Here is a 72,089-nt window from a genome sequence, read left to right on the forward strand (position 1 = left end):
TGGAACCTCATAATATGCTACCTTCCATGGCAAAAGGGACTTTGCAGATGTGACTCTGAGATGAGGAGTTTATCCTGGTTATTATCTGACTGGACCCAACCTAACCAAATGGATCTGTAAAATAGATTCTTTCCAGGCTGTGGTCAAAGGGAGATTTAATTAGGGAAGAATAATCAGAGAGAGGCAACACTGTTGGCCTTGAAGATGGAGGAAGGGGGTCACAAGCCAACGTAGAGTGGGGAACATGGGTGGCTTTAGGAACCTGGAAATGGCGAGGAAACGAGTTCTCTCCTAGAGCCTCCAGAAAAGAACGTGCAGTCCTGCCAATATTCGATTTTATCCTAGTGAGACCTGTGTTGGGCTGCTGACCTAAAAAACGGTAAGATAATATATTTGTGTTGCTTTAAGCCACTAAGTTTGTGGTTATTTGTTATGTCAGCTACAGAAAATTAATACATTGACCCAGCACTATTTATTGAAAAGGCTATCATTTACTCACTTTTCTACAGCTCCACTTTTGTCATAATTACGTGTTTATCTATTCATTGTCTGTTTCTGCATTTTCATTTTCTCTCCTGTTCCAGTAGTCTTTTGGTCCATTTTTGTACCAGTATTGCACTCCTTTAACTTCTATAACTTTTTAATATTTTAAAATTATTTAATAGTTCTGTTAACTAATTCTCAGTAGAGCAAATTTTCCCATAGTCTTCTTTAACAGCAATTTGGCTTTCCTTACCTCTCTACATTTCAATATAAATTACATAACCACTTGTTAATTTCAACAACAATAACAAAAACTCATTGGGATTTTGATCAGTATTGCACTTGCGCCATAGATCAATTCAGGAAGCTGACCTCTTTATAATACTGGTATTTAAAACATCTATGGTGTATTCTTTCATTTATCTGATCTTCCTTAATTTTTCTTAATAATGCTTGTAATTTTCTGTGTAGAGGCCTTGCATGTCTTTAGTTAGATTTATTCTTGTGTTTAATTTAATTTTATTTTAAATGGCATATTTTAAATATTTTGGGGTTGTTTTTTGGCTAATGTATACAGTTGATTTTTGTATACTATATAAACAATTTTTGTATGTGGACTTTTCCTGTATCTTTGCCAGTACACTTATTAATTCTAAAAATTTAACTGTAGATTCTTTTGGAATTTTACATATGCAACCATATGACCTGTGAATAATGACAATTTTAGTTCTTTTCCTGTGCTATAACTTCGATTTCATTTTTCTGCATTATTCCATAGCTAGAACCTTTAATACAGTGCTGAATAAAAGTGGGGAGAACAGGTATTTGTCTTGTTCTTGATATTAAAGAAAAGCTTTCAATGTTTTCCCAAGAAGTATAAGATTTGTTATATGCTTTTTAGAACTACTTTTGATCAGATTTGGAAGTCCCCATCTATTACTAGGTTGTTAGGAGTGGTTTTTTAAAGTACACCTTTTATTTTGAGATAATTTGTAGATTAACATGCAGTTGTAAGACATAATAGAGAGAGTCTGTACCATTTACCCAGGTTCTTCCAGTGGTGCCATCTTGCGGAGATACAGTGTAATGTTACAGTGAAGACCTTGACATTACAATCCAACAATCTTATTCAGACTTCTCTGGCTTTACTTATACTCATGTGTATTTAGTTCTATACAATTTTATCTCATGTGTAAGTTGACCATAGTCAAGATACAGAACGTTTCCATCACCATAAGGATTCCTCATGTTGCCCTTTTATAAGCACATTTCTTTCCTCTCCCTGCCTACTATTCCTAACTCCTGGTAGGCACTAATCTGTTCCTTATTTCTAAAAAAAAAAATTTTTAACATTTTATATAAATCAAATAGATGATGTAGTATGCAATCTTTAGGAATTGATTTTTTTCACTCAGCATAATTCCCTGGAGATTCATCCAAGTTTTTTGACATAAAAAGAGTTCATTCCTTTTTACTGCTGAATAGTTTTCCATAGTAAGGATATATCCCACTTTGTTTAAACATTCACCTATTGAAGGACATCTGGGTTGTTTCAGTTTGGGGCTATTATGAATAAAACTCCTATGAAAATTTATGTATAGATTTTTGTGTGAACATAAGTTTCACTTCTCTGGGATAAATGTCCATGAGTGCAAATTGCTGGGTCATATGGTGTTTTCATGTTTAGGTTTATAAGGAAGTGCTGAATTATTTCCCATTGTGGCTATACCAAAGAGTTTCTTTTCTTAAATTAATTTTTATTGGAGTATAGCTGCTTTACAATGTTGTGTTAGTTTCTGCTAAGGAGTTTTTTTTAAACCATGAATAAATGTTGAAGTTGGTCAAATATCTTTATCATCACCTGTTTAGTTGATCTTATGACTTTTCTCCTTTATTCTGTTACAGTGGTGAATTCTGTGGTAATCTTTGGATTTAAAGGAAACATATTCTCAACTGAGTTTTGTTTGTCCTTCTTTTTTAGTTCTTTTAAGTGTATGTTTAGGTTGGTTATCTGAGATTTTTCTTATTTCTTAGGTAGGCGTGTATTGCTATCAACTTCCCGCATGGAACTTCTTTCGCCGTTCTTTCTTATTATTCACTTTTCTGTTATTCAGGTTGAATAATTTCTATTGATTTGTCTTCAAGTTCAATAACCCTTTCTTCTGAAATATTGAATCTGTTGTTAAGCCTATACATTGAATTTTTCATTTCGGCTGTTGAACTTTTCAGTTCTAGAATTTCCACTTGAATAGTGTGGGTTAATTTCAGCTGGTCTGGATTGACCACAGGCTTATTTCCAGAGATACTTACCTTGTCCAACACTATAGAATGTATTAACTAAAAACAGATGTTCTAAAAAAAAAAACAGTTGTTCTCTAACATCTGTTAGAAAAAAAAAAAAAGATGTTCTCTAACCATTTAGAGATGAAAGAGGCATGGGAAACAAACACCTCTGCTGTCTAAGGGAATGCAATTCTAAAAATTTTGTAACTAAAGGCAAACTACAGTATTGAATAGGGTACCTAATTTATTCTCTACTTTGATTCCTATCATCAATTAACCTCTACACTAATGAAAGTTGATCATTGTTATTCCAGAATAAAAAGAAAGAAAGGGGAAAAGAGAAAAAATAAAAAATAACAGAACCCAGAAATTAGAGTGGATTCTAAGTGAAAAGATGGGAAGATACCTAAAGAGAAATTTAACCTCTTTCTAATTTTTATTAATTTGACCTTGGTTTATCAGATATTCATGCTGAAACTAACAGTTTTAATATAATTACTATGTGCCAGGCACTGTGCTAAATGGCTAATGTATTTTATTTCCATTTATTCATATAAGCACAGTAAGAAATCTTTCTTATTATCTCTACTTTACAGGTGAGGAACAGAGGTTCAGCAAAGTAAGTTAAAAACGGAAGTTGCTGAGCACAGTAATGAACCAAGTCAGGTGGGTAGACACTTCCTGGACCAGGCAAGTTTTGAGTTTGATTTTGAATGCAGAAACAAAGGCAAGAAAGGTTGGAACTGAGTAGTTTTTCTCCTACGAATCTTCAGGAAATTACCATGTTGTTGTCTATCTAAACTATTGATCTGCACAAACCATGTCCAGTGGAAAAAGGACCTCTGGGTTAAACTTGTAAAGACCTGTAATGGATATTTGATAATGCCAAGGATGATGATGACTAATGGCTGATAGGGCTGAAGGTCTCCACCACAATGCAGGACTTTAATTAAAAGCTGGCTTTGATTCTCTGTAGACAGGTATGCAGCTTTGCCACACTGAACAAATTCTGGGCCAGAGATTTCAAAGTTCCAAAGTTTGCATCTCTTTCTATTGAAATCCTTCTCTAGATCTAAATTAAACCTTCTTCTTACCCCTCACACATTGCAATTTATCATGTTTTTCTTGACTCATTGATCCAACTCTGAAGAAACCATTAAGAAAATCCTTTCCAAACTCTTCTCTACCATGCATTTGAACAATAACCTTTGATTTTATTTCTATGCATCCCCCTGTTGGTTTTACACTCTACTCAAATAATTACTAACTCTCTGGGACTCATATTTGTCCTCTGTAAAATGGAAGAAATTGTTTAATCATGACTTTGCTCCAAATCAGACTTTGCTCCTCTAAGTCCCAGGTGTTCAAAGAATTAATTCACACAATAGGGTGTTGGAGGTGTGACAAACACAGAAAGAGGCATTGCCCAGATAGAAATAGAAGTAGCTCTGCTTTCTGTTCACATATTAATGTTCAATTAATTGAACATATTAATTGAACTTGACAGGATTTCATTTGAAGGGATCTAATACTAAAACAAATTTGAAAACCATTGGATTAGGTTCTTTCTAGCTCTAAGCAGTCTAAGATAATAACCTATGATTCTGCAATCTGAACAACAGAGGGAAGAGCTGTTTTATCTATTTACATTTTGCATGTTTTCAGAGACTTAGAAACATATGTTTCTAAGGAATTTAGTGACTAGGTATGTGGATGATATATAAGGCTTGTGCTTATATATATATATATATATAAGGCTTATATATATATATAAGGCTTATATATATATATATATATATATATATATATATATATATATATATATATATATATATATATATATATATATATATATAAGGCTGAGTGCACAAGTAGGAACTGATCCTGTCAGAGAGGGCTCCAGGGATGGATTCTTTTCTCATAAAATCGTTTATAGCTCCTCCTCAGGAACTAGAGAAAAGACTCATGTAGCTATTTTCCCTAGCCCTGTTGACTCTGCTAATTTGACGGTAGCAGAACAGTGTTGGTGAATTTTAGGTAAAGCCAATAAGGAGAGTGGGACTTCAGCCTTCCCCTCCTCCTACACTCCTCCCACCCCACTGGCAGCTCCTCCCATTCTGGCTGGGGAAGGGATAGAGCAGAACTGAAGTTTATTTTAAACCTTTTGGGTCAGACACTTCAAAGCTGCCATGGCTACTGGAAATCTACCCCAACCTCTATAGTATCACGAGTCAGGATGCAGAATGTACCCCTTTTACAGCCTCTGGTGTTGTGAGGCAGTTGGTGACTGCCTCAAAACCTAGGGAGGGGCTTCCCTGGTGACTCAGTGGTTGAGAATCTGCCTGCCAATGCAGGGGACATGGGTTCGAGCCCTGGTCTGGGAAGATCCCACATGTCGCGGAGCAACTGGGCCCGTGAGCCACAACTACTGAGCCCGCACGTGCGATGAAGAGTGGCCCCTGCTTGCCACAACTAGAGAAAGCCCTTGCACAGAAATGAAGACCCAACACAGCCATAAATAAATAAATAAATAAATTAAAAAAAAAAAAAAAACCTAGGAAGGATGCCTGTCAGGTACTGTACACTCTATAGTGTGTATAAATCATAGGGTAGGGTTGGGGCAGAGTGCTTCATTACAAACTCCACTCTATTTTGAACTAAGAAGAAAGCATTCATAAGCTTCAAATTATTAATACTGGAATCACTAATGTAAATAATTGTAATGCTTTCTGGAGACCATTCGTAGGATGGAAAAGTAGCAGCTCTGCATCTACCTGAGCTCCCCTATCTACCTGCCTCAGCGTCACCACTCACTCTCCATCCCCCACCCCACTTGCAGAGTGATCTATCTCAAATATCAGCCTGATTATGCCCTCTTCTGCCTCAATGTCTTAGATGAATTTCCACTGACTTCTGAATAAAATACAAACTCTCTGGAAAAACATACGAAGACCAGCTTCATCCTGCTCCGTTCTCCACCCTGTACCTTTGGTTCCTGCCATTCCGTTTTCACTCTAGCAGAGGTTAAAGCCTGAAGTCTCAGCCCAGCTGGGTAGAATGTTGAAAATATCTTCTTTTTTCTTTTAAAAAGAGTCCTGTGTTTCTCAAGCATGGTTCTCAAGTCTCTTTGAAACAAAATCAATAAGCATCTTTATTAAACACTTCTAAGGCCCTAGCCCCAAGAACTGCTGTTTCGTATAGCAACAATTTAAACAGAGGTGCTACCAGCAAGTGGATCTCGTTGCCTTTGGGGGCTGCGGTCGTGCCTCTCAAAGTGAATTTGGAGGGTCTACACCCCTGGTAGCCAGTGCCTGCTGGGACCAGATGCTGTGACCACCGGGTCCCCAAGTGCCCACCTCCCCCCCACATGATGGGAGGTTTGGGGGGATGTACAATTCACCCTGTCCCCTCCTGAGCCCTGCAGACCATGACGTGGGCACCCGGCCCCGCGCCTGGGCCCACTCGATCCAGATCATGAAGGTGGAGGAGATCACAGCCAGCAGGTGTCCCCCACCATCAGTCAAGCAATTCCATGACTCCAAGATCAACTTCCGGCTGCCCTACCAGGTCCTGCATTGTCAGCACAAGCCATGCTTCACCACCAAGAGGCCCAACACCTTCTTTCATGTGCAGGCCCTCCCGGTCCCCAGGTCTGCCCAAATAAAACTCTTTGTTTAAACCAAAACAACCAACCAAATGAAACAAAACAAACCAAAAACAAAACCAAAAAAAACTTCTAATAATAGAGTGAATATTTATTGCCAGACATTAGGCTGTATGTTCTAGGTTAACTCTTTTAATCATTACAACAACCCTAAGAGGTAGGTGCTGTTTCTAACTTCATCTGATGGATGAGGAAACCGAGGCACAGAGAGGTTAAGTAATTGTCCAAGTTCGTAAGTGGCAAAGCCAGGTTTCAAACGCTGGCGGTCAGGCTTCACGAACCATCCTCTTAACCATGCTCCTTTATAGCCTTACTAAAATGCAGATTCACAGCCTCCTTCACAACCTAAGGGTATACATTTCAAATAAGATTCCCAAGGTGATTCTTCTATACACTTGTTTGAAAGCCATTATGGCAAATGTTGCGCCAATAAAAAATAGTAGAAGGTGAGTGCCCTCTAGTGTATATACATGAGTATTACACGTTTGTTGGTGTTGATGGATCAGATCTTTTATCAGTTCCTTACAAAAGAGCCACATTTCATGATGTACAAATTTTTTTTTTAATTTATTAAATTTTTTTTCGGCTGTGTTGGGTCTTCGTTTCTGTGCGAGGGCTTTCTCTAGTTGCGGCGAGCGGGGGCCACTCTTCATCGCAGTGTGCGGGCCTCTCACTGTCGTGGCCTCTCTTGTTGCGGAGCACAAGCTCCAGACGCGCAGGCTCAGTAGTTGTGGCTCACGGGCCTAGTTGCTCCGCGGCACGTGGGATCTTCCCAGACTAGGGCTCGAACCCGTGTCCCCTGCATTGGCAGGCAGATCCTCAACCACTGCGCCACCAGGGAAGCCCCTGTGATGTACAAATTTAAAGAACTGTATCAGGGTAAATTATTTCCATGTCAATGACTTAACTGATTGACACTACATTAAATTTATTTTGTCACAAAATTTATGTAAATATTGCCAGTAACTGTCTCTTATTAGACCTCAGCAGTTCCTGGGAATTCGATTTAATTATTGGAAGCCTCCATACCAGCACGTCTGGTTACTAGGAATAGAGACTCATAGCCTTAGCGCACAGTAACTGATAAATGTGGAACATCAAATCCACGTCGTGAAATGGCAGATTTTACTCATCCTATCTGTGGTGGCTTCACTATATCATTAATTGTCTTCAGTAGGTTCTGCTCAATTTATTCTCTCAGAAGGGGATTATACTTACAGCCTTCTGTTTTTTTTCTTATCCTCTTTCAGTTAGGGTTGGAAGGGAGGAGAATCAATTAACTATTTAGTGTGATATATATAAATCCCCTGTATTACTATGTTAGGCTATAGCTTATTCTCAAACAGGAAACCATCCATGGATTTTTTTTAGGTTAGAGTTAAATGTCTGAAACAAAAAGACCCCAAAATGTAGTGGCTAAAACAAGATTGAAGTTTATTCTCTTCGATATAACTGTCCAGAGGTAGTAGCCCTGACATCTACTCTCAACACAGATTCCATTTTGGGTTCAAAATAACTGCTCCACTTCCTGCTCTTACATCTGTATCCCAGCCAATGGAGAAAAGACCAGGGAAGAACACAGCCCTTCCTTTTAAGGACAAACCCAGAAGTGGCATACAACAGTTTTGCTCACATCCCATAGACCAGAATTTGGCCATAAGCTTCAAGAGAGGGTGGGAATGTAGTCTTCAGTGAGGCAGCTATATGCCCCACTAAAACCTGGAGTACCATAATTAAAGGAAGAAGAGGAGAATGGATTTTCAGTGGAGAAATAGTTGTCTTTGCCACAAACCACTTTCTATATTTGAACATTTTTATGTGATTCTATAAGCAGCCAGTTATTCACAGAAAATAGGCAAGAAAAACAAGTATCAGGTATTTCAAGAATGACAGTTAATGAAATGGTAGAATTTTTACAGAGATGCTGCTGATTCAGCTGAGAACCTGTTTTCTTTGCTTTATTGCCCTTCATGGCAGAGATTTATTAATTATGGACCTAGACAATCAATTCAAAAGTAAATACAGGCAGTCCTTGAATTGCATGACCTCAATATGCACAAATTTCAGTTAGTTACCATGGTTTAGTTAAATATCACCAGCTCCCCAACAACATAGTTCAAATTCAGTTACCACACACACACACAAACACACACACACACACACACACACACACACACACACGGTAGATAGAGATAAAGATGGATATATAAAGTGCAGGCCGCATAGCCCAGGGAGATCAGCTCAGTGCATCGTGACCACCTAGAGGGGTGGGATAGGCAGGGTGGGAGGGAGACGCAAGAGGGAGGAGATATGGGGATATATGTATATGTATAGCTGATTCACTTTGTTATACAGCAGAAACTAACACACCATTGTAAAGCAATTATACTCCAATAAAGATGTTAAAAAAAATAAAGCACAAACTTTGTGCTAGCTCTTCAGTCCACAAATCACTACATAAATAACAGGTGCACATGATATTCACTGACCAATCACATTACTTTTTTTGAAAGACTGTTTGTAGCAACCTAAATGTCCATCGACAGAGGAATGGATAAAGAAGATGTGTTACATATATACAATGGAATATTACTCAGCTGTAAAAAAGAATGAAATAATGCCATCTGCAGCACCATGAATGGACCTAGGGGTTATCATACTAAGTGAATTAAGTCAGACAGAGAAAGACAAATACCAATTATATCACTTATATGTGGAATTTAAAGAAAATGATATAAATGAACTTACTTAAAAATGGAAACAGACTCACAGCCTTTGAAAACAAACTTATGGTTACCAAAGGGGAAAAATGTGGCAGTGGGGAGGATAAATTAGGAGGTTGGAATTAACATATACACACTACATACCGAGAGCAAAGTGGGTAACTATGTTGCTTCTTTGTCGAACAGTAATAAATTCATGTGACATTTTACAAAAATGAAACTGAAAGAGGTAATTGGACAATAGACACGAAAGTGTAGTAAAGCGACAAAAAGTGAAATTCTAATTGAATATAAACAGAATTAGAAAAAGCTGACCATGGAAATGTCATCACCACCACTGAGATAGATATTTAGCCAGAGGAACTGTGTTAGCATTCTCCAGAGAAACAGAACCAATAGGATATGTTTATATATAATAGTGAGAGACTTATGTTAAGGAATTGGCTCCCATGACTATGGAGGTTGTCAAGTCCAAAATCTGCATAGTGAACCAGTACACTGGAGACCGAGGTGAAAGCTGATATTGCAGTTCAAAATCTGACCAAATATCTGGACACGATGGCCCAATCAAGTTGACACATAAAATTAAGCATCACAGGAACTTGGTGAAGGTTTACTTATTGACATAACTGAAGAAAGTGGTTATGACAAGCCAGCTAAAGATGTCCCAGAGGAAGTCATGCTGGTAAACAAATAAACAAACAAAAAACCTTCACATTAAAGGAACTCTTGGAATATTTCACAACACTGAAAGCACACTAAAGGCACAAAGGATAAAATATTGGAAGCTAATCCAAACTTAGAAAGGAGCCTGACAATTCACCAAGGCATAGAAAAAATGCTCGTTCCATATCATAAAGATATACAACAGAAAAAGGCAAGCACTGTTGAAACTATTCTTGATAAGTGCAAAGAAATAAAACACTTTACTTCTGAATGCTTCTAATGCTTTAAATTGCATTGTACTAAATAACTACTAGTTTTGATATTTTTTCATTTATAACTTACAGTAACTAAATCTTTAATGTTTTGACACAACATTTTTAAAGATCACAAAACAATCAGTTTTCTCACATTGATCATTCAGATTGATTTTTCTGGCTTCTGTGTGCATGGTCATTTTTATGATCCCAAAGTACCATGCAGAATGGGGACTGCCTGTGTGGTATTTCATTTAAAGAGGTTACCTGGTGGCTCAAATGGAATCTCTTTCTAAGAGGGTGGGAGAAGGGTATTAGCTCCTTTGCATACTCTGAAGTTCCTAATAAGGTGCAAGTATTTAGAAAATATTGGTTTCATTGTTTTAGTGGACAGTGACTCTGGGTCAGATGAAGACAGTGCAGTAATGTTAAGACAGCATTAGAAACAAGGTCTACACTTGGTCTCTGTCTAAACCTAAACTTCAGTTTCCTGATTCATCATGTGAGAGTAATAAGAGTGGTTACATCTGGGCTTCCCTGGTGGCGCCGTAGTTGAGAGTCCGCCTGCCGATGCAGGGAACACAGGTTCGTGCCCCGGTCCGGGAGGATCCCACATGCCGCGGCGGAGCGGCTAGGCCCGTGAGCCATGGCCGCTGAGCCTGCGCGTCCGGAGCCTGTGCTCCGCAACGGGAGAGGCCACAACAGTGAGAGGCCCGTGTACCGCAAAAAAAAAAAAAAAAAAAATTATGGGGTTGTTTTGAACATAGCACATAGCAAATGATAAATAAGTGTCTATAGGAAGAATGAGTGACCAGGATTCAGGTTGACCAAGAATAGTTACCCCACAAACTTCTCATAACCCTTCGGTTACAGTTGAGGCTAGGACATTAAGGCTGCCTGGCAACTGGTTAGAATGAGGGTGAGGGTAGGACCAACTATTTGGAGCGAGAAAGCCTGGTCCCTTGAAGGTACATATATCAGGACCAAAAGTGTTTAATCCTTTCTCCCAATCCTCATTCCCATTCCCCTTGACCTTTGTGCTCTCTGAATGGAGGCTGAATGGTTCAATTTGGGAAAAAGAGCAAAGGAATTAAAACTTGGGTCTGATCACGGGGTCTCCTAGCGGTGCCCGTTCTTGCATTTTTAGTTCTCTCTGTTGCCTCACTCCTCTCAGCAAAAAACAAACAAACAAAAAACAAAACCATGCTCAAGTCTTCCAACCCAGACAAAAGATGGATCTTATAACTGCCCACCCTGAGCTACTATTGTTCTATATATTCTTTTAAATTACCTGCCACCTCATCTGGATCTCTGAAGCTTTTGTCTCAAAGGCATCCAAGTGACTTCATAATTTCTAGTATCTGGTACTCAGCACTTAAGTTCTCTGATCAGAAAGTACAGCTTTCTGTCCACTGGCCACACTCTCCTCCTTGATGCCCCCCACCCCATGCCTCTGGGACATAGCACCAAAGGTCCCAAGACTTCTTGTTTCTTTTGTCATTAAATGTGTCTTGTGCTCTGTCTTCGGACTTTGAACCCTTTATCCTTGTGTTCTAAAAGTTCTTCTGTGAACTTTTCATCATTCCAGCTGTGGGTATCTCACAAATCTACCCTTTCAGTCCTTACCCCTTTCTGGGCCCACATTTTGATTTACACAGCCCACCAGCATCTTAAATTCAATGTGTCTGCAATAAGAGAGAGTATTTTAAATGTGCTTCCCCTCCCTCTGCATTCATTCAACACCATCACTTCCAGAAGCAAGTTCTGATCCTAGCTAAACAGTTAGACATCGGAGAAAATGTCACTCTAGTTAGATACAGAGAACAAAGGAAACCAATCTCGACTCCTAAGCTTAGTAAGTTGTTGATATGGGTTTAAGTTAAAAGGTTTTAAATGTGTATTTTCCAGGAGAGTATTCTAGTCCACCAAATGAGATGAATTCTCCATGACATGAATGGGAGCAGCTTTGCATCTCTTCTGCAAATACCATTGGTTGCTAGTGTCACGAAATCATCATGGAGGCAGGTACCCAGGAGCAATGTTAAATGTCATTCTTATTTCTGTCTGCTGAGGATTACTCAACAGCAGCCCAATGCCCATTGTTCCTTGACTGCCTAACAGAAGGGACACCTGCATATATCCCAACACTATGTCCCTAACATTTTCCCAAATGATTCCCCACACACACCTTTCAGTTGACCCATGATATTCTTAAGCCTCCTAGAATGGATGTTGAGAGCATTGTATAGTGAAGGGGTAGGTGGCCAGGAAGCTGCTGTGTCCAGGCAAATGGACTTCTGGAGAGCTTTGGCTAAATTGGTGGAAACAACTCTTTTAACAACTGTCTGGATCAAAGTGATTACCTCCTGTCCCCCCATACTTGCTAGTTCTTCTTTCTGAATTTCATATTTTTGTTAATCTTAGATCCACAAGCTCAATACTGGGATAATCTTCAAAAATTTCTCTCTAAATCGGGCATTTATGCTATTGTTTGCTTACCATATTTCCCTTTTTCTAGAAATGACATCCCACACTCACCACTCATTCTCTCCAACACTAATTACAGGGGGAGGTCCCCTGTGTTCTAACATGATCCTATCTCCTACCCCAGCCGTTGTGGATCTGTTCCAGGGTGGGCATCTGAACGAACAAGGAAGAATTAGAGTATTAGAAAGACTTAAGCTGCAAGTAAAAGAAAACCTGACAACCAGTACCTTAATTTATTTTTTCTCATATAATAACAGCTCCAAAGGTAGGCAGCCCAGGGCTCGTGCATCTGCTCAAGGATGTAACCAGGACCCAGGCTCCTTCAATCTTACTGCTGTGCAAACTTTTTCATGGGACTTTCTTAATCTTGGTCGCAAAATGGTGCTGTAACTCCAGATATCACATACATATTACTATAGGAAAGAATTACAGAGGGGCTAAAGGCAGAACATAAAAGACATAAGGGGCAGGCACCATGGCTTTCTCTATTTAATAAAATTTTTCTGGAATATTTGGGTGGTATCTACACCTCTATGAAAAACTAATTTTAAAATTACTTTAGTTACATAAATCACAGCAAGATCTTTTTTTGACCCACTCCTAGAGTAATGAAAATAAAAACAAAAATAAACAAATGGAACCAAATTAAACTTAAAAGCTTTTGCACAGCAAAGGAAACCATAAACAAGATGAAAAGACAACCCTCAGAATGGGAGAAAATATTTGCAATTGAAGCAACTGACAAGAGATTAATCTCCAAAATATACAAACAGCTCATGCAGCTCAACATCAAAAGAAAACAAAGACAAAGTCAGAAAGAGAAAAACAAATAGCGTATATTAACGCATGTATGTGGAACCTAGAAAAATGGTACAGATGAACTAGTTTGCAGGGCAGAAGTTGAGACACAGATGTAGAGAACAAACGTATGGACACCAAGGGGGAAAACCGCGGTGGTGTGGGGATGGTGGTGTGCTGAATTGGGCGATTGGGATTGAAATGTATACACTGATGTGTATAAAATTGATGACTAATAAGAACCTGCAGTATAAAAAAACAAACAAACAAAACAACTAATACTAAACTTTCTTTGAGTTATTTGTATGGAAATATGTTAATATAAATGTTTCAGACATTACATGAAATTTCTAAAAATCTTATATGTTCTGGTATAATGTTATAAGTCATAATTCTAGTTATTACTTTAAAATGTATATCTCAGAAATAACTAAATTTCCTTGTCAATTGCATTATTATGAACTTTCATCAAATCTTTAACCGTAGTCATTTTTAAGTCTTTTGTCATTTACAGACAGTTCTGGGTGTACTCTGATGCTTTCACAAAAATGTTCTATAAAAAGGTTTCACCTTCAAGGAATTCATGGAAAAGACTCTGACAAGTACAGGTTTCCGGTAACCGACTATGCTGCTGAACTGAATGAATAAGCATTTTCAGAACTCTAATGGAAAACTGATGAATTCATAAAAGTGCTAACAAAAGATCAAGATAAAAAAAATTAATTATATGGGACTCAGTGAACTGATGAGGATGATTATAATTTTTGTGACTTTCTGTTTGAATAAAACAAACAAACAAACAACCTAACCAAAAAATGGGCAGAACACCTAATAGACATTTCTCCAAAGAAGACACACAGATGGCCAACAAACACATGAAAAGATGCTCAACATCACTAACTATTAGAGAAAAGCAAATCAAAGCTACAATGAGGTATCACCTCATACTGGTCTGAATGACCATCATCAAAAAAATCTACAAACAATAAATGCTGGAGAGGGTGTGAAGAAAAGAGGACCCTCTTACACTGTTGGTGGGAATGTAAATTGATACTGCCACTATGGAGAACAGTATGGAAGGTCCTTAAAAAACTAAAAATAGAACTACCATATGACCCAGCAATCCCACTCCTGGGCATATATCCGGAGAAAACCATAATTCCAAAAGACACATGCACCCCAATGTTCATTGCAGCACTATTTACAATAGCCAGGACATGGAAGCAACTTCAGTGTCCATCAACAGAGGAATGGATAAAGAAGATGTGGTACATATATACAATGGAATATTACTCAGCCATAAGAAGGAACAAAATTGTGCCATTTGCAGAGACGTGGATGGACCTAGAGACTGTCATACAGGGTGAAATAAGTCAGAAAGAGAAAAATAAATATCATATATTAATACATATATGTAGAATCTAGAAAAATGGTACAGATGAACCTACTTGCAAAGCAGAAATAGAGACACAGACGTAGATAACCAATGTATGGACACCAAGGGGGGACGGGGCGTGGGGTGGGATGAACTGGGAGATTGGGATTGACATATATACACTACTATGTTTAAAATAGATAACTAGGGACTTCCCTGGTGGCACAGTGGTTAAGAATCCGCTTGCCAGTGCAGGGGACACGGGTTCGAGCCCTGGTCCTGGAAGATCCCACATGCCGTGGAACGGCTAAGCCCATGCGCCACAACCACTGAGCTCACACACCACAACTACTGAAGCCCGCGCACCTAGAGCCTGTGCTCCGCAACAAGAGAAGCCACGGCAAGGGGAAGCCCGCGCACCACAATGAAGAGTAGCCCCCGCTCGCCACAACTAGAGAATTCCTGTGTGCAGCAACGAAGACCCAGCACAGCCAAAAATAATATAAATAAATAAATTTATATTAAAAAAAATAGATAACTAACAAGAACCTAATGTATAGCACAGGGAACTCTACTCAGTGTTCTGTGGTGACTTAAATGGGAAGGAAATCCAAAAAGGAGGGGATTTTATATATATATATATATATATATATATATATATATATAGTTATATATGTGTATAACTGATTCACTTTGCTGTACAGCAGAAACTAACACAACACTGTAAAGCAACTATGCTCCTATAAAAAAAATTACTTCAGTTAAAGAAAAAACAAATTAGCAACACCAAATTGAATTAGATATTTAGCCTACATTAGCTTTAAAAAACAATTATTTTAATGATTTGTGTAAATATTTGCGTCCAAAATCCTAAAAGTTTAAAATTCTAGGACAAAAATTGAGTAAAAATCTCAAAAATTCCACTTCTTTGCTAATCTCACTACTATCACCCCATGACCACCCTCATTAGAATTTCGGATAAATTGGCAGAAGTTTGCCAAGGCAAACATATCTGTTTGGCAGCACAGCTCATAATTATCCTGAGTTTCTGTATCTAGCAGAAAATAACAGAGCTGAGTCACTTGAATAATATTGGGTTGGTCAAAAAGTTCGTTCAGGTTTTTCGTACCATCTTATGAAAAACCCGAACGAACCTTTTGGCCAACCCAATACATTTCTTAAGTTTGGCTCTCAAAATTTGGGAATTGGTGAAAGCAGTACAATTTAGTTAAGGTACTGGGCATTATGACTGTGTGTGTGTTTTTAGAAGGCAGAAAATCTGCCAGAGGGATGTCAGAATCTTTTCTAATTCTCTCCAGAAAAAGGCAGACTCATATACCATCAGCAGGACTAAAGTCAGTTATGTTCAACAGGGCTTTGGGGCAGAGAGGAGGGGTTTACCCTCCTCTTATCCAGTTCATAAGGATTCTGGGAAGCATGTGGAGTTTGAAAAATGATACTAATATACCTATACTTCATGAGTTTGTATAAGTCTAGTCAGAATCATTTTGGCTGGTAGGGTCACACAGAACACACAGCAGTGCAGGAAACTGGGTTCAAAAAGGATGAGAATATCTACCTTACACCTTATGTCTTACAACTTACTCTAAACGTATGATTTGTCCCTGTCAGCTTTCTGATGCTTGAAATTGCTTGACAAGGGGACGCCTTTTACTCCACCCCAACAAATAACACTTACATACAAGTATCCTCCTTGGAGACAATTTGAACGCCTAGGAAGTGTGGTTTGAACTCACACTAATCAGGCTGTTAAGGTCTTTCTTAAGTGTACCATAACAAGGTGAAGGTAGGGAAGGCGCTGGAAACCAGAGGAGGAAATGAGAGAGGCCCTGCACATAGAAAGGCTAAGGGTGGGGAGGGGTGGAAACCTGGAAACTAGCACACAATTGGGCTCAAGTCCAGCCTATCTGACCAGGCAAATGTTCAAAACAGCCTGTGCCTGCTTATCTTTTACTAACTTTATGGGTATTCTCAGAATTAGAGCAATAATGAAGGGGGTTCTTAAAGGAAAATGGGCGAGAGAGGTTCCTTTTCATTAATGAGGTTCACTTATCACCACCAGGCTCAGTCAAAACCCATCACAGGGCTTCCCTGGTGGCGCAGTGGTTGAGAGTCCGCCTGCCGATGCAGGGGACACGGGTTCGTGCCCCAGTCTGGGAAGATCCCACATGCTGTGGAGCGGCTAGGCCTGCGAGCCATGGTCGCTGAGCCTACGCGTCCGGAGCCTGTGCTCCACAACGGGAGAGGCCACAACAGTGAGGCCCGCGTACCGCAAAAAAACAAAAACAAACAAAAAAACCCCATCACAGGCATCTAGAAAAGGCAAACAAAGCCTTCCCTGAGTGATAGTTCTTTTTCTGTTGTTTAAAAAATTAAGGTATAATTGACATATAATATTAAATTAGTTTTAGGTGTACAACGTAATGATTTTATATATGTATCTATTGCAAAATGATCACTGCAATTAACTAGTTAACATCCATCACCACACATAGTTACAAATTTTTTTTCTTGTGATAAGAATTTTTAAGATCTACTCTTTTAGCAACTTTCAAATATACAGTATAGTATTGTTAACTATAGTCATCATGCTGTATCTTATATCCACAGGACTTATTTATTTTATAACTGAAAGTTTGTACCTTTTAACCCCCTTCATCAGTTTTGCCCCCTCTCCCTCTCCCCTCACATCTCACTGTCTCACAACTCTCTTTCTTCTTGATTCCTTCGGAGCGTCTGGCAGTGTCTCCTGCTCAGTCTGCCCTCTGTTCATTCATTCTATAAACATTCAGAGCCAGCCACACGCTAGGCATTGTGGTAGGTGCTGGGGACACAAAGACCCTGCTCTCACGAAGCTCACAGTCTGGTGGGGTAGACGGATGTGTTGTCTGTAGGACAAGTGTTAGGTAGGGGTGAGCACAGGAGCCTAGAGGAGGAGAAGATGCTATCCAAGTCAGCCTGGGAGGGTCAGGGATGGCATCAGTGGGAGGTGAAGCCAGATCCCAGTTCTGAAAGGCACAAAAGAGTTGCCCAGGTAGAGAGAGGTGAGGCAGGAATGGGATTAGGAGTGACAAAGTGATTGTGGGCAGGTGCATAGGCCCAGGACCCAGGATGCCGCAAGGATATCCGATAGGGCTGAGGCCCCAAACTGCCCTGTGGATCTTTCTTCTCTGAACACAGACACCGTCTGTCCTTCACCTCCTCCCTTACACCTTGAGGTGTTCTTTTCAATGGTCTAGACCAGTCAAGGAGGGTTAATACCCAGCTAATGTTTCTTAATCCCTCGCCCACAGAGCTCCCAGACCCTCCCTCACCCTGTTGAGGGCTAAACCTCCTTAAGGTTCTTCGGCTCTGGTTTCTCCCCTGCCAAAAGACCTGCCAGGCTTCCAGGCTGGGTTTGGGCCCCTCTTGGTGCTCACTCAGTCCCCATGTTCCCTGCAGTGGGCTGCATTATACACTGATAGTTCTTATCTTTTCTTTCCTTTGCCAACTCAGCCTCCCGGCAAGTTACACTACAGCTAAAAGCTTCCCCCAACGTAGTTCATTCACTTCTTAATCCAGGCCTTTAACATTAGAGAATCTGCTAGAGAGTCAAGCATGCCCACCAACAATATGCTCTGTGTAAGAGCTGCTGGATGCTGTTGTGGTTGATAAAATATACTGCCTTGAAAAACTGGTTTGACCCGCAGCCATGGAATTTCCATCACTGCATCTAGCCACCAAGAAAAAACGTAGAAACCACCACCAGTGGCTTACGTAATTATCTACTACTAGAAATTAAAATCATCCTGGAGACTTAAGGGACGAATTAGCCCATGACAGTCCTTCTTACACTCTTATGTCCAGACAACATGGAACTGTGGCATGGTTACAGGAACAAAAAAAATCTACCAAACCTATGTTAGCTTCTTTCCTCATTTCTCTTAACGTGTGTGTGTGTGTGTGTGTGTGTGTGCGTGCATGTGCGCGCTGTGGGTGAGAAGAGGAAGGAGTGTGAATGTCTGTCCTGCCTAGCTTACCGGAGTTGCTGCAAGTACTAAACGTGAGAAATACTTGGCAGCACTCTACAACTGTAGGATCCGTATGTTTAAATCTCTTCTTCCTTGAGCAGCCAGACACACCAGTTCCTAAGTTTTATGCCGGTTTAGTAATAAAACACTTTGCTTTTCCTAGTTCCAAAATAATTAGGTGGGCACTGTAATCGTTTTTTTTTTTTTTTTTTTTTTTTTGCGGTACACGGGCCTCTTACTATTGTGGCCTCTCCCGTTGCGGAGCACAGGCTCCGGAAGCGCAGGCTCAGCGGCCATGGCTCACGGGCCCAGCCGCTCTGCAGCATGCGGGATCTTCCCGGACCGGGGCACGAACCCATGTCCCCTACATCGGCAGGCAGACTCTCAACCACTGCGCCACCAGGGAAGCCCAAGTGGGCACTGTAAAAGCAAGGCCTGGGAAGATTTTTATGATAGAACTGTGATATGGAGTTGATCCCAGAAAGTCTTTTCCTAGGATTTTCTTAGGAGTCCTTTAACTAGCTTCTCCGACTCCTTTTAAAAACTAGCCCATAGGTAAGGAGTTTCCCAGGCTCCGCCCCCACCAATCCTACAAGCTCTAGAAGCTCTAGAGGACCAGAACCGGGGACGAAGGGGCCATCTATACACACAGGAGGCAGGGTTTGCAAGGCTGTTTAGAAATGTAAGTTGGGCAGGGGTCTCTGGCCACATTTCTCCCCGGTTAGCCCTCAGCGCGTCCAGCCCTACTTTGTCTTCTCCCTGTGATTGGGTGAACCGCAGACCAGAGGTTGTACGTGACAAGACGGCCTCTTTTATCTCCGCCTTCGCTTCCACTGCCCTCTCCTACCCAGCACCCCAGTTCTCTACCCGTGGGCCCCGCCCTTCTGGGGACGGTGGATTCTTTTATCTCCCGGGCGCGCCCCTGCAGGCGGCGATAGGAGCCGGGACTACAGCTCCCGGCATCCTACGCCGGGGAGCCGACCCGGTAGTAGCTCTTTTCTGGCGAAGTTTCACTGTGCCTGCGCCGCTCGCTGCTCGCCGCTCGGAACTCCAGGGGGCTCAGGGGCCTGTCTGCGGGAGGTGGGCACTGCCCAGGGTGACAGTGCGGGAGTATGGCCATGCACCTGGGCAAGCTGAGCGCGGGCCCCTGCTGGCTCGCGGCGCGGGGCGGCTGCGGGGAGCTGCGCTCTTGGTCCCTGCGCTCTTGGTCCCTGCGCTGCGCGGCCGGACGCTTCTGCCGCCCCCCTGGCACCGCTTGCCCCGAGCAGAACCGCGGGCTGGGGTACGGCCCTACTGCGGGAGGCGGCCCCCGGCTAAGGACCGGGCTGGCCGCGGGGCTGGCCGCGGGGCTGGCGGGGCTGGCCGGGCTGGCCGCCGCCGCCTTCGGGCACGTGGAGCGGGCGGAGATGGCGAGCAAGAGCTCGGGGGCGCCGAGCCCCTCGCCGGGGAGGCCGGAGGAGGAGGACGACGAGCTGGCCCGCCGCTGCAGCTGCTTCATGGCCTCGCCTGTGACCGACCTGCACGAGCTGCGGAGGAGGCCGGGCGACATGAAGACCAAGATGGAGCTGCTGATCCTGGAGACCCAGGCCCAGGTGTGCCAGGCGCTGGCACAGGTGGACGGGGGCGCCCGCTTCTCTGTGGACCGGTGGGAGAGGAAGGAAGGTGAGGAGGTCGGCCCCTAGCGGGAGGTGGAGATGGGGAAGAGAGGTCGGGCTTTAGTTTGCAGGCAGAAAATGACTCAGAATAGGGGATGGGAGTAAGGAAAGGGGTACCTACACAGCGGCTGCTAGGTTAAAAGGGACACCTTTAAAACGATTGACACTGACAGGGTCATCAGCCCTCAGCTTGCAGGTGTGGACCCAGATCTGCTGTCACTCTAGTACTGGACATTTAAAAAATCTTTGCAATTTTATATGGCATTTTTCATACAAGTCTTAAGGTCAGTTTTAGCCAACAGGCTTGGATGTCCAAGGTTGTAACTGAGCATAGATTTTCTCCACATTTCCTCTGCTTCTCTGGGTGCGTTTACCCTTTCTTTTCCTTTGGAGATGGAAAAAGAAAGTCATCTCCTCTTTACTAAGGGTCAACCAGTCTCCTCCAGCTGAGGGAGTTACTGTGTCATTGTGTCTTTTCCCCAGGTTGCGCAAGAAATATTTGACCTGGCTTGTCAGTAGTTCTGCCAAATGCACCCATCAGATTTCGTGCCAGGAAAATCTTTATTTCCACTGGTAAAATACTTAAGTATTATAACCTAGTACTTATAGTGTCCTACATTCATGACCATGTTATTGCCTATACAGTGAAACCTTACATCTAGGTCATAAACTTAAAGGATTTCTGATTCTTCTTACCTGGGACTACTGCAGCAACTTCTCATCAGCTGATTTGGGGCTGTGATACTGCCACATTTATTTTAAATGAAGTTAAATCTGGTTTTCATAGTGTTTTCCATCTTATAATTTTTTTTAATTAATTTATTTTTGGCTGTGTTGGGTCTTGGTTGCTGCGCGCAGGTTTTCTCTGGTTGTGGTGAGCGGGAGCTACTCTTTGTTGCGGCATGTGGGCTTCTCATTGGGGTGGCTTGTTGCGGAGCACAGGCTCTAGGTGCGTGGGCTTCGGTAGTTGTGGCACGTGGGCTCAGTAGTTGTGGCTCACAGGCTCTAGAACGCAGCCTCAGTAGTTGTGGTGCATGGGCTTAGTTATTAGTTGCTCCGCAGCATGTGGGATCTTCCAGGACCAGGGCTCGAACCCGTGTCCCCTGCATTGGCAGGCAGATTCTTAACCACTGCCACCAGGGAAGTCCTCCATCTTCTAATTTTTTAAGTGAAGACTGTTGAATCAGGACACAACCTGGACTAGCTGTGTGACCTTCAGTAGTTACTTTTTGTGCCTCTGTTTCCTCATCTATGAAATGAAATTATAAATAACATATGAATGTATTATAAGGATAAAATAAGGTGTATATATATGAAGTGCTGCAAATATTGTTTGATGCTTAGAAAGCACTGAGACAAATTGTTTGGGCCACTTACTAGTTGTGTGTTTTTGGAGAAAGTATTTTGCCTTTCTGGGCCTCAGTTTTCTCATTTGAAATATACAAGGGTCGTACTGGATCATCTCATGTCCCATCCAGCTCTAAAACTTTTTAGAAATAAAACAAGCCAAACACGAAGCTTCATGAAACAATTAACTCTTGTGGTACCTCTAGTGTCTTCAAAAAACAAACCAGCTACTAGTAGTAAAGCTCATATACCTAAATGTTAATGTGTCTCACTCAGTTCAAGCTTCCGAATTCCTTAAGCATTTCAGTATCTGTTTTTTAATTACCTGTAAACAAAATTAAAAGGCAAACAGCACACTGAGAAAAAACAATTGAAACAATGTGGAGCTCTTAAATTTGGCAATACTGGAACACTCTTTGAATGTACTTATTCCTGTTTTTAATCTTAGCTTTCTCTCATGTATCACAACCAACAGCTGCCGTTCTGAACAGTCTTATTTGAAGGGAAACTATTCCAGTGATTCATTTTAGATGATGACATAAGGATGTAGGAGAGTATTCGGTTGGGTGGTGTGGGGAGATAAAATATTCACCCATGATCAGTAGCAAATGTCATAAAGCTAAGCTGGTTATCTAATTTTATTGTACTTAAAAATTATAAATATGCTGATATTATGGAAGATTTGGAAAATAGAGGAGGAAAATAACTCCTAATCCCACCACCTTCGTGCAGCAGTTGTTTTTAACTTCCCATATACCCTTAACATTCTCTCCTCATTTTACATTTCCATAAACAGGAGGTGGTGGCATCAGCTGTGTACTTCAAGATGGGCATGTTTTTGAAAAGGCCGGGGTGAGCATTTCTGTCGTTCATGGAAATCTTTCTGAGGAAGCAGCAAAACAGATGAGAAGCAGAGGAAAAAAGCTAAAGACGAAAGATGGTAAATCAGACAATCTCCTTTAATAGTCCCTGTAAACCTTTTCTCCCGGCAAGTTTTATTTATAAAGTACATATTGCTTCTGTAAAATTCCATCTGGGTGCCTGTGCCAGCTGAGCATGTTCACAGTTACTTTTTTTTAACATCTTGATTGGAGTATCATTGCTTTACAATGGTGTGTTCATTTCTGCTTTATAACAAAGTGAACCAGCTATACATATACATATATCCCCATATCTCCTCCCTCTTGCGTCTCCCTCCCACCCTCCCTATCCCACCCCTCTAGGTGGTCACAAAGCACCCAGCTGATCTCCCTGGGCTATGCGGCTGCTCCCCATTAGCTATCGATTTTACATTTGGTAGTGTATATATGTCCATAGTTATGAAGAACCTAGGGGCAGGACAGGAATAAAGACGCAGACATAGAGAACGGACTTGAAGACACAGTGACTTTTTGTTTTTTGTGGTGCGCGGGCCTCTCACTGTTGTGGCCTCTCCCGTTGCGGAGCACAGGCTCCGGACGCGCAGGCTCAGCGGCCATGGCTCACGGACCCAGCCGCTCCACGGCATGTGGGATCTTCCCGGACCGGGGCACGAACCTGTGTCCCCTGCATCGGCAGGCGGACTCTCAACCACTGCGCCACCAGGGAAGCCTGACACAGTTACTTTTTAAAAATTATATTTTAAGAGACAAATTGAAAATCAACCTTTGAAAATTGATTCAGAAACCATGTTGGAGTTAATTTGTATCAAGCCAGGTGATCGAGTGCAGCTCACTGCATGTTTTACTTTCCAGGTAAATTGCCGTTTTCTGCTATGGGCGTGAGCTCTGTTATCCACCCCAAGAATCCTCATGCTCCCACTATCCATTTCAACTACAGATACTTTGAAGTAGAAGAAGCCGACGGTAAGGGCTCTGGAGGTGTGGAAAGTATTATTGTGCAAAATGTGTATTTTAAAACACATTAGGGGGCATAACATCTAAAATCAAGAAAAAATAAATACCATCTTAACTAGGTTTTTTGGGAAACGTGAAAGCTTATTCCTTGGCAGGTGCAATGGATTATTTATTAGATGTGAAAAATGAAAGTGGTATTGGCTGGTCTCTGGCATCCCCATTTTCCTCCAACACACAAGGAATGATTTAATGAACCCGAACTTAAAGTGCACACAGGGTTCTTTGCAAATATAAATTTATTACATCCAAAGGAAAACCTCACGTGCAGTGTTAAGTTGCCCTTGAGAACTTGCTTTTGGAAATTATTTTCCACATGTGTAGCTTTGCCACTCACTAGTGCGTTGTCAGTGGGTTTAAGATGGGGTGCAATTGATCATGCTTCATTATGTAAATATAGTTCCAGTCTATGTTTGCCATTAGCTAGGCCAGCTGTTACCCTGTCAGAGCACCTGTGCAGTGCACGCCACGCCTTTTGGTGTCTCTGCAGGTGATGGCATTTAAAGCAACGTATTTAACTTTTCCTTTTGAGTAGTGTGCTGCATCTCAAAGTCCACATCAGAATCACATGTCTCGATTTGGTAGGTAACAAGCAGTGGTGGTTTGGTGGTGGATGTGACCTTACCCCAACATACTTGAACCAAGAGGATGCAGTGCATTTTCACAGGACTCTAAAGAAGGCTTGTGACCAGCATGGTCCAGATCTCTACCCCAAATTTAAAAAATGGTAGGTAAAGTTATTGAACTTTTCATGACCGCTAAGTATTTTCCATTCCTTTTGTAGATCCTGAAGGCACTACTGTGTCACTAAGTATCTTTTTCAGCTTATGAAGGTTGAACTGTTTCCTTCCTCCCTCCCTTCCTTCCTTTCACCAGAAGTGAGATACGAGTTTTAAGTGGTTTTAATACATTATTTTCTTAGGAATATTTGAATGTCTGTGATAAAAATTGGGCAGCAATATCATTTTTGATACCAGATGTTTTAGGATATAAACTTGAAGGTGATATATGCCTGAGAATCAGAGGCTTTTTAATCCTAAAGTGGGATATTAAATTCTCATCCCACACGAGGATTATCTCGTTGCCATGGAAATGTGTTAGGGCATGGAAAGGGTTGGAGAACTATTAGGAGAGGTGCAAATGTACTGGAGATTTTGGACAAGGAGAAAGTGGGATTGGAAACTTTGTGAAAGGAACTCTAATGGTAAAGAAAAAAGGTGTGAGGAGACCCAGGATATTTGGTAGATGTGGAATGGAGTCTGTGCATAAGTTGTTTGGAATAATAATGTACTCAACACTGCTTAGAGCTAATTGCCATTCTAGAAAAAGGAGGAACAGAAAGGGTTTTTGGTTTTTTTTTTTTTTTTGCTTTGCTTTTAGTGCTAATATTTGTGGAATCTTGATGTTATTTATCTAAGAATATGGAGTTCAGCTTTAAAATCCTCAGAAATTATAAAACATTTAAGTAACCTCTCTTTGATTTGACATTACCACGAAACACTGGACAGCTATGGACACACAGATGTAGGATGAAGGGTTGTTTTTCTCTTACAAATCAGCTTCCTTTCAGGAGGAGGATTGGTGGGGTAGATATTCTCTCTCTCTTTTTGTTTTTTGGTTTCCTTTTATCGCTATTACTGAAGAACTTTATCTGAGTAGTATTAATAAAATATCTAGGATGCGGGCTAGCCAAAAATTTTAGTATACGTATTTAGTAAATCTCTTCATTTCATAATATCATGAAAAGAGATTTGGAAATAACATGATTTAGTTAAAGCTGGCTTTACAGCCTTGCTCAGGATATACTTTAATTCTGTTAATAAAATGTACCTGTGAAGAAAAGCCAGGAAGTCACAGTCAAGGTGAATTATACCAGCACATCAGTTCTAGGGATTTGCATCTGCTGCCTTTTTTTTTTTTTAAACTTTAAGCTATTAAGGCTATTTTTAAGATAACCTTTTCAATAGTTTTTAGTTTTTGTTTGTACAGGTCTTCTATTTAGGAACCCTCATTATACAGAGATAATGAAAACTATTTCCAGGATGTAAACTATACTGCAAATTTAGCAATTAGGAAAGACTTAGGAAATCTGCTCTAGTAGGCACAGGTGGGGAAAGACTCAAAAACAAATTGATAGTTTCATGTGCTGGTTCACAAGGGCAACCTTTAATGTTCTGAAGACTCTTATTCTCTGAACATTTCCTTCCACCAACCCTCCCCCGAGTTATGCATGCTATAGAGTCATCACATTTTATTGCCGAAAGAGACCTTAGAGATAATTTACTCTGCCTTCCTTTGGTGAATAAGAACTGATTCAGACAGCTTAGGGGTTAGCACTCCATCAAGGACCTGGTTTGTGTCATTGTTGGTAGAGGATTCCTGCCTGCTGCAAAAGTAGCAGTGCTTCTGAGGGCAGCAGCACCACTTGTTTTAAGAAATACAGTGCTTAAAAAAAAGAAGGAAATACAGTATTAATAGTGGACTCTGTTTCTTTTCAGTAAAGGTCTTAAGAGTGCCACATCTTCAGATAGACATGTATTAGCTTGCCTGTTGCTTTGTAGGTAAAAGTGTAAGCATTTTCTTCGTTGTTGATAACTGCAGGAGATCTGTCTAAAACTCTAGTTTCATTTTCAGACATGGACAAAAAGTGAGGGCGCTGTGCTGGCATTAGTCAGGGATGGTGCTCTAAGCTGAAATGCTCACACTGATTTTCATGTCTGTCTGTTTTTTCCTCTTTGGTCCCTGATTTGGCCTTGCTGTATTTTCCAGGTGTGACGATTACTTTTTTATAGCCCATCGTGGGGAGCGGAGGGGCATCGGGGGTATCTTTTTTGATGACCTTGACTCTCCATCCAAGGAGGAGGTCTTCTGCTTTGTGCAGAGCTGTGCCCAGGCTGTCATTCCTTCTTATATCCCCCTTGTGAAAAAGCACTGTGATGACTCCTTCACCCCCCGGGAGAAGTTGTGGCAGCAGCTCCGGAGAGGACGGTGAGTGAGTGACCGGAGAATGAACCGTCTCATTGCGTAACTCTGGGGTGGGTAGGAGGTCGGGAAGTGGGGCAGCCGTAATCAGAGTGGATGATATGTTGTCTTGGGCAGATACTTTGTCAGAGTTTTTTTTGTTTGTTTGTTTTTTTGTTTTTTTTTTTTTTGGTGGTACACGGGCCTCTCACTGTTATGGCCTCTCCCGCCGCGGAGCACAGGCCCCGGACGCGCAGGCTCAGCGGCCATGGCCCACGGGCCCAGCCGCTCCGCGGCATGTGGAATCCTCCCGGACCGGGGCACGAACCCGTGTCCCCTGCATCAGCAGGCAGACTCTCAACCACTGCGCCACCAGGGAAGCCCTGTCAGAGTTTTGTTAATACTCACCCTAATTTCTTTTCATAACTAGATAAATATCAAGTGAATTAAGAAACATTGTATAAAATAGTATTATAAAAAGAGCAAAGTTTGTTTAACTTGTGTATACATTGGAGAACCATATTAGGCCTATAGTAAGAACTTGTTGAATTTATTTCTGCTGATTTCTTATAGTTTCTTCTAGCAAGACCTTCCAGCCTTACGCCAAGATAGGGGAATCATGTAATGTTTTTGCTGCTTTGTAAATTTGGAATCACACATTTTTTTCATTTATCTTTAGGTTTTCATGGAAGGTGTTATGATGAAAATAATCACTTCAGAAATCATTTACACTTAATGATAGTATTTATTAATTATGGAGATGTTAATATGTGCTGGCTAATATGTTAGGCAGTTTGCATCTAAATTTCTTCACAAAGCTGTGAGATTGGTGTAATTATCATCATTTTACAGATGACAAAACTTAGCAAAGTAAGTCCCTTGCCCAAGTTTACACAGCTAGTAAATAAAAGATCCCAGGTGTGGAACCAGGTCATCGTGCCTTCAAAACTTGCAGACTTTCTTAGATGTGAATGAAGTTAAGTAGGTCTTATTTCTGACTGCGATGCTCACCTTAGCCACCCTGCGTTGTGCACGCAGCTTGGTGAGCTCAGTTGGGTGACCAGCGTGAGGTCATCTTCAGCAGGGGTGTGATTGTGAATCAGCTCCAAATTATCCAGTCTTCCCTCTCACAGCGGTTTCTCATTACCATCTTAATTGCACGTGTACTACTGGTCCATGGCTATAAAATGGATTTTCTCATTTATGTTAATTTTGTCTCAGGCATATGAAACTTTGGGTACTTAAGGAGGTAAAGCTAAAAGGTCAACTTAGATAATGTTCAAAGTCTCAAGGTAAATGTTTGTTGTTTATTCTTTCTTAGGACTACCTCTGCTTGCTTGCTCCCTGTTTATAAACTTGGGAAAATGAGAATTGATTACGTGTTCTTGTTAGACAGTTCTTTAACAGTGCTTCTGTTTCGGGACGTTATGCATCTGTTTTGGGACTTTTTTTTTTTTTTTTTTTTGGTCCTATGATTTCCCAGATACACCTTTACTACTCCTTCCCTTCACTTGAGTTGATTAGGTGCCTCCTATGGCTAGGGACCATGCTGGGAAAAGCTCACAGTGTAGTGGGGAAGACCATCCTAAGAGGATGATTTAAAACTCTGTGGAAACAACAACAACAAACTCCAATAAAAAACAAACAAGAAACTAAAAAAAGAAAAACTCTGTGGAAAGTGCAATGTTCTAGTTTTGCGTAAGATTTCTTACGCAAAGCTGGCAGGTTTCATGAATACTAATGAGGTGTGAAGCCTTGAAAACTTCTTGGACATAGGAATGATGTTTTATTTTGTTTGTTTTGTTTTTTATTATTAATTGACAACATATTTTGAAAGTTCCATTTGTGTGTATCATTTCATGTCCGTGTTTTTTGAATTAGGCAGAAGTGTGGGATATTAGGTTGATTTTCTGTGGTGTGGTGGGTGACTGTACTTTCAAAGAGAGGCTCCTTCTACCACCCATATCTCTGGGCCTTAAAATGGCAGAAATCTCTGGGGCTTAAGATAACCCCAGCTCTTTGCTGCGGTTATGAGCCCTGTCTTCACTTTCTTACACGGCATTCATAACCCATTATCTGTATTACTCTTCCCCACTTCCTCGCATCCCCTTCTGTATGACTTTCCCCTGCAGTGGTTAGGCTGCTTCTCTTTTGACTTTGCAGCCTCTTACTTGGCTATCTCATTGAGTCTCTTGTCCTCAGTTACTACTATTCTCTCCCCAGACCTTGAACCTCCAGTCTTAGTCTCCTTTTTTGTTTTGCTGTATTTTGGGAAAGGGAGACAGGATACAGTGTAGGTATCAGTTAAATTGAAGGGAGTGGTTAAGGTTCATAGTTTGTAGGTACCTCGGAGAGGATAAATGTATGGAAAGGATCAGAAAGATCAGATCTAAGCAAAACCTGGTGAGAGTCAGGCTGATATGCAGAAAGGAGCATTGTTCGCTCAGAACAGAAAAGCAGCACAGGGATCCTATAGAGGCTCATTTGGGATCTCCTTACGAGGGTCTTTGAACAAGACATCTGTACAAATAGAGAGTCACAGCCATCTCTTAAATATCATGTTTCAGGAGGGTAACATCAGGGGTGAAAAAGGGAGCTGAGAGACTGGAATTCTTTTCCATGGTCTTAGGAAGAAGTTAAGAAGATCCATTTAAATTATCTTTTGAAACAGACATAAGAAGGTATTAAATAGTTATTAGTGCACAGAACTCAATCAGTGATAAATAAGTGGTGAGGACTAGAAAGGGATCCATGAATGTAATTTATTTAAATTTTCTCAGAGCCTTTGGCAAGTTTCCACAGTGAAGGTTGCTTTCTAAAAATGGAAGGACTGTGGGAATCTAGAGAATATTTTTCTCTAGTTGTGATTAAATACAGTAACCCATGCATAAACCCATGTGATTAAATACAGTAACCCATGCATAAAGAATGGTGTGTATCCAGACTGAGGGAAGTTTAGACCAAGAGAGTAGTTTTTGAGCGAGTTGAGAAATGATATGAAGGGGGACTATTGAAATTTTCAGATTTATGGATCTTTCTCAATTCTTTTGGGTAGTAGAAATTATCTTTTGAAATTGGAGAGAACAGACCCTTTTACAAAGGATCTCATGATGTTAAAGGCAATCACAGATTTTTAAGCTAGACAGAGTTTAGATATGACTCTGGCAGTTCATGGAAAACTAATATGCTGAACCAGGTTTTAGTTGATGCTAAGGACTGAGCGCTGCAACTCAATCACTACCTTCTATTATGACTTTGTCATTAATTTGCAGGAAGACTGCTTATTAATGCTGTTAACTATTTTAAGAAAAGGAAATATCTAGAATGTATTAGTAATTATTAATAGATTTCTGTAATCTTTTCTTGGCTTTTCAATTACAAGAGCCTTACACTGTCTTAGTTCGTGTGAGTTATTAGCAGTGAAATGAAGTCTTTGACTGTGAGGCATCTCAGACTCTAGGCGAGGGCCAGAGAGAGCTGTTTTATCCTGATAAACAGTGCCATTTGCTTTTCTTAATTGTTTTTGTGCCTTCAAGTTCTAAGCTTTGTGTTCGTTCTGTTTATTTATTGGAAAACATAACCTTATTGTTTTGTAACTGCTCTGTGTTGGGGCTGAATCTATATCCTATTGTTTGTTGGATAGAATAGCCTTTTCTTTATGCCTTTCCAGATGGCGAAAACTCAACTGACGAGACTGGTGTTTTCTCTGCCAGTTCCAGCTGATGGGGTGGGAGGTGGTGGGAAGGTGCCCCCCCCTTTAAGTATTTGTTACGGACTAATCTTAAGAAAGGGTTTACTCAGCCAGCCCTTAATCTTATTTGATGTTTTTATGTCAGGTATGTAGAATTTAACCTGCTGTATGATCGGGGTACAAAGTTTGGCCTCTTCACTCCAGGATCCAGGATCGAAAGCATCTTGATGTCTTTACCTCTCACCGCCCGGTAAGAATAACTCATAAGAATAATAGTTATTCCCTAACCCAACAATCCTCTAATCCCCACAAAACATGGACATTGACACCACAAATGTCTTTCCTAAAGACTTCATTGGTTTTGACCTTGCTGCCTGTATAAGAAAATCACAGGCAAATCACAGGAAAATCCAATTTTTTTTTTAAGGGGTGGCAGGATAAATGATATAGCTTTATATGTGAGAGCAGGGAAAGGATAGAGGGAGTGAGAAGATAGGGTGGATGATGGTGTCTAGGGAGCTAGATTGACTGTTCCTACTTGGTAATTTTCTAGGAAGAGCTATGAGCAAAGCAGATTTATATGAACATAACAGCTCTTTAATTTTATTGGAAATGATTGCACTTGTGGGGAAAGGTCTTATTCTCCACTATGAAGTATTAAGCTTGTACAAAAGTTTGCAGGATTATTTCAGATGGTTTACGTGCTGCCATGGTGTGCTTCCATAAAGGTTAATTGAATCTCTGTGGGGAATTTTAAAATCTATTTATGTTGGTGCTATTAGGTTAATAAAGATCTACAGTTGACTTTTTTTGGCTTTGAGGAAGTGAGAATGGTGTGTATCCAGACTGAAACAGAAAAGATCAGAAAAAATATGACCATTGCTTATTTTAGAAGAGCTAGAATCTTCTTTTCTCCATGAGTTTAAATATCCAAATAAGAATGGACTGGCTGGCATTGAGGGTCTGCCTTGCGTCCTTCTGCTGTGCAGATCTAGCCTTGTGAGATCAGTACCCTCTACCATTGTCACTACATTCAGAATGGCATTGGCTCTGTCCTTGTTTAGCTGTTGCTCGTGGGGTCTCATGTCCTTGGCTGGATTCTCATGCACATCACTGTTAGGTGTTCTTGCCACCCTAGAGGCAAGATGTGATTAAAAAGTAGACATGAGATCTTAAGGCCTCGGGTAGTCTACCTGATCTCTGCTGGCCCCTAATTATAATGCACATTCCAAACTGCAGGTAAGGGCGGATTATAAATCAATCCCCTGCTCAACTGAATAACATTAATGCAACAGGTTATTTTTAGCTTCTTAAAGTCTGCACCAGGGGTCTGCAAACTTAAGGCTTCAGGACAAATCTAGGTCCACTTGTGTTTATGTACAGCCCTTAAGCTAAGAATGGAATTTACATTTTTCAAGGATTATTAAAGACAAACAAAAAAGGAATAGGCAAGAGACTGCAAAAGGTATGTGGCCCCAAAAGCCTAAGGTATTTATTATGTGGCCCTTTACAGGAAGAGTTTGCAGCCTCTGATCTAAACCAGTGTTTGCCAGATCTCCTGCTACAGTTTGACCATTTTGACCATATTTGTAGATTTATATATAATCTGAGGTATTATTTACTTAAATTTTATACTCTTAGTTTTTTCAGAGAGAAAATTAAAGGCAAACCAACATTTCTGTCATAAATAGAAAGTAACACATGAAAAAAAATGCCAAAGTACTAAGCTAAGAAAAGTTTGCCCATGCATCACCTGAGGTTCTATACTTTATGAAACCCTGGTTTATAGTAAAAGTATGTTTTGGCTCTGGAATATTAATATTAGCTAGAGTATGCTCAGGAATTATTAAGAAACTTTATTTCCTTAGCAGCAAATATTTTTTAAAAGCCTAGTGGAGACAAAGAGGTATAAGTCTTTTTATTACTCTTAGAATTTTATTTTTCATTTATTTTAGATAAAGAGCTATGTATGTTGTTTATTTATTTTTTATTGTTATTACGTTTTTTGCTTCTGTTTTGAACCTGCATAGATGGGAGTACATGCATTCACCCTCAGAGAACTCCAAAGAAGCTGAAATTCTGGACGTTTTGCGCCATCCGAGGGACTGGGTGCATTGATGCAGGCAGAGCAGTCTTCCTAGGGTCTGGGGGACACACAACGGGCCCCCTGCTCCACTGGCTGACACCACCGCCACTGTGTGGCACTTAGTTACCTGTGTCTCAGAGCTCCAGTCTTCTCCGCCCTGGAGTCTGCCTCCTTTCCTGGTGAAATGTGTTTTAAGCACCACAGGCTTCCGCTGGATGCTGTCAGTGGTGGGTGGTGAGGTGGCAGCTTGTCAGAGTCAACTGGTTGATGTAAAACTCGTTTATACTTTTAGAATCATTTTATATGACTAGTTTACAAACAGTGACAATTTCCAAGAATTGGTTTAGGGGATCTAAATATTAGAATTTGTATCAGGAAACTTCTCATGTTATTTTTTTGTTTCATATATTTTTTAAAGGTTTAGTTTCAGCCACAAAAATCTGTTGAGGGACAAATTTTATTTTCATTAATTCAATGAGATTGAGACTGGTAATTTTAGAAAGCAACTGGAAATGAAAGTAAAAATTTTACTTTGTCATTACTGAAGTTGCTTTGATCATAATCTTTATATATCTTTCTCTAGAGATCATAGTATTATAAAATATTCACTTTTGTAATGATAGATATTTAGGGATACTTGAAATTTTCTTAGTCTCTGCATGTTACAATTCAGTGATTACCTGTAGTTAACTCTAAAGTGACATCACTGTTATTTAAACAAGGGATATCTAAGTTGTAATTTTGATTTTTGTAGAACTATAATTTGTTGATGCTGAGATTCTTTGCACTTTTGAATGTGAAAGCTTATACCCTTGGATTCTGATACTTAAAAATTTCTATTCCAGACACTTCTGTATGGAGGTTTAGACTAAGAACAATCCTGGGGATGTTGTGAATTTAGGAAATGAGAAACATTTTCCTTCTCTAATTAAAGCAGACATAACTAGTGTAAGAAGCATGTAAGCATTTTATAAATATATTTCCTTGAATATGGACTAATTGAAATAGTCCTCTTCTTAAATTAGAGATTCTGCAACTTTTACCTTTGCTCTTAAGAGGAAATCACAACAGAGTTCTCAAGACTTCTGTGTTCATATAATAATGTGAATATTTTATTCATAATATATTGAAGTTTGTAAGGAATGTTATCTTCCTACATATTATTAAGCATTATCTTGGAATATGTTGAATGTATGATCGTGTGTGACTCTGTAGAGCTGGAAAATGTATGAATTCTTCAACTCTTACAACAGGTGTGCTGATAAATTTTATTATGAAATATGACTAAGAAATGTTTGTATTTTTCATTTTTTCCAGGGTAATTGACATAGGGAAGATAAATATTTCTTAGTACTAAAACCATAGTTCCTCATTCCTAGGTATTTTACCCAAGAAAAATATAAATTTTGCAGTTGAATTTTCATAGCAGCTTTATTCTCAGTAGCCAAAATTTAGAAATGACACAACTGCCCATCAGCAGGTGAATGGATAAACAAGTTATAATATATCCATATGTTAAAATACTACTCAACAATGAAAAGGAACCTCTATTGATAAAGGCAAGAATATGGGTGAATATCAGAAAGTCATTATGCCAAGTGAAAGAAGCCAGACACAGAAAAGCACTAGCCCCAGAGGTTACGTAGTGTCACGTCCTTCACATTCCGTTGGTTACAAGTGAGTCTCTAAGAGCAGCTCCCGATTCACCGGGGAGGGAATGAGACCCCAGCTCTCAATGGGAGGAGTGTCAGAGATGTGTGATCATCTTCAAAACCACCACATAGCCTTTCACACCCAAAACCCAAAATAGATTTGGCATTCCGTCCCTTATTGCCCTAATCAAATCCCGTTGAGTCCACCTTTGAAATGTTTCTTATTTCCTGCCTCTGTCCCCTGCCATGACTCTACTTTGGTCCCACATTCCCTCTCACCTGAATATTTGCCATACCCTACCTGCCTCTGGTCACTCTGACCTCCATTCTCTCCCTTCAGAATTACTTCACCGAATAGGAAGCAACCTAAGTGTCCATCGACAGATGAATGCATAAAGAAGATGTGGCACATATATACAATGGAATATTACTCAGCCATAAAAAGAAACGAAACTGAGTTATTAGTAGTGAGGTGGATGGACCTAGAGTCTGTCATACAGAGTGAAGTAAGTCAGAAAGAGAAAAACAAATACCATATGGGAACACATATACATGGAATCTAAAAAAATAAAAGGTTCTGAAGAACCTAGGGGCAGGACAGGAATAAAGACGCAGACGTAGAGAATGGACTTGAGGACATGGGGAGGGGGAAGGGTAAGCTGGGATGAAGTGAGAGAGTGTCGTGGACATATATACACTACCAAATGTAAAATAGATAGCTAGTGAGAAGCAGCTGCATAGCACAGGGAGATCAGCTCGGTGCTTTGTGTCCACCTAGAGGGGTGGGATAGGGAGGGTGGGAGGGAGGCTCAAGAGGGAGGAGATATGGGCATATACGTATATGTATAACTAATTCACTTTGTTATAAAGCAGAAACTAACACCATTGTAGAGCAATTATACTCCAATAAAGATGTTAAAAAAAATTACTTCACTAAATCCCATTCTTAACTGTCCTCCTCAAATATTTTAAGCATCCTCCCTTCTGCAGAAAAGTTTCTGAACTCAATCTGACATTGAAAGCAATCCACCATTTGACACAGACCTCTCTTTTCAGCCTTATCTTCTCCTCCATGCCTCCCCTGCGCTTCAGCCTCAGACTGCGTATCACCACTCTGCATTTTTCTGAACATTCCCCAAGTCTCTTCCATCTGACCTGTGCTCAGGCTGCTGCTATCTCTGCTTGGAATCTTTTTTTGTCCCCTTCAGCACATTTTTACCTTTAGTATTGCTGTCATCACAGTCTGTATTCATATAGTCCTTCAGAGTACACTGTACTTCAAAATATTTAAGGTGGGTCTTTCCTCATTTATAAAGTCTACCTTATGAATGACCTGTTAACCTTTGTCTTCCAACATTGTTTTGCAATAGTATATTGTGGTATCAAGCTTAATGTTGTTTTACTTTACAACTGTCTCATTCCTAGTCTGTGAAGATAGAAGTTCCCAGTAAACATCTTTTAAGAGCCCATTTAGAAATTGTTTTCAAGGATGTTTGTATTATCCCTGCCACAAATATTAACTATGTATTTGAAATCCCACATTTAAAGAAAGTTGGTCCTTCTTTCCAAAGAAACACACATGTAAATTCCAGTTTCATAATAAACCTAAATTAGCACATTCAAGATAGTGAAGCTTGAACATCTACAATATGGCTTGACTAAGTATCATTACATTGTAACCTGAAACTGAGTCATGGGTCATGCAATGTAAAACCTCTCAGGCTTGTTTCTACAGGTGGTTTTATGCCAGATACACACCAGCATATACCAGCAGAGCAAGGTAATTGCACTCCCATCTTCCAATCTCTGCACTTGGTTTTGATTCCACAAGTTAAACTCATCAGTATTTTAAAGTATCCTTCACCTATTAATTCCTGTTCACATTTCGAAACATGTTTGAATGTTAAAACTGGGCATAATCTAATCCGCCATGGTTTCAATGAGTTGACACAAATTCAGTTACTTAGGAAAGCAAATTGGCTTTGTGGTCATTTAGAGTTGCCACATTGACTCTGTCATGGATGTATTTTCTTAAGAGATGGTTAGGAAGGTACAAAACTAAAGTTTCACAATTAAGTTGTACTAGTTGAATGCCTCTATTATTTACCAGCAAGTGGATAATGTATTTTTTTTTTTTTTTTTTTTTTTTTGCTGTACGCGGGCCTCTCACTGTTGTGGCCTCTCCCGTTGCAGAGCACAGGCTCCAGACGCGCAGGCTCAGCGGCCATGGCTCATGGGCCCAGCCGCTCTGCGGCATGTGGGATCCTCCAGGACCAGGGCACGAACCCGTGTCCCCTGCATCGGCAGGCGGACTCTCAACCACTGCGCCATCAGGGAAGCCCAATAATACATTTTTTAAGTAAAAGTCTTCATAGAGATTTATCTATGCTTAGGGCTGGTCAAACTTCCAGTTTCTGACTTGATGAGGCAGCCTGAGGCTTTTAGAATACTCCATGCCTGCTGCTTGACATCGTTCTAACCATGAGTGTAATATGCAGAATTTCAACCCAATCTGTCAATTTCTTGTAGTTCAAGTTGTTGTTTAACTATGAAAAATAACTAATTCAGTAGATATTCTCAAAGGACATTTAAAATAATATCGATATTGTCAACTGAAAAAAAATGCACAACCTAGAAGTTTTTTGTTTTTTGGGGGGATACGCGGGCCTGTCACTGCTGTGGCCCCTCCAGTTGCAGAGCACAGGCTCCGGACGCAGGCTCAGTGGCCATGGCTCACGGGCCCAGCCGCTCCGCGGCATGCGGTATCCTCCCGGACCGGGGCACGAACCCGCGTCCCCTGCATCGGCAGGCGGACCCCCCCAACCACTGCGCCACCAGGGAAGCCCCAAGAATAATGTTTTATTTGGTGACCTTACTGAGCACTATAGCCCAGGATGGCGGCCTCTTGGGTAGCTCCGAAGAACAGTTCCAAAGAGGAGAGGGAGCAGCCAGGATATAGAGGAGTTTTTGCTGGAAAGAAAAGCAAAACTAGTCAAACATCAAAAGATTACTGCTAATCACAAAAAATCCCAGACATCTCAAGGTAATGATTTTACTGCCTTTCTATGTATGAGAAGATGCAAGAGTCTGGGCTCATTGAAATGATTCCTTTGACATGCATCTTAACTATCTAAGGCCGGTATCCTGTTTTTCTCCATCCTGAATTCCCCTCAGGGTGTACTGTTGGGGGCAGCTGCAGTGGCTGATAGCTTTATGGCCAAAACATCCTTTGTTTACAGAAATGGCAGGTGACATTGTCCACAATATCAATACAAATTAACATACTTCTGCTGAGAGTAATTTTTAATTCTTTAATGTGTACTTGATCTTATTATGTGCTATTCAACAAGAGAGTGGTACTTAAAAATAATGTACACATATCAATGAAAGAAAGAATAAGCACCTCCTTTTCATCTTTACCTCCCTCCCTGTTTTAGTAACGTGAGGGAGATATGGTATCTCTCTTGTAATAGCAAAAGATGGTCTGCTCAGCTCTACCTAGCTGTCCCTGCTGTGCTCTCTCAGACAGAATTCCTGACTCTCAGAACCTGTGAGCATAATAGAATGGTTGCTGTTTTATGTCACTACATTTGAAGTGGCTTGTTAAACAGCAATGTATAACTAGAACAGGTTGGATGCCATTAAAAAAATGAGGAGAGTGAATTTGATCAGCCTGGCATGCCTGCAAGGTACCTCTACCAGTATTTGGAGATGTGAGTCTAAAGCTCAGGAGAAAGAAATGTCGTCTAGAAACACATATTTACCAGTTGTTTGTGTGAAGACGATAATTGAAAAAGTAGGTGAGCCATCTGAGGAAGTACATGCAGTGTAATAAGAAAGGAGAGTCAAAGACTGAACTGGGGGCAGAGAAGTGAGCAGGGAAAAAGGTGTCAAGAAAGGGTCCTGAGAGCAGCTCACTGAGCAAATGGAATAGGGAAGAAAGGAATCAAAAGGGCCAAGTTGGGTGTGATTTTAATAAGAGTTAAAACATTACCATGTTTCTACATATAAGAGAATATATTAAAATAATAAATGCTCCAAGTTACATGTTTGATAAATTAGGAATGAAGTTCAGATTTTTAGAAATCCTAATCTATACATTACCAAGGTCTTCTCAGGTACTAAAATTACTTCCATTGACATATCAGAGTGTCTCCAGTTTCTCAAGTTCTGTTTAAATATGAAATTCCTTAAAGAACCAGTAGGTGGAGCCCATTTGCTCAAGAAAATCTGATCCCGAGTGTTGGGTTTTGTTTTTGCCGGTGGGTGGGGAGGAGAAATTGAAGAGGAAGGGGAGAGGGGTGATGAGAGAGAGGCACAGAATAGGACAGCAAAGAGGAGAGGAAGGAAAGGAGAGAAGTTGAGAGAGAACAAAGATGTCTCCATTGAACTGTGGTATTGTTGGAGAGGTTATCTGAAGGAGTTATCACATATTTAACCAAGCACAGTTAAGTCGACTATGATGTTTCTATCTTGTCAAATGGCTCCACTATGTTTCATTTCTCTCTTTAGTACAAAGAGATTCTGAAATTGGCAATGTCTATAATCCCAATAATTTTCAATATGTAAAGCAGGGTCTTCATCTTGAGTTCCTAGGGAATTCCTGAATTGTGAGGTGCCTGAAATCATGAGAAAATGTGTGCATTTTTCTTAGAGTTCGTAATGTTAATTTGACTCTAAGAAGGATACGTGCTCCTGAAAAGATTGAGGACTACTCATCTAAATCAAGAGGGTGTCTATACCAGCCCCCCCCCCCACCGTGGGGGCAATGTGATAATTCAGTGAGGAAAGGTAAGAAAATGTTTTTATCCTTTCAGAAGTTCTATTTTTGTGTGTAATGTAATTATTTGTCCATATTCGTACATTAATGCATATATTTAATTCACAAATACAAGATATTTGGGGGAGTGTAAAATTAGTGACATATCAAAAAATTTCAAAATTTGCTTGTAAAAATAGTGTACATTTTTATACTTTTAAGGACTAAAAATGAAGTTGAGAAATCAGAAAGCAGAATATCTTGATAAATCAAAGGAAGAAAACAAAAACAATACCCCTGCTGGAGTCACCAGGGAGGAAATGTAAATGTGCTAATTTCTTATCAGTTTTAGAGGGAACTAATGGATACTGTCTAAAGAAATGGAGAACAAAGATGTTAAATAAAGATGTAATAATAGAGGTGTTCATTGGAATAAAAATATAAACTAGAATTATTCACAAAACTCACAAACATAATATGGGGTGAAAAAAAGCAACCTGTAGAATAATACATACAGTTTGATTCCATTTGTATAAAATTCAAAAGATGCAAAGCTAGGCCATAGACTGTGTTTAGGTGATAAGACTCTAATGAAAAACCAAGGGCAAACACAATTCTGGTGAGTGGGGAAAACGACTGAGGCAAAGCTTCCAGAGAGCTTCAAAGTTAGCAGTGATCTATTTCTTGAGCTGGATTCTGGTACACAAGAGGCCATTTCCGTATTTGAATCTATCAAGGAGATATTTCTTAATATCCTCATATTTCCTAAATATTAATAGTAAATAATTATACCCTTTCAGCTAGGGCAGAAAAACTCTTTTACTTGGATACCAACATGTACCTACTTCTGTGGGTTTTCCTTTTGGCATCCTGATACGTGTGTCTTTAAAAATCGAGTATTTTCCCCTAATATTTAAATTAATGCCTATACTTTGTGGAAATTTTGGAAAATAACAGTATCAAAAAGGAAATAATCATCACATTTTGTGCCACTGTTTAGAAATAACCATAACCACTCAATATTTTGGTGTATTTCTTTCTAGCTACTTCATGTAAATTTGAATTTAGTTAAATTGTGTATACAATTTTGTATCCTGATTTCCCCCCCTTATCTTTATATCTTAAACACTTCCCTCTCTTATTTAAAATCTTCAAAGACAGAGGACAGGCTGGTAGTGAAAATTGGGGTTTTCTTGAAAAGTGACCTATTGACTGAGGGCTCTAAACTATTGTCCGCCCTTTTCCCTCAAGGGATTTGCCCTTCAGCCGGGCAGGAAATTCAAGAGCTCTTTTCTAGAAAACAATTTTGTAGAATAGTTCTAGACAAAACAAAACAAAACACAAAAAGCCCCCCAAACTCCACCACAGGAGGGAGCTTTGGCATTCTCACCACACACAGCTCTTTCCTTACGAACGCTCCACCCACCTCCCACCACCTCCCAAATCTAGAGTTTTCAGTCCAATTTTTAGTGCCTCTTTAAGGGCAGGGATAATCAGATATTGGAGGAAAACCTCCAAATATATAAGAGAGAGAGAAAGCAGAGATAACAGACAGACCGACCTCTAGTTAATATTCTCAGAAAAGAGATTAAACTTATCATTTAGTAATATAGAGGTAAACAGAAGATAAAGCTAAAGGATTTAAAACTGGTTGCTTTTGGAGATCAGGACTGGGGGTAGATGCCCATGGGCCAGAGAACTGCTATTTTTCAGTATAAGCCTTTACTACTATTTGATTTTTTTAACTGCTGACATTTATTAGATTAATAAAAGAGTTAAAAAGTAAAGGCCATGCATTTTTTTAAGATCTCATTTTTTTTAAGATCTCAAAACATTGTTTTTATTATGCATACTTTTCCGTCATATAGATGTTTCTTATCAGAAGAACTTTCCATTCTCTTACATTGATTTTTTTTTTAATCACAAGTTGCCATTACCCTATCAGTGTTTTAAAGACCTCTTCCTATTTTTAACCTCATGTTAAGATTCTTTAAATGCATAGTATCTTCTAACTAGTTTAAGAGATCAGATGTGCTCAGAGGAAAGAATTATTTAACAGGTTGTAATCTTCAAGATCCATAAAACTTTCACTGTGGAACTAAAGTATCTTTTCTGTCTATGCTAATAAGTGAAACTATTGCTCATAAAATAAACTGTCACAGACTTCACACACATCAAGGTATACAGGGAAGGCATTTCAGAGGGTGGGTGCTGGACAATGTTCCAGATATGTGACCTCTTTAAAGTTTCTGCTTGGGAGATTAGAAGTTATATTGAAATCAATGACCATCTAACGACCACTGTTTCTGGGGTTATATTTTCTAAATATAGCGGCCCTCTGGCTTAACCACAAAAGCATCTCATGAGTTATAGAGGAACTTGAGCAGAGTTGTGTTTGTAAAGAAAGAAACCTAAAAAAATAAACGTTCCTGTTTTTATAGCTCTATTTTGTTTTCTTCAAGTTTGTTTTAATGACAACTTGAAGGGCTTGTTACCAGTGGCTGAAAACCTCAACATGGTTTCCTTGGCAATCACTAGAATATGAAATGGAAATGAAAGTTACCCAACGAAAAGCCCACAACTCCTCACTGCTCCCCCTCGATCCCCTCCAGATTAGAAGAAATTCAGTGGAAGGAATGCGCCAGCCTGGGGCTTGGGAAAAATATGTGGCCTCCTTCCTGGACTATCATACAATCTATGAGCTGCCACTACAGTGTCATTAATTCATGGTTGGATTGGTGTGATACAATGCAGGAGAGCAGGGAAATCAGATTGAAGGAGATTATCTGTTTAAGAAAAATGAGTTACTAGATGAAGAATGCTTCTTGCTGAAGTCTATGGGCTTTCTCTCAATGTTGTTACGTGGTTTGGTTTCACCCTGGCCAGGTTCTTGTGTGGCCAGGTGGGTGGATTCCTCTCATTCCTACTCTCCTTTTGTGGTGTGACATTCTGAGTTCACTGTTATTTGTTCCTCATGATTTTTTAGTGTCTTGCTGTAATCATAGAGTCAGAAGTGCCCTAAAATCCTCTTATTGACGTAGCATGAAATTTTACCTGCATTTTTTTAATTTAGAAAAATATTTTAGAGTTAGAAGCATACACATTTTGAAAAGTATATGTACAAAGACAACATAGCATCATGTTTTCATTACTTATATGTCATATCCTTGAACCCTTTAATTTTCTCCCACCAGAAAATATTTTTAAGTATATAATTTTCATAAAAATTTGGGTAGGCATACTAACAAATAACTCATTTACCTCTTGCATAACTCATCCTTTTTTTTTTTTAATATAGAGTTTATGGTTCTTGCTTGTATCTCTGTGGTTTGATGTTTTGTCCTCTGGATTAATTTCAATACTTTCTGTTCTATTACTAGAATACTTTCCTTTTTCCTCAACATTTTCTTCTTAGGTTTGGATAATTCATATGTTTCTTCTTTATATGTAGAAATCTAAATCTAGTCATAAATAATTCCTTCAAATTATGAGGATCTATTTATTTATTCTTCTGACTTATCCTAACAAGGAATTAAGGTGATTTATAACACATAATATATAATAGGATGTATTCAATTAAAAGTAAGAAAAGTTAGCAAGAAGAAATTAATGTTGGAAAATGAAGAAGCCAAGAGTGAGATCAGTACCCAAATACTTGCCAGATAGTCACAGTTTGGCTTGGTGCTCAATCCCTGGTTTTTGTTCACCAGCTTCAAGTCCCGTCCTTGTAGGCTGAGGACTGCAGCCCACTTGTATTAGGGTTCTCCAGAGAAACTGAACCTATAGGAGATACATATCTCTCTATCTCTATCTCAAAAGATTTATTTTAATGAATTGGCTCATGCAATTATGGAGGCTAGCAAATCTTATTCTAAGCAGTTCAAGTTCTAAGGCCATCAGCCTGCAGACCTAGGGAAGAGCCAGTGCTGTAGTTCAAGTCAAATGAAGGCCATCTGCTGGCAGAATCTCCTCTTGCTCGGGAAGGTCAGTCTTTTGTTCTATTCAGGCCTTCAGCTGATTAGAAGTGGCCCACCCACATTATGGAGGGAAATCTGCTTTACTCAAAATCTTCTCATTTAAATGTTAGTCTCATTGAAAAACACCCTTACAAAAACATCCAGAATAATGTTTGACTACACATCCGGGCACCATGGCCCAGCCAAGTTGACACATAAAAGTAACCATAACACCACTGAAGCCTGCTCCTTCCTTGCCTTTACAATCCACTTGCCTTTTTTGGAGGTACATTCCCCCTTCCATTTTCCCTAATCCATGAAGTTTCTCTTAATCCTTTTTTCTCACTCCTTACACTTGCGAGACTCAATTCCATAGGGGCCATCAGGCCATGAGTTCCTATTTCCAGTACTGGGTGAACCTCCTCTCTTCTCTGGTGGCCAAGAATTGCTTATGAATAGGCTTCTAGGTTATCCTGGGCTTCCAGCTAACCTCTGCTCCAACAGCCCTGTCCCCCAGGTCTTTGTAAAAATTCCTTCATTGTTGCAAGCCTGTTATGAGTCAGCACTTCTGCTAAAGGGTTTTACAGAAGGAAGTAGCTCTGCTGACCTAGGCCACATTTTCTGGGGCCAATGAAGCCAGTACCCAGGCCACAGCTTTAACAATTTACTTTAATCCCTAATGAGGATAAACAATAGGACAGTTCCTGGGAAAATTTCCCAGGACCTAGCCATCCTGTGTGTCTCTGCTTTACTCCCTCTCTTCCTGCCCTAAAGAATAAAGCCCAGACCATAGTCAGGGGTTGTGGGAATTAGTTACTGACCCTGGCAGGCTTTGGAAGCTTGTGAGGAAAAATAACTCTCTAGCTTTCAACAGGGAAAGCAAAAATAAAAATGAAATAAGATAAGACAAATAAATAGCAACACTAAAAAATTTATAGGCAGAGACTCAAATAAGTCTGTAATGTCCCCCCATTTTCTTTCTTTTTTTTTTTTTTTTGCGGTACGCGAGCCTCTCACTGTCATGGCCTCTCCCGTTGCGGAGCACAGGCTCCGGACGCGCTGGTTCAGCGGCCATAGCTCACGGGCACAGCCGCTCCGCGGCATGTGGGATCTTTCCGGATCGGGTCACGAACCCGTGTCCCCTGCATCGGCAGGCGGACCCTCAACCACTGCGCCACCAGGGAAGCCCAACCCCCCCCTTTTCTTTTTTTAACCAGCCAACCGAGGACCCTTAAACGTGTAACAGTCATTTCTGAAACCTTTGCTAATATTCCCATACCACCTGAGCCCAGATCTCAGCCCACTCACAGCTGTGGGATCTAGGGGAAGTCACACAGACTCTACTCTTAGGTTACCACATCTGTAAAATAGAATGAGTAACGTGTTCCTCTCAAAATTCCTGTGAGAGGTAACTGAGATAATGCATGGAAAAGAGTTCTGTAAACTGTTAAGTGCATCCAGACATTACGTATTTAGTAAGTCAGTTAAAGCTGTACTGAAGACATTAAAACAAGTGATCAGATATTTAATAAAAAGAAGATGAGGTAAATACTTTTTATCATTTTACAAGTAGGAAGAGGCGTAGATGAGATTAGTCAGGAAGAAGAGTTTAGTCATTTGCAGGTTACACTTGCTCCCCTCCCGGTGGAAAATATACACATAATGTGTATGTTTATGTTATATAGATAGATGCCTCTGTCAATTGCTTTTCACTTTCTCTGGTCAACATCAAAAATAATAATTATTTTTAAAGCTAAGAAATTTGAGTAATCTGATGGAGGAATTTAGCTGGAAAAGTGAAAAATAATTCAGTGATAGGTATTTATACATATATCAGAATATTAAGCACATATTTTTATACATATGTATGTTTTATTTGGGAAGGAAATAACAAGTCACTTCTCTGTGTATTTTAATTCTTTTATGTATTATTGTTTTCCATCTATTGTTTAACTTTTTGATTCTCTTCTTTGTTTTTTTTTTTTCCCTTTGTGGTCAAGTGTATATCATAGACCACCTTAGATTAGCTGAGAACATTTTACTCGTGACAGCATTTCAAAGTATGCCACATCAAAGGTGGGCAAAAGAATTTGTTTCTTGGCCTTGCACCTCTCTTCGCCTTGAGAGTCTGTCCCAGTGGCCCCTACCACTCCCACCTGTAACCATCTCACCCTGCTTTGAACCCAGGCATATTTAGTATCTGTAACTCTCATCTGATTCTCACATACCACTCAGTAACATTATATATCTCTTTGCAAATTTAGATTTACACTTAAATGTTCCATTTCCCCTCACACCAGCTAATATTAATAGTTAACACTAATTGAGGATTTACTATGTGCCAGGCACTGTTCTAAAATAACATGAGTTAATGTATTCAATATTTGAAAGGATCCTATGAGAGAGGTGCTATTATTTCCATTGCATATGTGAGAAAAATTGAAGGGTGGATAGATGAAGCATTTGCTCAACACCCCAAAGCCACTTGTCCAGACACCAGTGGTCTGGCTGTGAGGCTGCAACTGCACCATGGAGTTACAGAAGCACACAGGTGCCAAGACCTTGCCTCTCACCATGGTACCGCCAGCGCCTCACCATGAATTGCATCCAGTAAGGGATGGTAAATGTCTTCTGGTTGTTGCTCTGAGAAAAAAATCCTATTGTTATAGAAAAAATAAAGAAACAAAGGCTAGGGAACTTATGTTCTACTAATGCTATTTTAATTGTTTTCTCCTTATCTTTCTTTTCCCATACTAAATTAAAATTTTTAGATTAAGCTGACTTGTACTGAGTTCAGAATCAAGGAATGTTAATGATATCGAGGCTTTTCTGGCACTGATTTTTTTCTTAGTATCAGTCTGTGGTTTGGCGACATAACTATAGAAACATGGATAGAAACTCCCTATTATGCAACAAACCACTTCCTTTGTCTGTTTATTCATTTATCTGCAGTGTCTTAGCTAAACTCTTCTCCACTTGTAGGGTTCTATAATTGCAGCTGTCTCACTACGTGGAGCATAAACATTGCAGAGTGCTGAAGAGCGTGGATTTGGTTCCCAGATTTTGAGGTTAGGATCTTATGTAAATCCTGTGTACATAATATGTACCTCACTAGGGTGGTAGAAAGGATTACCTGTGTTCATCTATGTAAAGCACTTTAAACAGTGCCACACACATAATAAGCACTTTTTAAGTGTTTACTGTCATTTTTAAAACCCCACAATCTCAGGAAATATACTTAATCCAGCCTTGTGCAATTAGAAGCTTCAGTTCAGTTCAACCCAAAGCATAACAAAGTGAAGCCTCTATTCTCACAGGAACATCAGAACTTAGATTTGAAATGGAACCCAACGATATGCTGCTCACATTTCTCTATATTACACCTAACAGGTGGTAATTGTGATTCTGCTTGAACATTCCCAGTGATGGGGAGCTTACTACCTCTCAGGAAAGTACACATCACGATTGAATAGTTTGATTATGAATAAGCTTATACTTTATACTGAACAGAAATCTCCCCTTCTGTAAATGCCACTCATTGGTTCCAGTGATAGGTTAGCAAGCAGTTGTCTTCCATTTCCTTGGGCAGAAGTGCTTCATGAATTCTTAAAATGTTCGATTCCATGTCTGTTTTCTTAAAAGTATATTTCTGAATTATTTGCCAAACTGAAACTCAAAAAAAGGGTGTGTAATATCCTTGGGAAGTTTGCTTACCTTCTCCAATTCTCAGCTTTTTAACCTGTAAACTGAGTATAACTAGTAAGTGAATAATAAGCACTTAATAAATGTTAGATGCACCTTTATAATTATTATCATTGTATTATTGGCATTTGATATAAGCTATTAGGAGGCTTCCAGAAAGCTCTGTGACTCTATTTTGCTCATGTTGCTGTAGACAATTCTCAGCTATTTTCTTCCTCAACCCGAGGAAGAAACCCCCAGTTCTGAGCTTCAAACCCCAAACTTGGCCTTATAATAAACTGAGCATGGGCTTTCCTGGGTCTCCAACCTATTCAAGGTAATCCATCAGGAGTGATCACTCAACTTCCAGCAGCTGTAGTCCCTGAAGATCTTCCAGGACAGGTGTTCACATGCTCCAGCTTTCCTGGTAGCGGATGCTTTGGAAGTCCACTGGAGCCAAGTTTCACTAACGTCAAGGTGTCGAGAGGCTTTCTGTGGGTGTGTGACCCCATGTAACTGCTGCCTACTGCAAACCTTATCATTCCTGCACATCTCAGCTGCCAGATACTCCAGAGGACCCTGTGGCCTCAGAATAGGGAGAAATCCACCACAGCAGATTTTTGTTTGGGGGATAATTCCCATCTCATGTTAATCCAGCTTTGCAGAGGCTGGAGACCTGGAGACTAGGGAGACTGGCAGCACTCAGTCCTCAACTCAGAAAACCATCTTATGGTTCCCCTGCTTTTCTACTCAGCTCCTCCGAGCAGGAACTTGAATCTGGAGGAAGTCTGCCTGAGCTTGGCTAAAATGATATCCCCCTTTGGCTGTCTGTCCTGTAATATCTGTGGAGCATATTGTTAACTAGTTTAAAAAATTATAAATGTGATATATGTGCATAGTAACATTTTTCAAACATTTCTGTAAGTTCAGAGCATACAATAAAAAGCTATATATCCCTAACCACTATCATCCCCAATTCCACGGCCCACTGATAGATCTCCTTATAAATTGTTGCAGCAATTTCATGTGCTTATGCGTGTAATTGTGCATACATGCCTATTTTTATGAGAATATTGAGGGAATCTTATTATAAACATATAGATATGTGTTTCACACACTTTATATTTGGAGCATTTTCTCATAGCAGCATAGATAGTTTCCTTCTTTTCAATGGTTCTATAACATTTTATTAAGTTAAAAAATTTAAAATTTTACTTTATTAATGAATATTGAGATTCCTTTTTTTTTCTTGTTAGTCCAAACTGTGGTAACTAGCCTCAGAAGATGGCCTCCAATGATCCTTAGCTCCTGGTACTCATGCCCTTGTATATTCACTTCCCTCACTGAATTGGGCTGACCTGTGTAACACGGATATTGCGGAAATGGTGATGTGTGACTTCCAGGACTAGGTCATACAAAGCATTGTGGCTTCTGCTTGCTCTTTCTTGGATTGCTCACTCTGATGGAAGCCAGTTGTCATGTCATGTGGACACTCCAGCAGTCCTACTGAGAGGTCCGTGGGGTGAAGGACTGAGGCCTCCTGCAACTTGTCGGCCAAGAGAGTGAGTCACACTGGAACTGGATCTTCCAGCCACAGTCAGACCTTCAGATGACCGTACCCACACTGGATTACAACCTTGTGAGATACCCACCCAGCTAAGCTGGTCTCCAACTCCTGACACACAGACACTGCATGAGATAATAATGTTTGGTACGGGGACTTCCCTGGTGGTGCAGTGGTTGAGAGTCCGCCTGCTGATGCAGGGGACACGGGTTCGTGCCCCGGTCCAGGAAGATCCCACATGCCGTGGAGCGGCTGGGCCCGTGAGCCATGGCCACTGAGCTTGTGCGTCCGGAGCCTGTGCTCCGCAACGGGAGAGGCCACAACAGTGAGAGGCCTGCATACCGCAAAAAAAAAAAAAAAAAAACGCTTATCTTATCTACTGGTTCATATCTTACATGTTTTTTTTTTCCCCTACCAGAAGTGGTGACTGGAAAATTGAATCTCAAAAAATAAAAACGAAAGCCCTGATCTGTAGTATTTGACAATTTCTGAAGTGTAAACACTCCCCCCATGCCCAATTACAAGCTATCAATGTAACTTCACTGAACACAGAGTTAGTTAGAAAAAGACGTTCACAATTGCTTCTTGCCAGCTGGTATATGCCAGGTCCAGCACATCCCTGCACCAGAAATGTATTTTGACATAAGAAATGAGGGAAATCCAGTTTTTTCCCCCCATACGGCTTTTTTTTCCAAGTGACAAATTCATTTTTTTCTATCCTGAAGTGCTCAACTTGATCATATTCATATCTCCTATATGTATTTGGGTCTATTTCTGTACCCTATAGTCTGTTTCATTGATTATCTGTTCCACCACACAAACAGTTTAATTACTAGAGTTTTATAATATCTTTTCATACCTCACAAGGCTAGTCCTTTTAAATAATCTTCCAGAGTTTTCCCTGGCTCTGTTCATATATTGCTCTTACAGATGTGCCCTTGGTTTAGAAAGGTTTATGGCTTTGCACTGGTCATTTAAAAAATTTAAGCCTATACATATGCACAACTAAGACTACACAATAATAATGTTTACATGATCATGTTCCTGGCAAGACTCAGGAACGCTTTTTGGTGAATTCTTTCCTCATGCACCAATACAATACAATACAGTACAATTGGATAAAAGCAATTGAACACATAACTTGGTCATATTTTGATAATATTTTGACATAGATGGTGTTAATACGGACTGTACATTTTAGGTGTGTGTCAGCCTTTTATGTTTATACTGCAGAATGCAAGCAAGTTGTTAGTGCTCTTCAGAACTTCGGATTCAATTTAATGGAAGTAGTCCTAAACTGCAGTGTGAGTTCCTTTAAAGAACCATTTGCAAATATTTGTTATTATGAATTGGATTTTAATCTCAATGCAATTAAAGTAAATAAAAATTTAAAAAATAGACTGGATGCTGCCAGCTGAGGTAGATGCTGGGATGCACATAAGACTCTAACTTTCATTTAAATAGCTAAACGTTCATGCTAACATATATTTATATCGATTACATTCTTACTATATTCTGTATAAAAATGTAAGCTTTTATTTCAATGTAGGTTTTCACTGTTAAAAATGTTTCAAATCCACTGAGCTGAGTCTTCAGCAAGATGCGAGGATGAGTGGGGCAGAGAAGGTTGTGTCTAACTTACTTATAAAGTTGTTTTAGTTTCTCTTTAGGTCTTCAATTTCTCCACCCACATCACCCCTAATACCTTAGGACTAAATGCTCTCATCTTCTGCGTTTTTTGATTGTTTGTTTTTTTGTTTGTTTTAATCTTCTTTCCCCACCCCCCCATCAAAAACTAATTTCACAGTATAAAGATCAGTGGTTGCCAGGGGTTAGTTAGGATGAAGGGAGGGGGGAATAGGCAGAGAACAGAGGATTTTTAGGGCAGTGAAAACTACATTGGATGGTACCATAATGGTGGATATATGTCATTATATGTTAGTCCAAACCTATAAAATATACAACACCAAGAGTGAACTCTAATGTAAACTGTGGCTTTGGGTGATAACAATGCTTTAATAATGTACATTCATCAGTTGTAACAAATGTGGCACCCTGGTGGGTGATGTTGATAACGGGTTGGGGAGTGAGCGGAGCCTCTGCATGGGTGGAGGCAGGGGGGACATGGGGGAATCTCTGTACCTTCCATTCAATCTTGCTGTGAACCTGAAACCACCCTAAAAAATAAGTCTATAAAAAAACAAGGAACCTCCATACTGTTCTCCATAGTGGCTGTACCAATTCACATTCCCACCAGCAGGGCAAGAGGGTTCCCTTTTCTCCACACCCTCTCCAGCATTTATTGTTTCTAGATTTTTTGATGATGGCCATTCTGACTGGTGTGAGATGATATCTCATTGTAGTTTTGATTTGCATTTCTCTAATGATTAATGATGTTGAGCATTCTTTCATGTGTTTGTTGGTGGTCTGTATATCTTCTTTGGAGAAATGTCTGTTTAGGTCTTCTGCCCATTTTTGGATTGGGTTGTTTGTTTTTTTAATATTGAGCTGCATGATCTGCTTATGACCCAGCAATCCCACTACTGGGCATATACCCTGAGAAAACCATAATTCCAAAAGAGTCATGTACCAAAATGTTCATTGCAGCTCTATTTACAATAGCCAGGAGATGGAAACAACCTAAGTGTTCATCATCAGATGAATGGATAAAGAAGATGTGGCACATATATACAATGGAATATTACTCAACCATAAAAAGAAATTGAGCTATTTGTAATGAGGTGGATGGACCTAGAGTCTGTCATACAGAGTGAAGTAAGTCAGAAAGAGAAAGACAAATACCATATGCTAACACATATATATGGAATTTAAGGAAAAAGAAAATGTCATGAAGAACCTAGGGGTAAGACAGGAATAAAGACACAGACCTACTACAGAATGAACTTGAGGATATGGGGAGGGGGAAGGGTAAGCTGTGACAAACTGAGAGTGGCATGGACATATATACCCTACCAAACGTAAAATAGATAGCTAGTGGGAAGCAGCCGCATAGCACAGGGAGACCAGCTCCGTGCTTTGTGACCACCTAGAGGGGTGGGATAGGGAGGGTGGGAGGGAGGGAGACACTTTGTTATAAAGCAGAAACTAACACACCATTGTAAAGCAATTATACTCCAATAAAGATGTAAAAAAAAAAAAGCAAAAAGAAAAACAAGCAACTGATCTCAGACCCTTTGTCATACTAAAGTGCGAATGATGGATGGAAGATTCAAGTGCTGTCTCTCTTAAGGACCTTTGTCTTTCAACGGGGAAAGAAGCTGTAAAGCTGATGGGCTAAAGCTTCAGTTCTGGCTTGCAGGTGGATGTGAGAGTTTATGAACATCACAGCCTTCTCCTGAATCCTAAGGAGAGGAGGGGAGCAGAGTTGAAAGGCAAAAGGAAAAACTGAAGGAGCAGAACTGAGGGCACAAGATTTATGTTCCGATCTTGGCCCTGTCATTTCCAGGATGAGTGATCTCGAGAACTCCCCATGACGCGTTTTTCTCACCTGAGTGACAAGCTAAATAATAAGAGTGTCCTATTAGTGCTTTAATGAAGATGAATTCAGTTAATATAGGAGAACATGCTTCTTCATTAATTGAAGTAATAAAAAATGTTGGTTATTAGTCACAAAGAAGGCAGATGTGCTTTTGAAACATTTAGACTCCAGATTGGCAATGGGATCAGTCTGCCTGTTTTACTCTCCTTTTCCGTTAACTTGGTGTCTAAACTTTCCCATGTCTAAAACTGGGATAAAAAAGATATGTTTGTAAAGTGTCTAGAGAAGTGTCTGTCTGTCGCCACTTCCATCTCAGGAAGTATCCAACAAAGGTTTTTGTTGTTTCTATTTCCTTCCCCAATCCACGCAAAAAGACATTACTGTCTGTCTCTGAAGTTCAGCTCAATCAGAAGCCAAGCCCCACTGGCCCAGAAAAGAAGAATCTCTGACTTTTCCCATAACTTGTTTTAGGGCATTTATTGCTTTCTGTCTCCCTCTGCACTGTCCACATTGCTCACGCCTCAACATTTTGGGTGGGTTTGTGGCTTTTGCCCCCATCATTCTATTAAAATTTCCCTGTTTTAGAGGAAGTAAACTATAAAGGGTTCTTTGGACAGCTAAAAGTGAAGTGTTGCATTTAGAAAGGGAGAGAATTTTTAAAACACAGAGCAACAATCAATTCTATTTTAACTTGAAATAAACAGTTAAGAGCATCAGATAGAGGTGAGAAGTAGAATAATTCTGTTACTGTTGATATATTTCTGAAAAGGATATTTATTCTTTTCTTCAGGTTTGTATTTTCGGTTACCACCTGTCTTCTTGGATAGAAATAACTTCCTTTCTACAAAGCTGCTGGGTTTCTCTGGGAGTTGGGGGCGGTGTGTGTTTCTGAACCTTGCGTGTGATTGCTTCCCTCAGTTCAGTAAAGAGATCAGTCACCAAGTCACCCCTTGCCCTCCAGTGATACCTGCCACCTCTCGTTTTCACAAGATATGATAAAGCAAATGAGTCAGCCCCAAGGACCCTTCAAAAATGGCACGCGATGCTCAGGCTAACCTTAACTTTAGTTGGAACTAAAGAAGTTTTTAAAAAAAACCCTTCAGAAACCCTTCTTCCAGAAATACAGGCATGCATCTGGCTTCTATCTCTCTCTCTCTATTTGCCTTGTATTTGGCTTTCAGGATTTCATTTAACTTTTTAAAAACACAAAGGTATGATTTTTAGTTTGAATAAAAAAGCAGTGATATAGTAGCCTGTGATCTTCCTCTTTAAGGTAAGATTCTGCATAATTATGTGTAAAGAGAAGGTATTTTGAATGGTAGAAGAGGGTGGGTATGTTTATTCTCTTAATTATCAATCACTTACTAGTCAACAAGTATAATGCTAGAAAGATCTTTTTGCTTATGCTGCACTGTTGGTTTCCTTTTCTTGAGATAAATTTTGTTTCAATGACTGTTTTCCTAACTGGTACCATGTTTTCTTCTCTGTTGGTTTTCTAACTCCATTTTAAAAAATCATAACAATTTTTTGTTTTAAGTACTAGGAATGATATGTACATTAAAATAATTGTTATATAATAGGAGAAAAACAAAATATGCCACTGAGAAATTCTAAATGAAACCCAAATCTAAACTACTTTTTTGAACAGCTTTGTACTTAATCACTTTCATGTAAAGGAGGTGTTAATTTATGTGGTGAAAGGGATAAGGATTTTAGTTCCTTTGAACTTTTATTATTGTTCTTATATGTATGCTCTAGAAAGAAAGCAAGTCAATAGCATTTTGAAATTATTTAGTCACTTGTCATCGTATCCCACAAACATTCCTTCTTGTTTGCAAGCGTTCAGTGTATTGTCATCAGACTGGGTAGAGTGAAGCTGTGGGGATGAGAACTTAGGGCATCAGGAGAGTGTATAAAGTTGGTGTAAAAGGAGACTTTGATATTAGAGAAACTGGTTTAGCCCAGTACAGAGGATAGAAAAAGTCAACTCAGTATTTTTCCAAAGCATCCATCTTAAAAAAAAAAAATAGAATTTTAATCAGGTGAACAGGTGGGACTTCAGGTGGAGTGTTTCTTTTTGTCTATTTATACATTCTTTATAATCACTCAGATCAAAGGGTTTGTATTAGGTGTATTACGCTTATGTATTTGAGTAAATCAATATCTGCAACAAAAATGTTATTAGATTATAGGAAATGCCAAACTGGGTCAGATCTATGATCCATCCATCCTAATTCCACCTGTTTCAGACTGATCCAGGGTTAATATATGCAATGACCTGCTGATTGCCCTCCAGACAACTTCCTAGGTTTAGGAAGAGCCTATAAACAATGCCAATAACAGTGCCTGGCAAATGTTTGGCTTAGGAGTGATTAACATTTGCTGAACAAACGAATGAGCCATGAAGTCAACCAACATGTAATTATCTACGTTCCCTTGAAGCTAATCTTAGTTTATGTTACCAGCTGTACGCAACAGGTTCTTTGTTTTAATTGTCTTATCTTAAAAATTACCTATCTTGAACATCAAGAAAGTTTTTGCCCCCCCAGCTTTGGTATTCCACGGTTTGGTTTGTTTGGTTTTAAAGCGTAAGGCACAGAAGGAATGCTATACCCTCAAGCCGATGTTCTCCCTGCCTCAGCTGACCCTGTTTCACTCAGAAGTGGAAGAATGCTGGCTTTGGTTATAAACAACATTCCCATAAGAAAACACAATGATTACTACAGTATTTACAGCATGACCTACCTGAAGGATAAATGTTAATTAGTTGTGACAACTCCTTAACACCAGGGATGTTACAAGATTAAGAGGCTCAGATAAGAAAGAGAAGCACGAATTATAAGTAAGCTGGCAGAAGGGTAATTTCAGGGAGTAAGCTATTATTATGCTGTAATGGTTTATTGCAGTAGACCCTAACAAGGGTTTTATAGCACATATTCATACCATTTTTTTAACATCTTTATTGGAGTATAATTGCTTTACAGTGGTGTGTTAGTTTCTGCTTTATAACAAAGTGAATCAGCTATACGTATACATACACACACATACCATTTTGAAAAACCTCAGAGGACTAAAAGAAGAAAGAAACAGAAGCTCATTCCTTTGGCCAATAGAAAATTTGTTGACAGAGACACTCCCTACCGTATTTTGCAATTTCCAGGAACTAGAAACGGTGGATTAGTCACATCTGTTGTGAGTATACTGAAGAGTGGAAACACTTCGCTATATATTGGCTACCCCAGGTTAGACGCTGAATAACTTGACTTATTCTTTTGGGTAGAAACACAATTAAGAGAATAGATCCAACTGGGGTTTTAAAATAAAGAAACATACCAGATAAAGCAGGACACAGTGTAAGATTCTCAGACTGAAGTAGCTCTATGGTAAGACTGTAGAAGTTTGACCCTAATGGCCTTCTGAAGCAATGCTGGGCATTCAAGAGAGAGCTCTAGAGTGACTTCCCCCGTTTTAAATCTAGGCGTTTGGTCATGGGTTAAGTATATTCACAGAGTGTTTCTGAAGAAAAACCAGTCTTTCATGTATTTAATTACAAAGAATAACAAGTAGCAAACTTTTAGAACTTTTTCTGGCCAACCTTTTCACCTCTGGTAGAGGAGTACATTCTGGAGGTAAGGAATCATGTTAGATTTGTATACTTACACCTATTCTGCACCAAAAACTTTGCATTGTTTTGAGAGTGCATTGGTAGATACAAATTTTCTACCTTTGCCTCTCCTCAGTAGGGATACACTTTCAGCAGATTGGAGATATTAAGAGAATTACTTCAGGAAGTGCTTCAACTAGCAAGGATTGAGATGTTTTCAAAATGCCATGTATTGGCTTCAAGAGTATTTATTCCCCTGGCTCCCCTCCCTGTGCGGTTGCTTCAAGCTGGCAGCCCTCTCTAGAGATGGTTAGAGAGGGCTGCACAACGCTCCTCTTTCAGGTGCTGGCAACTGCCCCCTCTCTCCTCTTCCTTTTGGACATAGATATAAGCTCTGTTGTTACAATCCCAGGCTAGTGCACTAACCCTTGTGATCTCCCTTTATTAAGCCCCCCTTAAATTATACAATTTTTGGGATGCCACCTTTTTCCTCCTGGGATCCTGCTACAACACTGAAGATCATGAAAGAATATGAATCATTCTCAGCGCAAAGTGAGAGTTTTGTAAGTAAGAGCAACCTGGGAAAGAGAGTGAGAGAGAGACAGAGAAAAAGAGAGATATTCCACTAATGGATCACCCAACTTGTGATAGAGACACCACCTACTGGCCCAGTGGGACCCACTGCCTGGGAATGGCTTGGTCGGCTGCAGTTGGAAGTCTTACTTCAGTATTTCCAAGTAGGATCATTAAATACTGTTAACGCTCGGGAATCTACCACAAAACCCCTCTTCTTTGATAACATCACCATCTTTTCAGTCAGGGTTCTTCTCTTTATTCTTAAAATTAACCTAAGGTGTGAGATCATTGTTGCATCCATGCCCTGCTCCCTTGGGAGTTTAGAATCAAAGTTATAGGATATTTGTCTGACTTACTAGTTATCTATTTTATATACAGTAGTGTGTATATGTCAATCCCAATCTCCCAATTTATCCCTCCCCGCCCTTTTCCCCCCAGGAACCATAAGTTTATTTTTTACATCTGTGACTCTATTTCTGTTTTGTAAATATGTTCATTTGTACCATTTTTTTTAGATTCCACATATAAGCAATATCATATGATATTTGTTCTATAGCACAGGGAACTCTGTTCAATACTCTGTAATGACCTATATGGGAAAAGAATCTAAAACAGAGTGGATATATGTATATGTATAACTGATTCACTTTGCTGTACAGCAGAAAGCAACACAACACTCTAAATCAGCTATGCTCCAATAAAAATTAAAAAACAAACAAAACAAAAGAATCAAATTCGTAGGATTTTCAACTTGTAAGGGTCGTTTGAAGCCATGTAGTACAACTTCCTCTTTTCACACATGAGAGTCTGAGGTTTCTGTAGCCGATGTTGAAGGGCCTCGTGCAAAGACCCACAGCTCGTGGTTCTTGCGAGTGTTAGAGCCCATGAAACCCACAGCCCTGTTTTCCCTGGTCTTATCTTTCTGTCCAGAGACTTTGGACTTAACATGTGATACTATTCAGATTAGAGGCCTGAGGGGCAAAGGCCACTGTGGGGAGTTCTGCAGAATGAATAGGGAGGAGCACAAAAAAGGGAAACTGTTTTTAACTCCTGTGGGAATTTTCTGAGGTATGCTTTGAAGACTGTGCTTTACCAGGAGTCCTACAACAATCCAGCCACCAAAAATTCCTGCCATTTTTTTTTCAATAGGGTGGACATTTTCAGCAAATAGTCAGGGTGATGCATGAGGCAGGTAGTGAGAAAGCAGTTCACTTCCTCCCCTGCCTTGCTTAAGTCATGCCCAGCAAGTGAGGGCTCCAGTGGGACTCAGAGGCTAGTGTGTGCAGGAATGAGCTGGGCTTAAGCTTTGACCTGTTAGTTACTGGAAATAATCCTCTGAGTGGAGCCAATAAATGTTGTAGGTTTGCTATCATTCCTTGGATCTGAGGGTTATTCATTATAATTAAAATGTATTCTTAGTGTAACATGGATGGTCTCTGACACTAATGTTTTACTTTTAAATGTAGCACTCTCAGAGGCAGAATAGGCTTGTGACCCCCTTCAGTAAAGAGATGCTTCCTTAACCATTTGGAATAAAAATTGGGAATACGGAAATGGCATTCTTGTCATTTTATCTCCTTTGTTTCTTCATTTTGTGGGGTTCTTCTGTACATAAATTTCTACTAACTTCAAAGGGCAGATCCTGAGATTTGATGAGCTATTAGAAGTTAGCAGAAAAAAGTACAGGACAACTGCTTTTAGTAATTTGCATGTTTGGAGGGACATACTTTCATACACTGTATTGGTTTCCTAGGGCTACCATAACAAAGTACTACAAACTGGGTGGCTTAGAACAACAGAAATTTATTGTCTCATAGATCTGGAGGCCAGAAGCCTGAAAGCAAGCTGTGAGCAGGGCCATGCTCCTTCTGATGTCTCTAGGGAAGGAGCTGTTTTGGGGCCTCTCTTCTAGTTTTTGGTAGCTTCTGGCATTCCTTGGCTTGTAGATGACCATCTTCTCCCTGTGTCTCTTCACATCATATTCCCTCTGTGTCTGTGTCCAAATTTCCACCTTTTATAACGACATCAGTCGTACTAGAACAAAGCCCACCCTAATGACCCTATTTTAATTTGATTATCTCTGTAAAGACCCCGTGTTCAAATAAGGTCACATTCTAAGGTACTAGGGGTTAAGAAGTCAACGTATCTTTTTGGAGGGCACAATTCAACTCATAACAATACAGTCTGTTGAAATTGAATGGAATTGATACTCAACGTTGCTGAGCTACTCAGACCCAAACATTCTGACCGGGACTTTTCACCAGCTCATCTAAGGCCCACCTTTGCTCGGTGTGCTGCTTACCACAAGTTAGGATCCAACTGTGTGTTTAAAATTAGTGGTCTTGAGATATGTGCTGGTGGGGCTTGCTGTTTTTCTTTCTGCCCTTTCTGAGTTTCATGTGCAAGTGAGACTGCTCAAAAATGAATGACAATGGTGTGCTTGTGTTGTACTCTCAGTCATAAGATCGTGGCTTCAGGCAGAGCTGCAAGAGTTGAAAAATCACAAAACAAAAATGATTGCATGTTTTTGGAAATGTCGTTGTAAAATAGACAACTTTGTGTTTTGTAATTACTATATTCTTATCCAAAGTTGCTAATAATGTTTTTTCTTTTAGATTAAGCATCCTCCTTTCTTTAAAAATAAGAGCTAAAGATAATTCCTAATTATGTATGTTCTAATTATGTGAAAATGTCTACATTTCAAAAAAGGTTTTATATGGCTAAAATGCAAGAGGATACAAAAGTTATAGTATTAGTTAAGGACTCTGGAGGCATTTTGATCCACTCAGCCATATTCAAATGTATGGAAACATTTGCTTTTTTAGACCTGCAAAATCAGAAACATATGAATTTGCAAAATGACACATCTCAATGTAGTTAAAACTCTGTTCACCATTTTATAATTATCACCCAAGCAGCCTCAGTACTACTACTTATACTGCTACTAATGTTGATACTACTACTAGTAATGATAACAGTTGATGTTTATTGAGCATATATTGTGTGTCAGGCACTGTTCCAAGTGCTTTGCCGTGTTTTGATTAATTTCACTTCCACAACAACTCAGTGAGGTAAATACCATTATCTATAATTAAAGAAACTGCAGCCCAGAGCTTAACATTACACAGTAATGGCAAAGCCAGAATTCAAATCTGGACTCAGAGCTCTTCCTCCTAATCATTAAAAAAATCTTCTTGGGCAGAACGTTCCAAAGTCTATACCACAGAACACCAATTTTATTAAAAACTCCTGAAAAAAAGAAAAAAGGAAAACATTTACGTAGTTAAATACATGTGGGAATTGCTGCTATCTATGTAGACTCATAATGTAGTCTATATTAAAAATTGTGAGAGGGCTTCCCTGGTGGCGCAGTGGCTGGGAGTCCGCCTGCCGATGCAGGGGATGCCGGTTCGTGTCCCGGTCCGGGAAGATCCCACATGCCGCGGAGCGGCTGGGCCCGTGAGCCATGGCCGCTGAACCTGCGCGTCCGGAGCCTGTGCTCCGCAACGGTAGAGGCCACAACAGTGAGAGGCCCGCATACCGCATTAAAAAAAAAAAATTGTGAGAATTTTCCCAGAAAAGAAACCTGTATAACAGAATGTAAGATTGAGGTTTCAACTAAGCACAAGATAAAATAAATGCGAAATTCCGAAGGGAGTTGCTAAGTCATCATATACAGACTGTACAAGCATAGTATCTGGGAACCTAGTCCATAACTTGGATTTTTTTCAGAGAATAGAGAGGTTTTGTAAGATTTTCTTGGGAGAGACTAGTAGCTGTGCTATGGGGCCCCAAACTTTTCCACTTGGGAAAGTTGCTACCTCCTATACCAGCCTAGTGAGCAAGGGCTTAATGGGACTACTTGAAGAGTTTAATGTATGTCCCCATATGTTGGGGACACTGCAGGCTAGAACTGCTTCTCTCCTGGGAAATGTGGATGCAAAAGTTGGCACATCATCACTTTGATGCCCAATCTGTATGGAGCCACAGATGTATGGGGACAAAGGTTTCATTGCTTCCCCTGGATCAAGGGTGGGCTGGTGTGGAGTCTCCCAGTTGATGGGCTAGGGGATAAGGGGGTAGACATCCTGAGGGAATGAGGAGTATCCCTCAAATCTTGAGAGTTGATGCTAGAGAGGTCCCCTATGATGGAATGTTCAAAGAACCCCTAACATTGGCCCATACGAGTCACCTTCACCATCTCCCATACCCAAAGAACATGAAGTCATTCAGCAAAGTAAGGACAAAAATCCCCTTACCTTTTCTCCCTGCTTTCACCTACGATTGCTAGATAAAATACAAGGTCTTCAATTAAATTTGAATTTCAGGTGTACAATGAAAGCTTTTTATTATACATATATCCCATGCAATATTTGGGACATGTTTATATTAAAAAATATTTGCTATTCATCAGAATTTCAAATTTAACTAGGCCTCCCATATTTTTATCTGTTAAATCTGGCAAGCTTATCCCACCCCACCTTTCCCCCAAAAGCTGGGGAGTAGGTGAATGGTGAGAAGAAAGAAAGAAGTTATTATGTTTTCTGAATTAATGTTCTGATTCGAGATTTAAAGCACTTCCCCCCAAATAAGTAGAAAAGTCAAGAGACCTGCCAAGGTCTTCAGGCAGGGGCAGGGGACAATTAACCGTAATGAATAAATTTGAAAAGATTAGAGAAGAATAAAAAATAAAAATTATATTTTGAGTACACCACAAATCTTCTTTGTTAGAGGATCCAGGTCTATTTTACTGACTTTATTGAGCTGTTCCTCTCCAAGACCACAATAACTATTAGCTTTTCCTGGAATTTGTGCTCTTTGGAACACATTTTGGGAAATTCTACTTTGTTTTATAACTTTGTGGTGTAATTAACTAAAGTGGCATACTGGAGAATTCTGGCAAAACATCTGGGGCAACTTTGAGATCTTTTAAGGTTTCAAAGAAAACCCAAATCAAATGGGCTTAAAACAACAAGAGAAGACAACAAACGGGCTTAGGATCAGGTGACTGGAAAGTCCAGATGTAGGGAGGAGTTAGGGTTCATTGATCTAGCAGCTTGGCCATGCCAGTAAGAACTCAGTTTTTAAACTGGCTGCAAGTTTCAATAGTGCCCGGATGGGAGAGAGCAATGCTGAGCCAGTGTTCTGAATAGCCTGGTTGGCTGGTCACACGCTCACCCTGTGGTGACTGTGGCCAGGGGGTGGAAGGTACTGAGGACCTGAAGTCCGTGAAGGCTTTTCCATGGGGCTGAGAGTGGGGTCAACTTTTACCAAAACACATGAGCTGTGCTTTGGGAAGAAGCAGATAGATGACTGCCTGGGGGTGGGAGTAAAGCTTGTGAATGGATGCTGGCTCAATCAACAAATGTCCAGTACAGCTGAAAACTTAAGTTTCTGTCATTGACTGCAGGCAGGGGTGATGCTCAAAACTATTTAACAACCTATACCCTCGTGGGCACCACTTCTGTCTGTGCAGGAGCCTGTCTCCCAAAGCCCTCCTGCTTACAAAGTGTTAACCCTTGAGTTGGTTGATGTTGAAGGATCCAGGAGCTCCTAGAGAAGGTGACAGAAGGCCATGATAGGTGATCACTCAGAGTACTCAGGGCAGTGGTTACTTACCACCTGGAACTGAAATATATCACTATCTAACAGCGTTTATAATTGTACCCATATGTACAGGCTCAACGAGTTTTTAAAAAGCGTGAAGGATTTTTGCTTCTGAATAAGACCCTTCACTTAATTTCCTCATTTGAAAAATGAGTGGGTTGAAGTAGATGATTTACAATTCCTTTGAAAGAAATGTTTGTGTTGTATTCTATAAAAAATTATATAAATAAGCCTTTAATTCGATCTATCATGCACATTGTGATATGTCTGTATTAAACAGAACATTATAAATTTTATAATTATAAACAGAATGTTATAAATTTTAAAATGCAGAGAACCAAATTTCCATTTGAAATTTGGCACATGAAATTTAACTGACTTTGAGTCTGAATTTAACTAGATTTTTACATTGAAAATTTCAAATACATTATTTCTAAAGGTCATGCTTTCATTGTTTCTCACTTCTGTGTTTTGCAGTAAAGCAAGGGAAAAAACCAATCATTTAACATGTTAAAAAACTCATGTTTTTTAACATGTTAAAACTCCTAGAGGAAAACATAGGCAGACAAAAATAGCAGCAATTTTTTTTTGAAGTCTCCTAAAGGAAAAGATACAAAAGCAAAAATAAACAAATGAGACCTAATTAAACTTAAAAGCTTTTGCACATTAAAGGAAACCATTGACAAAACAAAAAGACAGCCTACTGAATGGGAGAAAATATTTGCAAATGATATGACTGATAAGAGGTTAATATGCCACATATATAAACAGTTCATACAACTCAACATCAAAAAGAAAAAAAACCCGATTAAAAAATGGGCAGAAGAACTGAATAAACATTTTTCCAAAGAGGAAACGCAGATGGCCAACAGGCACATGAAAGATGCTCAGCGTCACTCGTCAATCATCAGGGAAGTGCAAATCAAAACCACAAGGAGATAGCACCTCACAGCTGTCAGAATGGCTATCATCAAAAAGAAGACAAATAACAAATGTCGTCAAAGATGTGGAGAAAAGGGAACCCTTGTATACTCTTGGTGGGAATGTAAATTGGCTCAGCCACTGTGGAAAACAGTATGGAGGTTTCTTAAAAAACTAAAAATAGAGCTACCATATGACCCAGCAATTCCACTCCTGGGTATATATCTGAAAAAAACAAAAACATTAATTTGAAAAGATCATGCAACCCAATGTTCTTTGCAGCATTATTTATAATTGTCAAGGTATGGACGCAACCTAAGTGTCTATCAACAGATGAATGGATTAAAGTGAAATAAGTCAGACAGAGAAAGACAAATATATATCACTTATATGTGGATCTAAAAAATATAACAAACTGGTGAATAAAACAACAAAGAAGCAAACTCACCGATATAGAGAACAAACTAGTGGTTACTAGTGAGGAGAGGGAAAGGGGGAGGGGCAAGATAGGGGTAGGAGAAAAAAAAGGGTTATTATGGGATTATATGAAATCATGTGTGTGAAACTTTTGAAAATTGTAAAGCACTATAGAATTTAAAGCATCTTTCAATCAGTTAAAAAAAATTGTGCTGTTTTGAATTTAGTGGAAAGCAGAGAGGCACAAAAGCAGAAATGACTGAAGAAAAATTAGAGTTAAGATGGAAGCCACGCATTCACGTGAAGATGGTTCAGTGGCTGAAGTAATCCAATCACGGCAGCTGCTGTTGGCAGGGTTTGCCAATGGGAGAGGATAGGGAGGGAGTGGTGGCCACGAGGTCATTCCCCTCTCCCACTGGGTCAGTGTACTCACAGTGCAGAGCTGAAGTGCAGTTGGAGAACATGAATTTTTCTCCCAGGCTTCACGTGCCTGTTCTAACTCTCCCTGAGAAGCCTTCCCGACAGCTTAGGTTCTCAGCTGGCTAGTCATTTTAGATATAAAATAACCACAAGGGAGGAACTTCTTTCCTAAAATAAATGGAAAATCAGCAACAATGATGATGCTATCTCCCATTCCCTTACATGTCCCTCTGCCAACCCCACCCCTGCCCCAAAACAGAGTTGATTTTTCCAGAGGGCAGTGTTGTAGGCACCACAATTATAGACAAGTGGGAAAAATATTATATATATTTCTTATTTTTTCTACATAGAGAAATAAATAAAATGTTTGTGATATTTTGATCTTTGATGGAGCATTTTAAACGTTTGCAGATCTGTATTTGTAGATTTTTCTGCACTTTAAGTCATCAAAAATGTCAAAGTCAAGGCTTTGACTTTCAAAGAATTTCTTGCCTATAGCTAGTGCTTTCTCCTATCTTCAGAGCAAAACCGTGGCTTGGTAGATCCTTAAGTCCGTCCCTCCCTCTTTATATATAATTTCTGTTAGAGTTACAGGTATACACACACAGCTGTGTTAATTAACCCAGCTGAAAAACTTTACTTACAGAGACTTCTAAGGAAAGACATAGAGTCACAGGGATAAGGACTGATTGTCTTATCTCTTTAAAGGTATTTTCTGTTATAGCACTAGCTAGAACTAAATAATAAATGTCTTATAATGCTTTGAATAAAAATAGTTCTCAAACATAATTGATAAAACTTGCTGTCCAAGAGCTAAAATAAATTTATTATTTAATAAATTTAAATAATTTATTTAAAGAGTAAATGAGGATGCTGCTTTTTTGGGTCTGCATGTTTAGGTATGTATACATTATGCCTAATTTATAGAGTTATATGTAGTTTATATAACATATATATATACTTCAACAACAACTAGATAAATTTTAAGCCCTCACAATTAAATTGCTTTAAATTTGTTAAAATATATATTTGTGTTTATGCATATAGGATTAATAAAGAATATAAAACCAAAACAGACATTACTGTGTGACCTACCTCAACAACTCCATGGAAAACAGTGTTATTTAACAGGTTAGAAACTGAGGCAGAGAATGTCAGTAACTTGTGCTTTGCTGTTATGGTTTCCAACTCAAATCTTTCTGATTCTAAAGCCTTTATATTTCCCACTACATCACATTACAGTTTTGTAGTTATGCCATTATTTTAAGGCCATTCTTCCTTTAAATTTTCCAGGGAAGTGGGAGAAAGGTGCAAATAAACTGTAATAATAGCTACAATATTACTCATCATTATAGTGCTAAAAACTATTACCTATTACCTAAGGTGTCATTCAGGACTTTTCTTAAGCCAGCTAATCAAGATACTTCTCAGAGGCACACTTTTACAATTCTCTGCTTCATGTATGACTTTAGCAGTATGAAAACGTATAAAATGCTTGTTATCCCACTGTGTAGAATGCTGCATTTTGACATGTCTGAAGGAAAGCATTTCCCAAAAGAATTCTTGAACCCTCAGAAAATTTATATTCTCTCAGAGGAAAAAAAATTTTTCTTCACATGTTAGTTCCAGTTTGCAGAGAAGCAGCCCTCATGACAAGAGTAGGCAAGAGATTTACAAGGGAGATGGAGGTAGAGAAGGTGGGGAGAGACCCTAGGACTGAGATGGAGGTCTGACCCCTATGGGAAAAGAGATGGAAGGGAGGTGGACTGGATTAAATTAAATGTGATAATACATGTTAACCACTTAAAAGTCCCTTGGTACCAAATGAATACTCAGTAAACAGATTTCATTCTTAATTTCCATTTTTAAAAAGTCATTGCAATGAGAATTATAGATATTTATTACAAGTCATCTTCCCTGTGCATATTTCTTGCTAATAGAGCTGTACCGTTACAGTGGAAAACTAACATCAGGCCAGTGGTTCTCGTTCCTTGAGAGCTTCATAAGCAATCTTTAGACGTCTTTGATACTAGAAAACTTTCTAGGTAAATCCGAGTGAAAGAGAAAAATGTTAAAAGTCAACATTCATCCTTGTAAGACTGCTCAAATAAAAAGTTCATTACTTTAGAAGACTTTCACTTGGAAATATTTGCACTTTTCCAGAAATATCATATTATTTTCAAATGTTTTAGAAGACAGCATTTGGAATAAGTTGGTAAGTCCCAATTTATTCCAAATGCTATCATTCTATTGAACCAATTCTAATTTGCACTTAATTGAAAAGTTTAAATATTTAAAAATAACATAAAAACTGCATCTACGTACTCAAAGTAGGCTGACATTTGACTTAATGGTCAAGTCAATTTAGTAAAAGTAAATTGGAATCTTTGAACTAAACAATGACTTGCTGCATTTGATATGAGAACAAATATGATTTGGTTGAGATTTAATTTGATAAGGCTTTGTCCAAAATTAAATCATCCCAAAGTTACGGATATGACATTTAAAATTGAATATGACATTTAAAAAATCCCTATTTTGCCTTTAGAGGAAGAGGCAAAGTTGTACTGAAATATTAATATGTGTTTTATGCCACATGTGACATTTATTCCAGCACCCTTTATTTTAAAGTTTAAAAAAGAAATACATATTCATTATAGGAAATGTAAAGTATTCATAAAAATGTAAAGAAAAATAAATTAAAATGAAAAAATGAATTTGTTCTTGTTTCTACTGTCTAAAAAAACCATTATTAACATTTTAATATACTCCCTAAATAAAGTGAGCTGAGGTAATTATTCTTTGCTGTTAAAAAATAAATGTTTTAATACTCGAGTACCATGCTCTCTTATTCTTAAATATTATGTTTTCTTTTCTCCTTGATTGTGGGCCAGTCATTTTTAACCTTGTTATCATTTTACTTCCTAACATTCTTGACTCCGCCTCCTAAAAATGCTGGATGGTAAATATTATTTCTTATTTAATGTAAATTTCAATCAAGTTTTTACGTTATGTTTGGGGCAGTTTATACTGTTCCTAATCTGAGAAACTCCTGTGCTTCTCAAAACTACATTTGGGAGTCCCTACTAAAATTAGGAAGTCATTTATACAAACATGCGCTCTGAAAAGTGTAAACAAAGTCCCTGAAAGACAGGAGAACTGGCTACTGAATGTTTTCTGCACACAGACCAGTGCAGCTTCTTGGCATAACAAATAGCACTTAATAAGAAAGATGGTGAAACTTTAAACCTCTGGACCGGTTTAGGCTGCATTGCCCACAGACACACAGCCTATAGTGTGAGTTTTGGCATTAGATTTACTTTTTCTTCTTGCTGTGGGTATATTCTAAGAAATCAGGGACTAGAAAAATTTTCAGGGATAGAGAAAATGAGACTCTGATTCTTACTTAGTACGTATATGCTCTTGAAAAAAAAATATTTTCCTGTGAGAGCCACAGTCATAAGTGCTACTATCCTTTAATGTGGGGTTGGGTGTGAGGGGGAGTAAAATAGATAACTGTCCATTTCTTACATGAGCACATATTTGTTTTTCTAGATAAGGATTTTAGTGACTATTGGATGGAATATGCCATTTCGGATAGGTCACAATTAAGAGATCATGGTAAACATGTTACAAGAAAACGTTTTTCTTTTAAAAAGAAAAGTATTTTTTGGGCTTCCCTGGTGGCGCAGTGGTTGACAGTCCGCCTGCTGATGCAGGGGACACGGGTTCATGCCCCGGTCCGGGAGGGTCCCACATTCCGCGGAGCGGCTGGGCCCATGAGCCATGGTCGCTGAGCCTGCGCGTCCGGAGCCTGTGCTCCACAACGGGAGAGGCCACAACAATGAGAGGCCCGCGTACCGCAAAAAAAAAAAAAAAAAGTATTGTTAATAAAATGGGCTTCCTCCCCCGTCAAGCAATGTTAGTCATGAATAGGCAAAGGGTTTGGTAATTTGAGATATTTGCATTGGAAAAAATAAGAAATATAGTTTGAATTTGAGAAATTATTATATAGAGAGAATAAACTAAACCAAGAGAAGGTTGTGATGTTGAGTCTATTAAACAGCCTGGGAATCAGAGAAAAAAAATATGGTGATGTGGAAAAAGCATGAGCTTTGGAATTGCATAGACAATTCTAAATGGTTTTAATTGAAATCAGGTTTCATTTTTGGTTCAGTCCATTAAGAATTATGTGAAATTTGATTTCTTTGAATTCTATTTTCTCCATCTCTAAAATGGAGTTATTTCTCAACTATCACTTATCAAGCTCTTAATATGTACCAGTCACTTTTGCAAACAATGCTGTAGTAAAAATGCATGTATGTATATCTTTGCACTTGGCCATAATTACATTCCAGGGTAAAATCCTAGAAGTGGATTTCTTTTCAAAGATGTTTCTAAATATCCTCTAGAAAGGTTAATCAAATTATTCTCAATCAATAGTCCAAGAAGTCTTGCCCACACTCCACACCTCTTATCCTGCTCAGCTTCAGTATTTAATGTTTAAATCTTTGCCAATTTAATAGGTAAAATTATATATATATATATATATATATATATATATATATATATATATATATTTTTTTTTTTTTTTTGTGGTACGCGGGCCTCTCACTGTTGTGGCCTCTCCCGTTGCGGAGCACAGGCTCCAGACGCGCAGGCTCAGCGGCCATGGCTCACGGGCCCAGCCGCTCCGTGGCATGTGGGATCTTCCTGGACTGGGGCACGAACTCATGTCCCCTGCTCGGCAGGTGGACTCTCAACCACTGTGCCACCAGGGAAGCCCAATATTTTGAAATTTTAATTTGGCCGTCTTTGATTATTTATTTTGCTAAATATTTTCATAAATTTACTGTCAGTATTTTTTCTATGTTTGAATTATATAAGTGAAGTTACTGTAATTTGAAATCCTAAAGATTGTGTAAATTATGCAGTTCTGCATTGACTTTTTTCAATTCTTTACTAATTTTAAACTAATTTTTATTAATGCATACAAGTCAAGTTTGCGTTGCATTACTTTCAACTCCTCTGAATCTGGTGGGTTTTTTTTTTTGTTTTTTTTTTTTTGCTTTAAACATGAAACCACGGGCAAGTTTCGTTTCTCGTTTACCACCTCTCCACCTGAGTTGTCAGTTTTGCTTTTGGTCTAAACTGAGGGTAAGCAAGAGGGTATCTCATTAAATCACAGTCTTTGGGCAAGGTTAGAGTAATCTACTTTGCATATCCTTTTTAGTTGTTTGAAAATAAATTTAAAGCTGTTACTGTTCAGTTGTGTTCTTATGTTTAAAACACACTTTTATACCTAAAAATCTTTAAGGGCAATAAAAGTATTTTCATTTGGGGATGCCAGTGTTGGGGGCACACATTGTACATTCCTTTTAGAAAATGCAACGATATTTAGGAAATAACCCTATCAAAATGGTAGCTACATGAAGTGACTTGTGTATGGACAAATATGGGCTTTTCCCTGAACATTGGAAAAGATCAAAGAAAGTGATTTGACTTGTTCTTGGGGGCAGTACTTCATTCTTTGATTCAAAAAATAACTCGGGGCTTGTAAACTCCATGAGGAAACAAATTCTACTTCTACCTCTTTAAATCCTCCAGAGCCTAATAGTGCCGTATATATAGTAGTTGATTGTAGGAATGGGCTACTTGTTCAATTTTAATAGGATATTTTCATCCATTTATGTTTTTATTGTAATTGTTGATATTTTTATATATGCCATTTTATTTTGTATTTTCTATTTACTATATATATATATATATTTTAAAATAAATTTATTTATTTATTTTTGGCTGTGTTGGGTCTTCGTTTCTGTGCAAAAGCTTTCTCTAGTTGTGGCGAGCGGGGGCCACTCTTCATCGCGGTGCGCGGGCCTCTCACTGTCGTGGCCTCTCTTGCTGCGGAGCACAGGCTCCAGACGCGCAGGCTCAGTAGTTGTGGCTCACGGGCCCAGTTGCTCCGTGGCATGTGGGATCTTCCCGGACCAGGGCTCGAACCTGTGTCCGTTGCATTGGCAGGCAGACTCTCAACCACCGCACCACCAGGGAAGCCCTACTATATTTTTTCTTTGCTTTATTTTCTCCTTTATTGCATTCTATCAAGTACTTTAAACTGAGTATTGGCAACAAGAGTCAACAGATGCTCATCAGCTGTGTTTGTACATTGTGTTTGTGTGTGTGAGACAGAGAAAGGGAGAGACAGAGATGGAGATGCGGGGTCGAGGGGAGGGGAGAGAGAGAGAGAGAGAGAAAAGTTTTGTGAGTGAGTGACTGCAATACGCCTGCTTCAGAATCCAGTTATAATAAGGAACCCATCAGTCATAATAACAAATTTGTGGCTGACATAGTGCATTGTGTACAAGAGACACTTTGCATTCACAGTTTGATGTTTGAGATATTGAATATTTTCAAGGAACTCCACTGGTCTAGGCATAAGAGTCACAAAATTAAACCATTCATCTACGATGGGATGAGTAATGACTGACTTAACTAGCAGGTCAGGCCAAACACCTAGGGTTGACATCTCAATTCTGTTTTATTTTCTACACATCATGCAGTGTCTCTGAGGAGGTTAAACTTTACGAAATTCATATGGAGTAAATTATATGCTACACTGGAATTTGCAGATTTAAGAATTTGTGAAAGTTTTACAGTAGACAGTTTTTACATATGTCTATAAGGAAAAGAGCAGAGTTGCTGGCTGAAATTTTCTACCACAGAAAAGTTTTTAAAAATTAAAAATAGTCTTTAGCCACACATAATTTTTGATGCATAAAATTTTATTTGATTTAAGAACATCACACGAATACCTATATCTTCTGCAAATATAAAGTATTCTAGCAAGAAGAACTTTTTATATTTCATTTTGAACTAATAGTAGTAAGGAAATGAAATCTTGCTAATCAGAATTGATAGAGGCTAGCAGATAAAAATTCTAAATTTCCCATCAGTGTTGACAAACATAAAGTTCTCATAGATGAAGCCCAACTCTTGTTAATATGGGAGTGATAGTAAACTAGCTAATTATTAAATCTTCTTAATTAGAAAATGAGAAAATCACTGAATAATGTCAGATTGATGATACCCTTTACTCAGTCTGCAGAGCATTATAAAAATAATATGAACATTGTATCATATATCCTTTACATGGGCCACTTGCCTAAATTAGCCACAATTCAACTTAACCACATGTGGCCAACCCAGAAACAGTTCCACTGTAATTTTAAAGTGCCTTTGGATCTTAGAAATTTGGTACTCATATACATAAGCCAAGAATCTTTTAGTTTAATAATGTCTGCCAACGAACAGAGTACCTCCTTCCACTTTTAGATTAATAAATGGACATTTCGTGTGAGTTTACATTTGATTTAACTTATCATAAGAACTTTCACTTTATTAACAGTTTGGCACATTGGATTTTTTTTTTTTTTTTTTTTTTTTTTCTTTGCGGTGTGTGGGCCTCTCACTGTTGTGGCCTCTCCCGTTGCAGAGCACAGGCTCCGGACGCGCAGGCTCAGTGGCCATGGCTCACGGGCCTAGCCGCTCCGCGGCATGTGGGATCTTCCCAGACCGGGGCACGAACCCGTGTCCCCTGCATCGGCAGGCAGACTCTCAACCACTGCGCCACCAGGGAAGCCCGGCACATTGGATATTTAAAGTGGTTTTTTTTTGGTTTGTTTATTTGTTTTAATGCTGTAGGTTAATCAATCTTAGGATGAAATTCCCACTTATCAAATACATTTAGGAAATGTAGCTTTATTAAGAAAATGACAAAGATAACAAGAGACAAGAGGAACTAATCCTAAGGTGGATTTTTGCATCTGAAATTTAAAGTCAAGTTGCTGGAACTATTTTTCCCTGTACACTGATATGTAAAGTCTTGTCATAACTGCTTATTCATAGAGTTGATAAAAGCAAAGAATGTTGACTGAGAGAAAAGAACTTAAAATAAGAAAAGACATTTACAAGGGATAAATCCAACCCACAAGCTCTGTGGGAAGCAAAACCCACTACCCATTTCTGGCAGTTCGCATTATGTTCCTGCTTTTTCTCTGGACAGCACTGCTCTCATGGGGCTGGAGGCATCCTCTTGCTAGCAGGCCACACCAGGGGCTCTTTTAGAAATCAATTTGTAATTCTTTTATTATTGTTTGACTTTTGTGAATGAGCCCTGCAGGAAAACTGAGGCTCGCTGTTCTCTGTGGCATGCACATTTGACAAGTCATTTCTCACTTCTGAGATCTCTTGGGGGAATAGAGAATGATTTGAGGAGTCAAGATGAATCAGAGGAAGATTTCTTTTACTCAGCTTCCCATCATTCTGTGCATTTCTGTGTCTATTTAAAAATTAACTTATGACCCCTAGTAATCGTCCCCTCTCAGTCACGCACATAGCTTCCTTTAAGACTGTTCTTACTAAGTGTTGTTCTCACTCAGAGGTGATTTTGACTCGTTAGAGTGGATGAATTGTGGGGCTCCCAGGAATATCAGGTTAGTTTTCTTCTTTCCATATGACCCAAATGGACTAAATGTGTGTTTGTGAATGTGTGCCTTAATTTTAAAATTAATGACAAGTTATCAGACAACTTCTCACCCAGGCTTTAATGGATAGCTTTTCTGTGGTAAGTTCTCATAGTAACATAACACTAATCACATTTTTTTCTGTCAGAGTTATGCCGTCTGTAAAATTATGCCTATTTTTCCTTTCCTCACTGGTACCTTATGAATATAAAATATGCTAAGATCTCCATAAGGCACACAAGTAGCATATCTACTTAAAGTATTAAAAAGTATAACAGTATGTTTTTCTTCCATGTTAAAACGAAAAAATGAAAAGGGTGAAACAGAAGTAGGATAGATTCTAATATTTGTTAAATGAGAATGATTAAGTGTCATTTGATAATCTAGTTTGGAAACTTTTATGTAACATTCAATAATTAATGATAGAAACAGAATTGTTTCATATAACTTTTTATTCAATATTTTAAAAAACCTTTCACTTATATTTATTACTCTTACAATATCCTTGAGGA

At 39.4% G+C, this 72,089-nt stretch overlaps 1 protein-coding gene across 2 annotated transcripts; it reads left to right on the forward strand.

The window, feature by feature from the left end:
- The first annotated feature begins 18,739 nt into the window (after window positions 1-18,739).
- On the forward strand, window positions 18,740-34,465 carry CPOX (coproporphyrinogen oxidase). 2 transcript variants are annotated; one of them, XM_079921346.1, is made up of 7 exons: window positions 18,740-20,426; window positions 22,563-22,706; window positions 23,500-23,610; window positions 24,244-24,385; window positions 26,428-26,646; window positions 30,456-30,560; window positions 32,341-34,465. In XM_079921346.1, the coding sequence occupies exons 1-7, from the start codon at window positions 19,877-19,879 to the stop codon at window positions 32,426-32,428; spliced, it is 1,359 nt and encodes a 452-aa protein (XP_079777472.1). In that variant the 5' UTR covers window positions 18,740-19,876; the 3' UTR covers window positions 32,429-34,465. The 2 variants fall into 2 exon arrangements, with proteins under 2 accessions (XP_079777472.1, XP_079777473.1); XM_079921347.1 differs by lacking the exon at window positions 26,428-26,646.
- The last annotated feature ends 37,624 nt before the right edge of the window (window positions 34,466-72,089 follow it).

The sequence above is a fragment of the Stenella coeruleoalba genome (genome assembly GCF_951394435.1).
Source record: "Stenella coeruleoalba genome assembly, chromosome: 5".
Lineage (NCBI taxonomy): Eukaryota > Metazoa > Chordata > Mammalia > Artiodactyla > Delphinidae > Stenella > Stenella coeruleoalba.

What these genes read in the sequence shown, in the direction of transcription:
- CPOX (XM_079921346.1), top strand. Translation starts at nt 19,877, where the DNA reads ATGGCCATGCACCTGGGCAAGCTGAGCGCGGGCCCCTGCTGGCTCGCG. An exon ending in CCGGTGGGAGAGGAAGGAAG is followed by an intron (nt 20,427 to 22,562) that starts GTGAGGAGGTCG and finishes TTCCATAAACAG; the next exon opens with GAGGTGGTGGCATCAGCTGT. An exon ending in TCTTTACCTCTCACCGCCCG is followed by an intron (nt 30,561 to 32,340) that starts GTAAGAATAACT and finishes GAACCTGCATAG; the next exon opens with ATGGGAGTACATGCATTCAC.